General features: G+C 43.6%; 5 protein-coding genes, 1 long non-coding RNA gene, 16 other non-coding genes and 1 pseudogene across 23 annotated transcripts in view; 3 read left to right on the top strand and 20 right to left on the bottom strand.

The window, feature by feature from the left end:
- The first annotated feature begins 2580 nt into the window (after positions 1 to 2580).
- Positions 2581 to 24209, top strand: LOC109747276 (aminopeptidase M1-C-like). The gene is made up of 21 exons (XM_040398437.1): positions 2581 to 2963; positions 4944 to 5216; positions 5332 to 5477; positions 5969 to 6071; positions 6296 to 6482; positions 6579 to 6672; positions 6973 to 7123; positions 7638 to 7742; positions 7818 to 7934; positions 10320 to 10433; positions 10739 to 10868; positions 20730 to 20782; positions 21463 to 21730; positions 21808 to 21929; positions 22016 to 22113; positions 22268 to 22445; positions 22523 to 22637; positions 22725 to 22792; positions 22894 to 22971; positions 23830 to 23907; positions 24027 to 24209. Exons 1-21 carry the CDS (start codon positions 2871 to 2873, stop codon positions 24207 to 24209), a joined length of 2754 nt encoding a protein of 917 aa, XP_040254371.1. The 5' UTR covers positions 2581 to 2870.
- A 4570-nt stretch (positions 24210 to 28779) lies between these two features.
- Positions 28780 to 30729, bottom strand: LOC109747280 (CST complex subunit TEN1). Of its 2 annotated transcripts, none has more exons than XM_020306362.4 (4): positions 30467 to 30729; positions 29566 to 29682; positions 29331 to 29484; positions 28780 to 29246 (listed from the first exon to the last, which is right to left on the bottom strand). In XM_020306362.4, the coding sequence occupies exons 2-4, from the start codon at positions 29667 to 29669 to the stop codon at positions 29133 to 29135; spliced, it is 372 nt and encodes a 123-aa protein (XP_020161951.1). In that variant the 5' UTR covers positions 29670 to 29682; positions 30467 to 30729; the 3' UTR covers positions 28780 to 29132. The 2 variants fall into 2 exon arrangements, with proteins under 2 accessions (XP_020161951.1, XP_040248505.1); XM_040392571.3 differs by lacking the exon at positions 30467 to 30729 and adding an exon at positions 29817 to 30417.
- Positions 30730 to 31810: 1081 nt separating this feature from the next.
- LOC120972957 (small nucleolar RNA Z195/SNORD33/SNORD32 family) lies at positions 31811 to 31898 on the bottom strand. Its single transcript, XR_005767090.1, has one exon. It is a non-coding gene; the product is annotated as a small nucleolar RNA Z195/SNORD33/SNORD32 family (small nucleolar RNA).
- A 1654-nt stretch (positions 31899 to 33552) lies between these two features.
- Positions 33553 to 38684, bottom strand: LOC141026380 (uncharacterized). Its single transcript, XR_012188391.1, has 3 exons — positions 36062 to 38684; positions 35808 to 35949; positions 33553 to 35651 (listed from the first exon to the last, which is right to left on the bottom strand). It is a non-coding gene; the product is annotated as an uncharacterized lncRNA (long non-coding RNA).
- LOC120973071 (small nucleolar RNA snoR100) lies at positions 33908 to 34015 on the bottom strand. Its single transcript, XR_005767193.1, has one exon. It is a non-coding gene; the product is annotated as a small nucleolar RNA snoR100 (small nucleolar RNA).
- On the bottom strand, positions 34856 to 34932 carry LOC120973020 (small nucleolar RNA Z155). Its single transcript, XR_005767147.1, has one exon. It is a non-coding gene; the product is annotated as a small nucleolar RNA Z155 (small nucleolar RNA).
- LOC120972915 (small nucleolar RNA SNORD14) lies at positions 35577 to 35697 on the bottom strand. The gene has a single exon (XR_005767052.1). It is a non-coding gene; the product is annotated as a small nucleolar RNA SNORD14 (small nucleolar RNA).
- LOC120973036 (small nucleolar RNA Z112) lies at positions 35830 to 35910 on the bottom strand (annotated as a pseudogene).
- On the bottom strand, positions 36040 to 36139 carry LOC120973040 (small nucleolar RNA R11/Z151). Its single transcript, XR_005767164.1, has one exon. It is a non-coding gene; the product is annotated as a small nucleolar RNA R11/Z151 (small nucleolar RNA).
- On the bottom strand, positions 36767 to 36862 carry LOC120972970 (small nucleolar RNA Z103). The gene has a single exon (XR_005767102.1). It is a non-coding gene; the product is annotated as a small nucleolar RNA Z103 (small nucleolar RNA).
- LOC120972954 (small nucleolar RNA Z195/SNORD33/SNORD32 family) lies at positions 37063 to 37149 on the bottom strand. The gene has a single exon (XR_005767087.1). It is a non-coding gene; the product is annotated as a small nucleolar RNA Z195/SNORD33/SNORD32 family (small nucleolar RNA).
- Positions 37286 to 37352, bottom strand: LOC120972962 (small nucleolar RNA Z105). The gene has a single exon (XR_005767094.1). It is a non-coding gene; the product is annotated as a small nucleolar RNA Z105 (small nucleolar RNA).
- Positions 37405 to 37491, bottom strand: LOC120973119 (small nucleolar RNA SNOR75). Its single transcript, XR_005767234.1, has one exon. It is a non-coding gene; the product is annotated as a small nucleolar RNA SNOR75 (small nucleolar RNA).
- On the bottom strand, positions 38249 to 38361 carry LOC120973073 (small nucleolar RNA snoR100). Its single transcript, XR_005767195.1, has one exon. It is a non-coding gene; the product is annotated as a small nucleolar RNA snoR100 (small nucleolar RNA).
- LOC120973019 (small nucleolar RNA Z155) lies at positions 38500 to 38578 on the bottom strand. The gene has a single exon (XR_005767146.1). It is a non-coding gene; the product is annotated as a small nucleolar RNA Z155 (small nucleolar RNA).
- Positions 38685 to 39151: 467 nt separating the features above from the next.
- LOC120972914 (small nucleolar RNA SNORD14) lies at positions 39152 to 39272 on the bottom strand. The gene has a single exon (XR_005767051.1). It is a non-coding gene; the product is annotated as a small nucleolar RNA SNORD14 (small nucleolar RNA).
- Positions 39273 to 39344: 72 nt separating this feature from the next.
- Positions 39345 to 39481, bottom strand: LOC120973106 (small nucleolar RNA snoR2/U65). The gene has a single exon (XR_005767225.1). It is a non-coding gene; the product is annotated as a small nucleolar RNA snoR2/U65 (small nucleolar RNA).
- A 52-nt stretch (positions 39482 to 39533) lies between these two features.
- On the bottom strand, positions 39534 to 39715 carry LOC120973031 (small nucleolar RNA Z112). The gene has a single exon (XR_005767158.1). It is a non-coding gene; the product is annotated as a small nucleolar RNA Z112 (small nucleolar RNA).
- A 46-nt stretch (positions 39716 to 39761) lies between these two features.
- On the bottom strand, positions 39762 to 39855 carry LOC120973042 (small nucleolar RNA Z152/R70/R12). Its single transcript, XR_005767166.1, has one exon. It is a non-coding gene; the product is annotated as a small nucleolar RNA Z152/R70/R12 (small nucleolar RNA).
- Positions 39856 to 39927: 72 nt separating this feature from the next.
- LOC120973041 (small nucleolar RNA R11/Z151) lies at positions 39928 to 40027 on the bottom strand. Its single transcript, XR_005767165.1, has one exon. It is a non-coding gene; the product is annotated as a small nucleolar RNA R11/Z151 (small nucleolar RNA).
- A 6453-nt stretch (positions 40028 to 46480) lies between these two features.
- On the top strand, positions 46481 to 49802 carry LOC109782877 (RGG repeats nuclear RNA binding protein A). The gene is made up of 6 exons (XM_020341502.4): positions 46481 to 46863; positions 46973 to 47372; positions 47481 to 47628; positions 48850 to 49008; positions 49086 to 49142; positions 49253 to 49802. The coding sequence occupies exons 1-6, from the start codon at positions 46698 to 46700 to the stop codon at positions 49445 to 49447; spliced, it is 1125 nt and encodes a 374-aa protein (XP_020197091.1). The 5' UTR covers positions 46481 to 46697; the 3' UTR covers positions 49448 to 49802.
- A 366-nt stretch (positions 49803 to 50168) lies between these two features.
- On the bottom strand, positions 50169 to 54358 carry LOC109782876 (uncharacterized). Its single transcript, XM_020341501.4, has 9 exons — positions 54076 to 54358; positions 53820 to 53959; positions 53629 to 53723; positions 52103 to 53544; positions 51809 to 51969; positions 51532 to 51608; positions 51295 to 51442; positions 50756 to 50905; positions 50169 to 50636 (listed from the first exon to the last, which is right to left on the bottom strand). Exons 1-9 carry the CDS (start codon positions 54242 to 54244, stop codon positions 50355 to 50357), a joined length of 2664 nt encoding a protein of 887 aa, XP_020197090.1. The 5' UTR covers positions 54245 to 54358; the 3' UTR covers positions 50169 to 50354.
- A 13581-nt stretch (positions 54359 to 67939) lies between these two features.
- Positions 67940 to 68716, top strand: part of LOC109782865 (GDSL esterase/lipase At1g33811-like) — a 950-nt gene continuing 173 nt past the window's right edge. The window contains exons 1-3 of the mRNA XM_073506540.1: positions 67940 to 68014; positions 68074 to 68581; positions 68696 to 68716. The exon at positions 68696 to 68716 is cut by the window's right edge and continues 173 nt beyond it. Of these exons, the coding sequence (XP_073362641.1) occupies positions 67940 to 68014; positions 68074 to 68581; positions 68696 to 68716 (604 nt within the window). The remainder of the gene's footprint in view (positions 68015 to 68073; positions 68582 to 68695) is intronic.

Consider the following 68716-nt stretch of genomic DNA (forward strand, 5'->3'; position numbering starts at 1 on the left):
ATGTGCAACCTAATCGTACTTCCCAAATTCATATATAACTATCTCACAGATTTGGTAAGTACTGTTAGCACTAATTTTGTCATGATGTATTTGCATATTTGTTTTAGTTTGCATGTAGTTAGAGTTAGCCAGGTGATTCGGTCAAGTAGTGATAGATGCATGCGTTGAGGTTGTTGGCTGCATGCACGTACTAGTATTTGGGATCCTAGAGAGATTCCAGGAGGTGGATAAGGTCATGGGTTAGTTCTGTTAGTACTGGAGAGTCCCTTGTACGTGGACGTGCATGTAGGTAATTTGTTAGTCCATGCATTAGTTGAGTTAGTGGCCGAGTGTGGCTGCTGGGTCATGGCGTGAGTTGCATGGCAGAAGTGCCTAAACTTTTTGTATATATAGTGCTTTGAGTAATGAAAAAAGAAGGCCGTGAGGGCTGATGCAAAGATGTAGCCACGGTGTGCCATCAAGGGAGTGCCTTTGGCAAAGCAATTGCATTTCTCTTGGTGCTGGTGTGTGTGTGTTTCTTTCTCGGTTTCTTCCAGCGTGTGTGTTCTTGAGAGAAACAAGAGGAAGAGAGAGTCATGTGAGGTAGAAGAAGAAGCGGCGCCAACAAGTACGAGCCCCATCCTATTCTTTATTACAGTATCTTTCAAGAATCAAGACTACAAGGAAAACCCAGGTTAGTAATAAACAATTGAGTTTCAGTTCCTTAACAAAAATGTAGTTGTGTTTCAGTTCTGTAAGCCCCATCTTATTCTTTATTTCAGTTTCTTTCAGGGGTCAAGACTGCCAAGGACAACCCAGCTGATTAGTAATAAATAATTGTGTTTCAGTTCCTTTAAAAAAATGTAGTTGTGTTTCAGTTCTGTAAGTATAAAGTGCATGCTTCATATTGTCAATAAACTCATCAAATTAAAAAGATGCATGATGTATAGTTCTGTCCCTCCCCTGATCTTTACACTTTTCTCTAGATGTTCTCTTCTTTTGATCCTTGCCGCTCTGGTTGCTCTGTGTAAAATGCTACCCGCTTATGAAATGAAAAGAGCACTTGCTGGGTATTTACACCATGCAGCTACAATCCTTTTAGAAATTGTTGCTTTGTTGGAACATAAAAGATAAAAGCATCCGAAGTAGGGAATTCGGTATACAATGCACAACCTACAACAGCAAGACTTTCAGAAATTGTTCTCATTCTCACGCAATAATAAATATTTGCTTACAATATTGCTTGATACCTTTGGATGTTTACAGCATATATCTCAGCTTTAGCTCATGCCTCGCTTGATGATAAGATATCTAAGTTTTAGGTGCTCTTTATCGGTACAATCATATGGGCGCCATAGTTTATTATTCTGTTCATATTTTATTTTTTTCCTGTGTTACAAGACTTGGCTACATATATTTGAGCATTTGCGTACAGGTGAACAAATGCCTCTTTTGACTCTAATCCAATCAAGTATACTAGAGTTATGTCGGTGCTCTTACCTGCCAGTTTGACAACTGAGGATTGAAACACCTACGCTTTAGTATTAAACTCTTTATGTTCATACAATATGTAGTATTGTTTAACATTTCGAGTGTAAATATCAATAGAGAAATGTGTAACAGCTCTCGTGTGCCCCTACACCCTCAGGAACAGTAAATTCATAAAAAAATTGAAAAAAAAAACTTTCAGGGGTCAAAGATTTTATGTTCTTGCAAAGTTTCAGCAACAAATAACCTTTGTGGAGCCCTCACCGAAAAAACAAAATCACTGCTCAAAAATGTATATAAACTTTGAACAATGATTTTGTTTTTTTACTTAGGGCTCTTCGAATGTTATTTTTAGCTAAAACTTTGCAAGATCATCAAAAGTTTGATCATGTTCGATGTCCCAAAGTTTTTTTTAATTTATTTTGAATTTACTGTTCATAGAGGGTGTAGGGTCACCCGGATGCTGAAAATCCTATCTCATATCAATAACCCATTGGATCTTTAGCTGATGCAGTATTTCCTATTCATTCATTAGGCACAATCTTTCCTCCAAATCAACTCATAGAAGATAGAAAGTCCCACAGCAACGGGGTATCATCTAGAGAGAGTGTGTTAGAGTGTGTGTGTGTGTAGTACAAAGTGGGGTCCAACGACTTGTACACTATGTCAATGGGATATATAGTGTACCTTGACCCGTCATCAATTGAGCTGAGGTGTTTTTGTCTTACTACCTCAACTCGGTCAACCTTGCGGCGCTATTTATACGCCAACTCGCATGTGTTGTGCCATGCAGTTAGCTAGGATACAACTGTGCAACAAATAGGTACAGCGTGCATCTGATCGTCATCCTTCCATGGCACCAACGGGCCGGTGGCGTAGTACTGGCGATGTCAGCCCATGTGGTCCACTGTTGTTTAGCGTACTTATTAATGCTAGCTATCCATATGGCTGCATGCATCGCCCAAATACGAGCCAGGGTTATATCATTTTAAAAAAAATACTAGCTATCCACACAACATCTTAAATTCTTAATAGAAAAAAGCATCTTCGCATACAAAGGGGAACGATTGACCTTTTTTTGCATTTTTTTAGTAAGTTAGTGAAGTGCAGGGACAAAAATGTCTATAATTGAGGTTTTCTGGTCCATGTTATTCAGCAAATTAATGAGTACAATTCAGTAGCCATGTCCATTAAGTAATGGACTGGTGTTTATGGTACTGTCTGGCACTATAATCAATTGAGATGAGGTGTCCTTTGTCTTACTCTACGCTCCTAGCTTGGACATCACTCGGTCAATCTTTCGGCGCTATTTATATGCCAGCTCCCTGTTCTGGGCCGCGCAGTTAGCTATAGGCTACCATTGCACAACAAAAAGCTATTGTGTATCTGAGCATAATCCTTCCATGGCACCAACGGACGGAGGTGCAGCTAGCGCGGCGATGCTGCAATTCCTCCTCTTCACTCACCTCATCGTTGCCGCCTGCAGCAGCGGACAGGTCCAATTAATATTCCATATAGTTGTCAATTTAGCATATATTTGATGCAGTTAGGTATGCGAAATTCTCTAGAATTCATGATGCCATCGTCGCTGTCATGACACCATCGTTGAGTAGGATCAAAGTCTGTATGCTATGTGGTATCCGAGGTCCTCTTCACCTTTTTTTTCTCGGGGACGAGAGACCAATTCATCAAACTGTCCATCTACTGTTGGTTGGTAGTGTATGCTATGTGCCGTGTGGTGGAGGCCAGATGCACGCCAGTAGAGGCATCCGCCCGTGTCATCCTCCTCAATCTTGTGCCGTTGTGGTGTGATGGTTTTCAGGCCGGATCGAACACGCTGACAGTGGACTCACGCACACAGGGAACACACGCGAACACAGAGGCGAGAGAGATTTTGCGACGCGTAAAAACCTGCGTCTTTTCTGCTCCTTTTTTTTATTCTCAGGTGCACGACGTCTTAGCGATCGTGACCGATTCCTACGCCCTCCACGATCCTTGATTGCCTGTGCCATCCCACAAGACCAGATCGTGCAGCGCTTACAACTGAATAAGCGGAAACTAACTAACCTCCACGTGAACGCAGCACGTGTCAGGGTTATTTGCAACAAGCAAAACATAAAAACAAGTCTTTGACATGATCAGATAATCTGTCCATGTCCTACTGAAAACGAAATTCAGACTAAATGTGACACAACGCCACAGCTAGCTCAATAAGACTGACATGGTGGAGGAAGGAAACTGATGGCACATACGGATGAGGCCGCCAACGAACTTGCCCAGTTCTCAGGACTGGTTGCTAAATCTTTAGATCAAATGGCGACCATGCGCCGACCTCCATGGGAGGTGGCTGGCAAACCAAAATGAAAGCAGTTTCCTGGGCTCAGCCTGGCGTCCATAGTTTCTTCCTCTGGTGAGTCTCTGGCGGTGTTGCTGTGCCAAACCCTCCGCCGCAAACAGTCATGTCCACGAACACAGTTGGTTTGGGGAAGTGTTGAAACCAATGTCTAGGACTGGATTACAATATAGTTTTGTTTTCAAGGGTTCTGTCCGCCGCTTTGTTTACAAGGGTCATGTTGCCTAATGTTTCGAACCAGCTCTAATTTTTAGTTTACTGATGAGTCAGGTCGTATGCGGTTCTTGAATGTTTCTAATGTGATCTAATGTGAATCGGGGGTCCTTCGAGACCCTTGCATTGTTCAGAAAAATGTGGATTGATTATTTCTTACCTACTAGTAACGTGTACAATGCATGTTGATATTAGGCAGGATATTAGGTGCACATTGATATTAGGTAAGATATTAATTGTGTTAAATGTGTTTGGTGCTCAGCGTTGAAGCGGTTTGGACCTTTAGATCCATGTGGTTTTATGTTTGAGATTTTTGGATCTGCTCCATTAATGCCTTTTATGTATTAGTATAGATAATAATGCCAGTATACAAGTTTATTATTTTTGTACACTCCTCTAAGAGTTCGGTCATCAGCCCTACCTGGTTATATTTTTAACCAATATTAAATCGCAAAATTTGGCATGAAGTCAAACTGTGCGGACCAAATTTGGCGGAACTTCATATATTAGGCCAGTATTATAACAAGGAAATATACCTACTAGGCTTAGCATCAATTAAGAATTAATTCTGGGCCAATTTTATTGCAAATTTGAAACATTACGTCAGTTTGTAATAAATGTCCGAGTCCAAAATCACCTAAAATCTCCACCTACAGCATGTTTGAATTAGCTGCTCTTTCAACAAGCACGCACCAATGGTTGCTGCTTCTTTGCATACATCACCAAACGCTTGTGGAAATGGAAATTTTGGGCTTGATGGTACAAAAAACAAAAGGTTGTTGTTCCCTTCAAAAAAACAAAAGGTTGTTGTTTCTCATTACTGATACCACAACGTTTGGGGTTTTGTGTAAGTTACTCAATTGTGCATAAATTTACTTTGTCTTTTTGTCTTTTTCCCACATGTATGCAGGGACCAAATCTTGAAGGAACTCCTGGTGTACCTATGGCCGTCCCCATGCCCATGCCGGCAATCACAGCTGACTCACCTGACCAATTCCGTGGAAAGCTTCGACTCCCGCGTTTTGCTATGCCCACCCACTATAAGCTCCATTTCCACCCAGACCTAGTCTCCTCAACATTTTCTAGTGTGGTGTCGATTAATGTCTTCATTTTAGCGTCCACTCGTTTCCTTGTGCTAAATGTTGTGGAACTCACCATCGACCATGCTTCCATCCACTTCAAGGTACACACCGATGCGCCGACCTGTAATGAAAGATCTACTCTCTAAAGATGCTTATTTCTTCAAAGTACATAATAAACGCCATCTTCACTGGTGTCATGGTTCCTGGTTATTGCAGAGTTTGGAGCCAACCGACGTGGTGTTCTTCAAGGACGACCAGATTATGGTACTCGGGTTTCTTAAAGAGCTTCCACTAGGTGAGGGTGTGCTAAGTATGCACTTCAATGGCACCCTTAGCGATGAGATGAAGGGATTTCACAGAGGGTATGAGTTTCTTCTTGCATTTTTCTTTCCTGATATTTCCAATATTTTTAAAATAATTCATGCATGAAAATGTAATGTTGTTGATATGAAGTGTTATATGAAGTTGCCACACACACACACACACACACAGAGTACAATCAAGAGTTGTATTAAGTTGCCATGCACCAAGATCTAGATAAGTCATGTCATTTCTCATCACCACGCATAGCGTTGACTTCAAAAAATAAGCACACACCCAGTGACTATCTAATGGTCAGAAAATCCATATAGATTTAATTATGTATATCAATGGATCATTATGTATACAATAGGAGAGATAACAGATGAATTGTTTGTTTCCATATGCTCAGAACCTTTTAGGACACCAAAGTCACTAGCTAGTGGTATCACTACTGAAACTACAGAAGACACTAGCATTTGGGAAGTATGTGTGTACAACTAATACTATTGTATTTCACGTTTCATGATTTTTTGTTGTATTATGCTTTCAGTAAATACCACTATAAGGGGGAGATGGCATACATGGCGTTCACAGTGTTTGAGCCCGTGCATGCGCGACGGTGTTTTCCTTGTTGGGATGAACCTAATTTCAAGGTGATTATCGTAATAAGATTTATAGATTCTCTAGAGGCTCAATCTATGATTTTTATTTCTTCAGCAGCATTGTCCGTGCACTCATAAGGCCACAATATGTATGTATGTTCGAACAACTGTAATTCCTCATCAGAAGTCTTAATCTTCCTCTCATATGTGTGCAGCAGGGGCCTCAGTGAGGTTGTATATTCTATTATTTTTCTCACGTTATTTCAAACTTTCAGGCTAAGTCCAAGTTAACTTTAGAAGTTCAATCTGACTTGGTAGCTCTATCCAACATGCCTGTACTTGGTGAGATGGTGGATGGTTCTATCAAGGTTGTCCATTTTGAGGAATCACCCCTGATGTCAACTTATTTAGTTGCCATGGTTGTTGGTATTTTTGAGTTTATAGAAGGTGTGACGTCAGAAGGTATCAAATCCACTTTTGTTATCGCATTCACATCATCCTTTGAAATGTCAATGGATTCATTATTTTATACCACTTTCCACCATTCTAATTATTTAGGCACCATAGTCCGTGTGTACACCGAAGTTGGCAAGTCTAAACAAGGGCAGTTTGCATTGGATGTTGCAGTGAAGTCATTGGATCTATATGATGAGTAAGATCATAACCTACCCATGTAGTTAAGTAAACCAGTTGAAAAGAAGAACATAAGTCAATGTAATCCCAGAGATAAGCTGACATGGTGTCCTAGTTTAAAATCATACATATTTTCCACCAAAACATGTGTCACACATTATACTATATATGAAGTTACCAAGCAAAACATCTTGCACACGTTGTCAAGTGCACCTAATAGCTTAACCTGGGTATGCTCCTGATTGTGATAAAGTATCTCAAGATATGAAAGTTAATGGATAGAATCCCTAACCAGGTGTTTATTTCCTACATGTCTAAGTTACTTTGAAACTCCTTATGCACTCCCTAAGCTGGACATGATTGGAATCCCTGATTTTCCTGTGGCCTTGGAAAACTTTGGATTGGTCACAATCGGAGAGGGGGGTTTGCTTTTGGATGAAACGTCTACAACATCCACCAAACTGCAGCAAGTAAGGACCGTAATTCATAAAGTTATTTTTTACCTTTGTTGTCACCAGTTACTACTCACGATTTGAAAAATTATGGTATGCTACCCCACTTAACCGATGTATAAGATAGAATCCCTAACCCGGTGTTTATTTCCTACATGTCTAAGTTACTTTGAAACTCCTTATGCACTCCCTAAGCTGGACATGATTGGAATCCCTGATTTTCCTGTGGCCTTGAAAAACTTTGGATTGGTCACAATCGGAGAGGGGGGTTTGCTTTTGGATGAAACGTCTACAACATCCACCAAACTGCAGCAAGTAAGGACCGTAATTCATAAAGTTATTTTTTACCTTTGTTGTCACCAGTTACTACTCACGATTTGAAAAATTATGGTATGCTACCCCACTTAACCGATGTATAAGGCAATCACAATTTTGACTAATGATAACGTCTAAATATTACACCTTTTTCTTGATGATTGTGGTAATGTGAAGAAATCCTTTGTTCATTGATCTCAACATCTATTATGTTTAGATTGCAGTTAATGTGGCACATGAATTAGCTCATCAATGGTGTGGCAATCTTGTAACCATGGAATGGTGGAATGACATATGGCTAAGTGAGGGATTTGCTACATGGGTATGTTGATGATTAAAATATCACGAATTGAATACCAAGTTATTTGTGCATGCTGAAAGTACTAGTTTTTAACAGATGAGCCATGAAGCAGTAGATTCTTTTTTTCCTCAGTGGAATATTTGGCTGAAGTTTCTTGTGGGCAGAGTTGAAACTCTTAGATTGGATTCAGTGACGGGGTCTCACCCAATCGAGGTAATCACATTGCTCGTTAATGTTTCATGACATGTCAAGCGATTTAATTGTTATGAATTTCATATGACATGGAGTAATGTGTCTACCCATATAATCTATGGTGTAATATTATTGTTAAAATATAAGAGTCTCATGAATTTTCATTTTGACAATAGTAAATGATAATCATTTTATATAATATTTTAATCTGACATCTCTATAATATCATTGGTTGATTCAAGGTTGTCTCTTGAAAATTCCATGACATGTGAGTAAATTTTAAGAACTACACATGTAAAAAATTATTAGCAAAAATAATAATGAATTTATCATTTTGCAGCACCGAAATGAAAAAAAGTAGTTAAAAATTCGTATGAACGTTGTCTTAGCTAATTGTGATCAATCCATCAATATTTTCATATAAGAGTCATGCACTCAACTCGCTAGGTATTCATCCAACCTACAGCCAATGCAAAAAAAATAAGACCTTCAACCAAACCTGGTTTAGCTCGTCTAGATTGTGAATCTCACTTGTTAGGTATCATTCAAAAGAACACCACGAGTGTGCTTGTGAAATTTGAAGGATGCCTCATGGCCCAGAAGAAAAAGGAAGGAACGTTGTGTCCTCTCACTCGATCCAATTGATGGAGGGGTCTAGGTAGGAGGATGTATCCTGCTCATAAAAGTACTTTCACATGCTCGCCCAGGATGTACTCCAATGGGCTTATGCTTCGCCATCAGGATGCACCTTTCTGTATTAATTTTTTTATTGACACGACCCCTTGCTCCCATGTCTCGTGTTTAGTTTGATCTCACCAGGGTAGTGTCAAATAAATTGGATGAATAAAGAAATCATTTGTATCGCCTTCCACTCTTCTATATACACATCACTAAGCCCCACATATTCTCATTTGGCCTTTCTAGGTGAGTATGAAAAAAGGAGATGATTCTTGCTAGTGCATGACAACACTACTCTAGATTGCTTCATCGTGGATGATTGACAACCGCTCACAATGATGGTTGTCCGGTCAATCCGCTTTTGGTATTCACTTAGATGGCATCATGCCTAGAAATTTATTAGTCCAATTAGGATAGATCACTATTTCAGTTGTTCTTCTTTCAACCATCTTGTATACTAATGATGCTCCAAGAGTTGGGGTGTGGGGGTGAGTCATAGATTGCATTGAGCCCTAGTTGGATATCACACTCATGCTAATGTGGTAGAGAGGCCATGCCAGTGGTGGAGGTAACATGCTTCACATCACTAGAAAACCTTGTTCTACACTACATGCCATGAGAACAATTGAGCTTCCCTCTTGCAATTTATCTCTCTTACCATTTCCATTTTTTTCTTGGAAAATATCATTTTTTGTACTAATCATTAAAAAGGTAAAAACAATTTATTAATAAATATCACTAGAGATTTTGAGTAGTAAAGACTCAATTTTGCGGCTATGTGCTTGATTTATCATGTGAGAGTATTCACAAGAAGAATGATCCTATAGATGTAAGCAGTTCGGCGGAACAAAGGTTGCGGGCTGTGGTGGACTATTGGTTTGTGTGGTATTATAACACCGAGAGAGTTCGACAACAGTTCTTTCTAATTACTCCTCCCTTCCCGGTTTTTTGGGCTTATCACATTTCTTGGTTTTTCCATTTTTTAAGTCCTACATTCACTTCTATCCACCACATGTTCACATTCCGAGTCGCGTTAAATTGATGCATGCAAGGATTAAAATGAAACCAACCAAGGCATATAACAATTCCTACTCATTCGCGGCCACCCATGAGTAGTTAATGCAGATTAAAGTTTGAGTAGTTTTACAAACTACATGATACATTCCTCCACTCATCATCTACTTTGGTTGATGAGATTTCAAATATGAACTCTCTATACCGGAAAGGATGCAGTATACACTAGAAGATTCTTTAGACAATATAGGTTTAACGTATTGATGGCATGTTTTTAAACACCCATGTTTTGTACAATCGATGGGTGCTTAAAACACTTAAAATTAATGTACTTTATTAAAAAAATAGGTTCTAAGATGTCTGTAAGAGAGTAGGATTTTGTAATATGTTTGCGAAAAGCAGTCTAGGATGACATTCCTGGAGGGAAGCATCCAACCAAGTACATTACCATGGGTAGGGGGGTCGCTCGCTATTTAATCTATAAAATCTAATGTTTAGTTGCTACTTCGATCATAATTTCCCTTTTCATGTGTAATTTTGTTAAATATGGAAGTTGATATTAAAACTCTTTTAATTTCATATGTTATGTTAGACATCCGTTGTCTTGCCAATTTCGTCAACAGAGATTAAATTGGATGCATTAACATTTTAACTTATCTAAATCATGGCATGTAATTCCTTTCATGTTTTCATTATTATTCTTATATATGTCAGGTTGAGATACACCATACTAATGAAATCAATGGTATTTTTGATGAAATCATTTATGTTAAAGGTGCTTCTATTATTCGCATGCTACAAAGTTTCTTGGGGGCAAAGTGTTTCCAGGTCTCGAATCTACTATTATTGTTGTTGATAGAATACATTTTAGAATGTTACTTAAAAGTGTACAAATCAATTTCTAAAATTCTCTTGTTCATCATATTCTGGAATGAAATTTTAGAAGACCAGTTATATTTCCATAGTCTCATACAGTAAAGATGAATAAATTTATATGTGGGCATAATTGATTATGTTTCATGTATTTTTTGTTGTTGGTTCTCTCTCTCCCCCTGGTTTTCTTGATGTTAGTTGGATCTGCAAAATTTTCTCCCACTTCACTATTCTATACTGAACCTGAGAAACTATTGTAGAAAGCATTGGCTTCGTATGTAAAGAAATATGCATACTCGAATGCTAAAACCGAGGACCTATGGACAGTGATTGAAGAGGAAACTGGTGAACCGTTCAAGGATTTGATGACTCCTTGGACGAAGGAACCAGGTGTTGGGGAACGTAGTAATTTCAAAAAAATTCCTACGCACACGCAAGATCATGGTGATGCATAGCAACGAGAGGGGAGAGTGTTGTCCAAGTACCCTCGTAGACCGACAGCGGAAGCGTTATCACAACGCGGTTGATGTAGTCGTACGTCTTCACGATCCGACCGATCAAGTACCGAACGTACGGCACCTTCGAGTTCTACACACGTTCAGCTCGATGACGTCCCTCGAACTCCGATCCAGCCGAGTGTTGAGGGAGAGTTTCGTCAGCACGACGGCGTGGTGACGATGATGATGTTCCACCGACGCAGGGCTTCGCCTAAGCTCCGCAATGGTGTTATCGAGGTGTAATATGGTGGAGGGGGGCACCGCACACGGCTAAGAGATCTCAAGGATCAATTGTTGTGTCTCTGGGGTGCCCCCCTGCCCCCGTATATAAAGGAGCAAGGGGGAGGCAGCCGGCCAAGGGGAGAGGCGCGCCATAGGGGGGAGTCCTACTCCCACCGGGAGTAGGACTCCTCCTTTCCTTGTGGGAGTAGGAGAAGGGAAGGGGGAAGGAGAAAGAAGGAAGGGTGCGCCCCCCTTCCCTAGTCCAATTCGGACCAGACCATGGGGAGGGGTGCGGCCACCTTTTGAGGCCTTTCTCTCCTTTCCCGTATGGCCCATTAAGGCCCAATACGAATTCCCGTAACTCTCCGGTACTCCGAAAAATACCCGAATCACTCGGAACCTTTCCGAAGTCCGAATATAGTCGTCCAATATATCGATCTTTACGTCTCGACCATTTCGAGACTCCTCTTCATATCCCCGATCTCATCTGGGACTCCGAACTCCTTCGGTACATCAAAACTCAATAAAACTGTCATCGTAACGTTAAGCGCAAGGACCCTACGAGTTCGAGAACTACGTAGACATGACCGAGACACGTCTCCGGTCAATAACCAATAGCGGGACCTGGATGCCCATATTGGCTCCCACATATTCTACGAAGATCTTTATCGGTCAGACCGCATAACAACATACGTTGTTCCCTTTGTCACCGGTATGTTACTTGCCCGAGATTTGATCGTCGGTATCTCGATACCTAGTTCAATCTCGTTACCGGCAAGTCTCTTTACTCGTTCCGTAATACATCATCCCGCAACTAACTCATTAGTCACAATGCTTGCAAGGCTTATAGTGATGTGCATTACCGAGTGGGCCCAGAGATACCTCTCCGACAATCGGAGTGACAAATCCTAATCTCGAAATACGCCAACCCAACAAGTACCTTTGGAGACACCTGTAGAGCACCTTTATAATCACCCATTTACGTTGTGATGTTTGGTAGCACACAAAGTGTTCCTCCGGTAAACGGGAGTTGCATAATCTCATAGTCATAGGAACATGTATAAGTCATGAAGAAAGCAATAGCAACATACTAAACGATCGGGTGCTAAGCTAACGGAATGGGTCAAGTCAATCACGTCATTCTCCTAATGAGGTGATCCCGTTAATCAAATGACAACTCATGTCTATGGCTAGGAAACATAACCATCTTTGATTAACGAGCTAGTCAAGTAGAGGCATACTAGTGACACTCTGTTTGTCTATGTATTCACACATGTATTATGTTTCCGGTTAATACAATTCTAGCATGAATAATAAACATTTATCATGATATAAGGAAATAAATAATACTTTATTATTGCCTCTAGGGCATATTTCCTTCAGTCTCCCACTTGCACTAGAGTCAATAATCTAGTTCACATCGCCATGTGATTTAACATTAATAATTCACATCACCATGTGATTAACACCCATAGTTCACATCTCTATGTGACCAACACTCAAAGGGTTTACTAGAGTCAATAATCTAGTTCACATCGCTATGTGATTAACACCCAAAGAGTACTAAGGTGTGATCATGTTTTGATTGTGAGATAATTTTAGTCAACGGGTCTGTCACGTTCAGATCTGTAATTATTTTGCAAATTTCTATGTCTACAATGCTCTGCACGGAGCTACTCTAGCTAATTGCTCCTACTTTCAATATGTATCTAGACCGAGACTTAGAGTCATCTAGATTTAGTGTCAAAACTTACATCGACGTAACCCTTTACGACGAACCTTTTGTCACTTCCATAATCGAGAAACATATCCTTATTCCACTAAGGATAATTTTGACCGCTGTCCAGTGATCTACTCCTAGATCACTATTGTACTCCCTTGCCAAAATCAATGTAGGGTATACAATAGATCTGGTACACAGCATGGCATACTTTATAGAACCTATGGCCAAGGCATAGGGAATGACTTTCATTCTCTTTCTATCTTTTGCCGTGGTCGGGCTTTGAGTCTTTACTCAATTTCACACCTTGTAACACAGGCAAGAACTCTTTCTTTGACTGTTCTATTTTGAACTACTTCAAAATCTTGTTAAGGTATGTACTCACTGAAAAACTTATCAAGCGTCTTCATCTATCTCTATAGATCTTGATACTCAATATGTAAGCAGCTTCACCGAGGTCTATCTTTGAAAAACTCCTTTCAAACACTCCTTTATGCTTTGCAGAATAATTCTACATTATTTCTGATTAACAATATGTCATTCACATATACTTATCAGAAATGTTGTAGTGCTCCCACTCACTTTCTTGTAAATACAGGCTTCACCGCAAGTCTGTATAAAACTATATCCTTTGATCAACTTATCAAAGCGTATATTCCAACTCCGAGATGCTTGCTCCAGTCCATAGATGGATCGCTGGAGCTTGCATATTTTGTTAGCACCTTTAGGATTGACAAGACCTTCTGGTTGCATCATATACAACTCTTCTTTAATAAATCCATTAAGGAATGCAGTTTTGTTTATCCATTTGCCATATTTCATAAAATACGGCAATTGCTAACATGATTCAGACAGACTTAAGCATAGATACGAGTGAGAAACTCTCATCGTAGTCAACACCTTGAACTTGTCGAAAAACCTTTTTGCGACAATTCTAGCTTTGTAGATAGTAACACTACTATCAGCGTCCGTCTTCCTCTTGGCGATCCATTTATTCTCAATTGCTTGCTGATCATCGGGCAAGTCAACCAAAGTCCACACTTTGTTCTCATACATGGATCTCATCTCAGATTTCATGGCCTCAAGCCATTTTGCGGAATCTGGGCTCACCATCGCTTCTTCATAGTTCGTAGGTTCGTCATGGTCTAGTAACATAACCTCCAGAACAGGATTACCGTACCACTCTGGTGCGGATCTTACTCTGGTCTACCTATGAGGTTTGGTAGTAACTTGATCTGAAGTTTCATGATCATCATCATTAACTTCCTCACTAATTGGTGTAGGTGTCGCAGAAACCGGTTTCTGTGATGAACTACTTTCCAATAAGGGAGCAGGTATAGTTACCTCATCAAGTTCTACTTTCCTCCCACTCACTTCTTTCGAGAGAAACTCCTTCTCTAGAAAGGATCCATTCTTAGCAACAAAAGTCTTGCCTTTGGATCTGTGATAGAAGGTGTACCCAACAGTCTCCTTTGGGTATCCTATGAAGACACATTTCTCCGATTTGGGTTTGAGCTTATCAGGATGAAACTTTTTCACATAAGCATCGCAACCCCAAACTTTAAGAAACGACAACTTTGGTTTCTTGCCAAACCGTAGTTCATAAGGCGTCGTCTCAACGGATTTTGATGGTGCCCTATTTAACGTGAATGTAGCTGTCTCTAATGCATAACCCCAAAACGATAGTGGTAAATTGGTAAGAGACATCACAGATTGCACTATATCCAATAAAGTACGGTTATGACGTTCGGACACACCATTATGCTGTGGTGTTCCAGGTGGCGTGAGTAGTGAAACTATTTCACATTGTTTTAACTGAAGGCCAAACTCGTAACTCAAATACTCTTCTCTACGATCAGATCGTAGAAACTTTATTTTTCTTGTTACGATGATTTTCCACTTCACTCTGAAATTATATGAACTTTTCAAATGTTTCAGACTTATATTTCATTAAGTAGATATACCCATATCTGCTCAAATCATCTGTGAATGTGAGAAAATAACGATATCCGCCACGAGCCTCAATATTCATTGGACCACATACATCTGTATGTATGACTTCCAACAAATCTGTTGCTCTCTCCATAGTTCGGGAGAACGGCGTTTTAGTTATCTTGCCCATGAGGCACGGTTCGCAAGCATCAAGTGATTCATAATCAAGTGATTCCAAAATCCCATCAGTATGGAGTTTCTTCATGCGCTTTACACCAATATGACCTAAACGGCAGTGCCACAAATAAGTTGCACTATCATTATTAACTTTGCATCTTTTGGCTTCATTATTATGAATATGTGTATCACTACGATCGAGATCCAACAAACCATTTTCGTTGGTGTGTATGACCATAGAAGGTTTTTATTCATGTAAACAGAACAACAATTGTTCTCTAACTTAAATGAATAACCGTATTGCAATAAACATGATCAAATCATATTCATGCTCAACGCAAACACCAAATAACACTTATTTAGTTTCAACACTAATCCCGAAAGTATAGGGAGTGTGCGATGATGATCATATCACACTTGGAACTACTTCCAACACACATCGTCACCTCGCCTTTTACTAGTCTCTGTTTATTCTGCAACTCCCGTTTTCGAGTTACTACTCTTTAGCAACTGAACCAGTATCAAATACTGAGGGGTTGCTATAAACACTAGTAAGTACACATCAATAACATGTATATCCAATATACCTTTGTTCACTTTGCCATCCTTCTTATCCACCAAATACTTGGGGCAGTTCCGCCTCCAGTGACCAGTTCCTTTGCAGTAGAAGCACTTAGTCTCAGGCTTAGGTACAGACTTGGGCTTCTTCACTTGAGTAGCAACTTGCTTGCCGTTCTTTTTGAAGTTCCCCTTCTTCCCTTTGCCCTTTTCTTGAAACTAGTGGTCTCGTCAACCATCAACACTTGAAGTGGTCTCGTCAACCATCAACACTTGATGTTTTTCTTGATTTCTACCTTCGTCGATTTCAGCATCACGAAGAGCTCGGGAATTACTTTCGTCATCCCTTGCATACTATAGTTCATCACGAAGTTCTACTAACTTGGTGATGGTGACTAGAGAATTCTGTCAATCACTATTTTATCTGGAAGATCAACTCCCACTTGATTCAAGCGATTGTAGTACCCAGACAATCTGAGCACATGCTCACCGGTTGAGCGATTCTCCTCCATCTTTTAGCTATAGAACTTCTTGGAGACTTCATATCTCTCAACTCGGGTATTTGCTTGAAATATTAACTTCAACTCCTGGAACATCTTATATGTTCCATGACGTTCAAAACGTCTTTGAAGTCCTGATTCTAAGCTGTTAAGCATGGTGCACTAAACTATCAAGTAGTCATCATATTGAGCTAGCCAAACGTTCATAACGTCTTCATCTGCTCCTGCAATAGGTCTGTCACCTAGCGGTGCATCAAGGACATAATTTTTCTGTGCAGCAATGAGGATAATCCTCAGATCACGGATCCAATCCGCATCTTTGCTACTAACATCTTTCAACATAATTTTTCTCTAGGAACATATCAAAAATAAACACAGGGAAGCAACAACGCGAGCTATTGATCTACAACATAATTTGCAAAATACTATCAGGACTAAGTTCATGATAAATTTAAGTTCAATTAATCATATTACTTAAAGAACTCCCACTTAGATAGACATCCCTCTAATCTTCTAAGTGATCACGTGATCCATATCAACTAAACCATGTCCGATCATCACGTGAGATGGAGTAGTTTCAATGGTGAACATCACTATGTTGATCATATCTACTATATGATTCACGCTCGACCTTTCGGTCTCCGTGTTCCGAGGCCATATCTGTTATATGCTAGGCTCGTCAAGTTTAACCTGAGTATTCCGCGTGTGCAACTGTTTTGCACCCGTTGTATTTGAACGTAGAGCCTATCACACCCGATCATCACGTGGTGTCTCAGCACGAAGAACTTTCGCAACGGTGCATACTCAGGGAGAACACTTATACTTTGATAATTTAGTGAAGGATCATCTTATAATGCTACCGTCAAACAAAGCAAGATAAGATGCATAAAGGATTAACGTCACATGCAATCAATATAAGTGATATGATATGGCCATCATCATCTTGTGCTTGTGATCTCCATCTCCGAAGCACCGTGCTTGTGATCTCCATCTCCGAAGCACCGTCATGATTACCATCGTCACCGGCGCGACACCTTGATCTCCATCGTAGCATCGTTGTCGTCTCGCCAACTTATTGCTTTTACGACTATCGCTACCGCTTAGTGATAAAGTAAAACTATTACATGGCGATTGCATCTCATACAATAAAGTGACAACCATATGGCTCCTGCCAGTTGCCGATAACTCGGTTACAAAACATGATCATCTCATACAACACATTATATCACATCATGTCTTGACCATATCACATCACAACATGCCCTGCAAAAACAAGTTAGACGTCCTCTACTTTGTTGTTGCATATTTTACGTGGCTGCTACGGGCTTAGCAAGAACCGTTCTTACCTACGCATCAAAACCACAACGATAGTTTGTCAAGTTGGTGCTGTTTTAACCTTCGCAAGGACCGGGCGTAGCCACACTCGGTTCAACTAAAGTGAGAGAGACAGACACCCGCCGGTCACCTTTAAGCAACGAGTGCTCGCAATGGTGAAACCAGTCTCGCGTAAGCGTACGCGTAATGTCGGTCCGGGCCGCTTCATCTCACAATACCGCTGAACCAAAGTATGACATGCTGGTAAGCAGTATGACTTATATCGCCCACAACTCACTTGTGTTCTACTCGTGCATAGCATCAACGCATAAAACCAGGCTCTGATACCACTGTTGGGGAACGTAGTAATTTCAAAAAAATTCCTACGCACACGCAAGATCATGGTGATGCATAGCAACAAGAGGGGAGAGTGTTGTCCACGTACCCTCGTAGACCGACAGCGGAAGCGTTATCACAACACGGTTGATGTAGTCGTACGTCTTCACGATCCGACCGATCAAGTACCGAACACACGGCACCTCCGAGTTCTACACACGTTCAGCTCGATGACGTCCCTCGAACTCCGATCCAGCCGAGTGTTGAGGGAGAGTTTCGTCAGCACGACGGCGTGGTGACGATGATGATGTTCCACCGACGCAGGGCTTCGCCTAAGCTCCGCAATGGTGTTATCGAGGTGTAATATGGTGGAGGGGGGCACCGCACACGGCTAAGAGATCTCAAGGATCAATTGTTGTGTCTCTGGGGTGCCCCCCTGCCCCCGTATATAAAGGAGCAAGGGGGAGGCAGCCGGCCAAGGGGAGAGGCGCGCCATAGGGGGGAGTCCTACTCCCACCGGGAGTAGGACTCCTCCTTTCCTTGTGGGAGTAGGAGAAGGGAAGGGGGAAGGAGAAAGAAGGAAGGGTGCGCCCCCCTTCCCTAGTCCAATTCGGACCAGACCATGGGGAGGGGTGCGGCCACCTTTTGAGGCCTTTCTCTCCTTTCCCGTATGGCCCATTAAGGCCCAATACGAATTCCCGTAACTCTCCGGTACTCCGAAAAATACCCGAATCACTCGGAACCTTTCCGAAGTCCGAATATAGTCGTCCAATATATCGATCTTTACGTCTCGACCATTTCGAGACTCCTCTTCATATCCCCGATCTCATCTGGGACTCCGAACTCCTTCGGTACATCAAAACTCAATAAAACTGTCATCGTAACGTTAAGCGCAAGGACCCTACGAGTTCGAGAACTACGTAGACATGACCGAGACACGTCTCCGGTCAATAACCAATAGCGGGACCTGGATGCCCATATTGGCTCCCACATATTCTACGAAGATCTTTATCGGTCAGACCGCATAACAACATACGTTGTTCCCTTTGTCACCGGTATGTTACTTGCCCGAGATTTGATCGTCGGTATCTCGATACCTAGTTCAATCTCGTTACCGGCAAGTCTCTTTACTCGTTCCGTAATACATCATCCCGCAACTAACTCATTAGTCACAATGCTTGCAAGGCTTATAGTGATGTGCATTACCGAGTGGGCCCAGAGATACCTCTCCGACAATCGGAGTGACAAATCCTAATCTCGAAATACGCCAACCCAACAAGTACCTTTGGAGACACCTGTAGAGCACCTTTATAATCACCCATTTACGTTGTGATGTTTGGTAGCACACAAAGTGTTCCTCCGGTAAACGGGAGTTGCATAATCTCATAGTCATAGGAACATGTATAAGTCATGAAGAAAGCAATAGCAACATACTAAACGATCGGGTGCTAAGCTAACGGAATGGGTCAAGTCAATCACGTCATTCTCCTAATGAGGTGATCCCGTTAATCAAATGACAACTCATGTCTATGGCTAGGAAACATAACCATCTTTGATTAACGAGCTAGTCAAGTAGAGGCATACTAGTGACACTCTGTTTGTCTATGTATTCACACATGTATTATGTTTCCGGTTAATACAATTCTAGCATGAATAATAAACATTTATCATGATATAAGGAAATAAATAATACTTTATTATTGCCTCTAGGGCATATTTCCTTCAGTCTCCCACTTGCACTAGAGTCAATAATCTAGTTCACATCGCCATGTGATTTAACATTAATAATTCACATCACCATGTGATTAACACCCATAGTTCACATCTCTATGTGACCAACACTCAAAGGGTTTACTAGAGTCAATAATCTAGTTCACATCGCTATGTGATTAACACCCAAAGAGTACTAAGGTGTGATCATGTTTTGATTGTGAGATAATTTTAGTCAACGGGTCTATCACGTTCAGATCCGTAATTATTTTGCAAATTTCTATGTCTACAATGCTCTGCACGGAGCTACTCTAGCTAATTGCTCCCACTTTCAATATGTATCTAGACCGAGACTTAGAGTCATCTAGATTTAGTGTCAAAACTTGCATCGACGTAACCCTTTACGACGAACCTTTTGTCACTTCCATAATCGAGAAACATATCCTTATTCCACTAAGGATAATTTTGACCGCTGTCCAGTGATCTACTCCTAGATCACTATTGTACTCCCTTGCCAAAATCAGTGTAGGGTATACAATAGATCTGGTACACAGCATGGCATACTTTATAGAACCTATGGCCAAGGCATAGGGAATGACTTTCATTCTCTTTCTATCTTTTGCCGTGGTCGGGCTTTGAGTCTTTACTCAATTTCACACCTTGTAACACAGGCAAGAACTCTTTCTTTGACTGTTCTATTTTGAACTACTTCAAAATCTTGTTAAGGTATGTACTCATTGAAAAACTTATCAATCGTCTTCATCTATCTCTATAGATCTTGATGCTCAATATGTAAGCAGCTTCACCGAGGTCTATCTTTGAAAAACTCCTTTCAAACACTCCTTTATGCTTTGCAGAATAATTCTACATTATTTCTGATTAACAATATGTCATTCACATATACTTATCAGAAATGTTGTAGTGCTCCCACTCACTTTCTTGTAAATACAGGCTTCACCGCAAGTCTGTATAAAACTATATCCTTTGATCAACTTATCAAAGCGTATATTCCAACTCCGAGATGCTTGCTCCAGTCCATAGATGGATCGCTGGAGCTTGCATATTTTGTTAGCACCTTTAGGATTGACAAGACCTTCTGGTTGCATCATATACAACTCTTCTTTAATAAATCCATTAAGGAATGCAGCTTTGTTTATCCATTTGCCATATTTCATAAAATGCGGCAATTGCTAAACAATTCTAGCATGAATAATAAACATTTATCATGATATAAGGAAATAAATAATACTTTATTATTGCCTCTAGGGCATATTTCCTTTACCAGGATATCCTGTGATTAATGTAAAACATGAAGGGGAACACATCCAACTTGAACAGGTAATCTTATCTAAAATGTATTCTTCATTTGTTTTATGTTGTGCATCTATATCGAATTACTAACCATAGAGTACTTACAAACATGTATGATTTGTTTTGGATGTCCCTATTTATTTAGTTGACATATTTTTGGTGTAGTTTGGATTAGTCCTTCTCTAGAATTCCTATGAGCATCTATTCACTCACATTGAAAATATGTGGATTGGACCTTTATTTTTGTTGCTTACTCCTATTATTTTTTGGAGGTGGTTTGGTAGAATTCCTCTGAAAAAGGAACTGCGGCATGTTTTGGGGAATATCCTGTAGTCCCTATATTGATATACCCAAACCTACTAAAAACTAACATTCTTATATAGGGAATCACGTTGTGCAAACCTTGCAATGCTAAGCCATTTTTTCTTCCCCTCTTGACCAAATTGCTCTATATCATTTATTACATGCGGCGGTAGCGGTGTCGCATAGACCTCGGCGTTCATGCGAGCTATGGGCCACAGGTACATTGTCTAGATAGTAGACGTCGCATGAGGAGAGGGTCTGCAAAAGTAGTCATGTCGTCCAGGCTTTGAAGTCCACTCGAGGGGTGCATTCCATGACCATATGTCATAGAGAAGGCCAGGGACTCATTTAATCAATTTTAATATTGTACATTTCTTCACATATATTGTTTCGTTTCATTACAGGCCAAGTTTGAGTTAGATGGATCCTCTCGATCTAGCTTGTGGGATGTGCCAATAACTCTAAGATGTACATCATCAACAGAAAAGTTCATTTTGAAACATAAGCATGACAAGTTGGATTTATGTTGTAAACGACAGAAGGATAGAAATATTTGGATTAAGTTAAACATAAATGAAATAGGATTTTATCGAGTGAAGTATGATAAAGAAATTACAACTGCACTTTCATATGCATTAGAGGCCAGTGAGTTCTCTTCAATAGAAAAAATTGGTATGCATAGCATCTTTCACTATTAAGTTTTGTTTGCAATATCTGGGTGATAGCATAATATAACATCGGTTTTCCAGGAATTTTGGACAACGCACTTGTGCTTTCCATGTCCTACGAACACACACTAGCTTCGTTGCTACATATAGTTTACGCTTGTCGTGAAGAAACCGACTACAATGTTGTCCCACACATATGTGATGTATGTATATTCCAGTTTTCAACCTATTTCCCCTATATTCCTTTTATACATATTAATTATCTATGTATTTTCCTTTGGCTTTGCAGATAACTAGAAGCGTTTCCCAGATAACTTTTGATGCCGCACCTAACTTGGCTGGTGACATCAGACAACTTCTCATCAAAATTCTTTTGTCACCTACTCTGTATGACATGTCACAGTTTTAATCTTATGTTAACCACTACATACTTACTTAAATATTCCTATTTCATGGCAAATATGCACTCTAGCATATATGCAATATTTTCATTATTACTATATCTTGGCTATAACCTCATTTGTGTACTCTTCTTTTACAGAAAGTTAGGCTGGGACCCCAAGGATGGTGAGGGGGACCTAGTTGTAGGTCTTAGAGAAACTATCTTGGTTGCCCTTGTCAAACTTGGACATGATAAAACCATTAATGAAGGTGTTAAGCGCTTTCACATATTAAAGCATGATAACAACTCCTCTATTCTTTCTCCACACACTAGAAAGGTTTGATATTTTTCCCTTACTTCACATGGTCCTCATATCTTGCTTCTTCCATTTTTCTGCCGTGCAATTTACTATAGGCTGCATACCTCTCTATGAGGAAAAAATCTAGTAGCTTAGATAGATCTGGCTATGATGATCTTCGACAACTCTACAAGGACTTGGGAGATGAGGAGGAAAAGCTACGCATGTTAGGTACATAACTATTTTACCATCCTAAATTAAAAATCTTCTTTATGATGGTTGTTGGTTATCTTGAAAGAATCCTCTAATTGTTTCTAGGTGTATTGTCTTCTTGCTCGGATATGGAAATTGTTCTGGAGTCATTGAATTTAATATTCACTAATGAGGTTGCCAATGAACCTATTTGCTCCTTCCTCGGTTATACATGATTAAAATAATCATGCAATATAAATTACATTTTGGACTCACCTCTCTCTCCTCCTTGTAGGTACCAAATCAACATGCAATTGATGTTCTTAATGGTATTACAATAGAGGCACATGAAATTGCATGGATATGGTTGAAGGTACATTCTATTTTATTAAGTATGGTGGGCATACTGTTTAGAAAGTTGAAACTTTAAATCATTATAGAAAAAATTTATTATGTAGGAATTTTGGACTAAATTAAAAATCCACGTATAGTATTCTAATGCTTACCAATAGGTTCCCAACATAAGAGAAATTATTAACTGAGCTCATTTCTAGTAATTTTATCAATTTAGAAGTTGCGGGAGTTTAGATGCTAACCATTAATAAATTGAGATCAATTGCATTATGTCCTAATAAATGTACAAATTTGAACAAAAAATTCAAGACATACAACTAATTAACTCACACCTTAAAATGTTTATGTTAAATTGGTTTGTTGTGTTTTAAGTACCATATCATCGGACGCCAAACATTTAGAAGTATGCTCTTATATAAGTGATTGACAACATGCACAAGTTTTTTGTGAATATGACAAGATGTTCAAATTACTATGTGTGGACACTAGTTTGTTTGTGTCGATGCATAAGAGAATAGGTAGAGGCCATTGTTTAACCAAATCTGAAAGATTATTGGCCTATTACCATGTCGATAATTGTATCATCACTTAAGAAGACTAAAACATTGGCACCTAGTAGGTGCACTACAAGAAAGATTATTACTAAGCAACACAATACATTCTAAAATTCTTTTCTAAAGTCTTTTTATATGCCCTAGTTTGAATCAATGTGTGAAACTTCTTCACTTAACACCTAATTTTGGAAATTGATTATTTCCCTATATCATCTATTTGCCTGGTATATGGTAAATGCTTCATGTCAATATTTTTAGGTCGTTAGCTTTTTTAAAACATCATCCTTATATCGTCAAATTTGTGTCTTTACTTCCATTCACAGGGAAATTGGGACCGTATCTTGAAGGTTGTTCCTAAGAAGGACCTATGGTCAAGTATTGTCGACAACATTGTTCCATTGGTACATTCATAGGAACTTCCTATGCCCCGATTTGGCAATTTATATACTTCTTATTAATCAATCTTTAGCCGTTGTTACCATTAGATTGTTTCTAATGTGCACTGCCTTTTTTATGTTAGTTCAACTCCAATGATAAGGTAGAAGAGATCATCAAGTTCTTCACAAAGTACCCAGAGCCGAGTCTGCAGGGTTTGCTACAAAACAAACTTCGTATGGTACACATCAACATGAAATGGACTGAGGGTATCCAGAGTGAGCCCATGCTTGAACAGACGGTGCATGAACTACTTCACAAGCCCTAATGTGGGTATTCTGGTAGCATTATGATTATTATGATGCACTGTCACAGTGAACCTAGAAGCTGCTTCCTTGTTGTACTATTATGGTTCGCAATAAAATGCTCTGCTTCCTTATTATGTATAGAAGATGTCTCTTTCGGCTTGTATAATGTTCAAAAGGCATGAAGATAAACCTATAGAATTGAAGAAAAACTATAGCTGCAAATAAGAGAATGCCCATGGTGAAATATTGTTCACATCAATCAAAATAACAGTTTATTGCAACCGAAGATGAACAAGTCATTCCAAAATCTCATAGGCAAGGTTAAGGGCATGCCACCTCTGCACTAACTAACACCTCCTATGGCTTGTGCTCCCGATGCATCACCGACTATGCCGGCTCCAACATGGAACCAGACTGCTTTTCTTCATGCCATGAATGCCCACACCAACCAAAACAATTGCGGTTGGCTCTTCAAGTTGGGCATAATTCACATATGTAGGCCAGAAAATGGTATGTTTTCAACACATCTCCAAATATCCTCCTTTCATCCCAATCACAGTTGGCAAGAAGATCCATCGGAGTCAACATCCTTACATCCATGCCATCTTCTTTGTTTTCTTCCTTACCATCCATGTTAACCTCAATCTAATATATTTTCCCTAATTTACATGTTGTTCCGAAGGAGGGGAAATTGCCAAAAGTTGCAGAAAAGCACCAAAACAAGGAACAGTGAAGAAAATATTTTTCTGGAGCCCAAATAAATCCAACAAGATCAGAAAGTTATTTTCATGCGGGGAGAGAGTCATGCGGTCACACTCCCTCTACAGGCCTTTGTGGGGCCCACATGGCCACACGACATGGCGAGGCCAAGTGTCGTGAGCCAGGGGCACATGGGGCCCACAGGGCACTCCCTCGATGCTCTCAAGTACTCCTGGTCCTATTTTACCCTGAAAACTCTATCTCTATTTGATGATTTTTTTTCTACCACCATCTTTGAAGGGGAAACTGAGCGGAGCACTTTTTTGCTCCTGGAGGGTTGTTTCTTTGGGGTCCTTCCCTCTAGGTAGGGGAATTTGAATCCATCGACATCACCAACACTCTATTCATTATGGGGATCATCATCATCACCACCATCATCATCATCATCATCACAAGCACCATCTGTGTACTCATACATCTCTAGACCTAGCCGCAAAATGTAAACTATTATATGAGACCAGTTGCGGTGATCACTTCCTGGTGTTAATTACTGCTTAGTACATTATCCTTAGTGATTTGTTGGTAAAATATATGTATGCTCGTATTGTTTATAATACCATTATCACACTGATCATGATTCATATGATGTCTTGTGAGTAGTTTTTTATGTTCTTTGGGACTTGGGAGAAACCTTGTTGCTAGTAACCATGTGAATTGAGTAAAGTTCAATGTTTTGATATTATGTTGTGTTGTAATTCTCTATGGACGTCAACTGCATATTGCCTCACCTTTGTGGGCATAAAGGAGAGTATTATGTGATAAGTTTGCTTAGGATGGATGGTCGAGTGACAGATATTACCATGTCGTACTGTTAGTATGCTCTCTAGCTGGTAGGCAACTTAGAGGTGAAGCTAGTCAGCTTGGTAGTCATCGTAACCAACTTAGAAAGAAATCCCGCTGATAGGTAGTCATAGAAGGGGAAAAAAAGAAGTTTCTTTCCTATAGCACTAAAGTTGCCTCCGTAGCACCCAAACTTGCCCTTGAAAAAAGTTTGACAAAACCGACCCATATGGGATCTAGTTTTTAAGAACTCGTTGTGATAAACCTAGTGGTGAAAATGGATCATAATTCCAACGCTAGGATCAAAAGTTGTGCCTTCCAATTATTTTTTTGAAACACCAAAGAAATGCATGTGGGACAAGATCTTGACTGATTTCTTTGATAGCATGGGATCGGATACTTTCATTTATGGATTTTTGTTGGTCCTGGGATCACGTGGGCACGAGAGGGGTGGTCCGAAGACATCAATTTTCTTTTTTAGAAAGTGATAGCCTGGCATTCCATATATGGGCATCTGCTCGCCAAGACCATCAAGCACGTGGGGGCTTCCTAGCCGCATCCTAGTAAAGAAATGTAGGTGGCATGCTTGTCTTCTTGAAATAGACAAGTCTACAGATATTATAAGTATATCTTATTAAGACTGGATTTTCAGAAACTTTATGTCTCTTTATATAGACAAAAAATAGTGATATTAGTAGAGTAGAAAACTAAATGTTTTTATTGTTCACACATTTGGTCAATAGAGCCAGTAAATTTGTGTATGCATACTATTTTCATGTTCTTAGACAATGTTTTTCTTCATGAGAGTTTCCTAGTGCGAGGCCTTATCTGCAACCTTGATAGTGCATTTCACTGAAAAAGGTGTTCGCCCCGCTTTATATATAAAGCAACTGTCACAAGCCGAGTCCAACAAGATAGCAATACAAAAGATGACGCACACCATAAACGAACACAAAAGGTAGCACAAATAGGGGTTCTGTTGATGTCCGGCTCCGGTGGTGGTGGAGGAAGCAGAGGCGCCAAGCGAAGCGCCAGAGAACTAAATCTGCCAGTGATGGTGTCGATGGCATCACGCTCCTGGCCGCGGCTAAGCGGCTTCCACAGCTTCAGAAAGCCATAAAGTTCGTAAATAGCGTCAGTAGGCCGCCGAAGAGGAGTCCGTTCAATCACAAGCTTATTGTGAATTTTCCACAATTTCCATGTTAGGACCCACATCACCACCACCTAATGTGGACGTACCCAACGGTTGGATCTTGCCACTACTTGTAAATGTCGGGGAAGTTAGTGTGGCACCACCCGCCACCCATCACATCCCGGAAGCATGACCCGAGGAACTGAACTGAAGCAAATGTGAAAAAAAATATGGTTGGAATCTTCTGTCGTGCCACACAGAGGGCAGATACCATCGCTAGGGCCATTACGCTTAAGCACCTCCACCCCTGAAGGTACTCGACCGCGAATCCATTACCCAAGGAAAATCCTAATTTTCAGCGGAAGCTTAATCGTCCAAATTTGGACAAGGGCGCTAGGGCGGGTGTGAGGGCAATGACCTGATACAACAAACTAGTATCATGAAACCTGGTCTGGTGCTAAGCTGGGAGTGTGTAAGGCGACACACTCCAACAATTCCTTGGATACGACACCTTGGATACACCCGGCCATCTTGGCCTTATCTTGAATGGCCGTAAGGGCATCTACCACCATGTTGAATAGGAAAGGGGAGTAATGATCTCCTTGGCCACCACACAAAACATGAGAAAGTACGAGTCGATTTCCCCATTGATGTTCACAATCGTGTGACCACTCGATACCACCTGCATGACGCGGGTAACCCAGCGGTAGTCGAATCCCTTCCAAAGAAGGACTTCCCAAAGAAAGGACCGGTGAACTGTGTCGTAAGCCTTATGAAAGTTAATCTTAAGAAAGACTTCATGTTGACGTTTACACTTCACCTCATGGATAGCCCCATCCAGAATAAATTTGCCTTGAATAAAGGCCGATTGGTTCGGATGAGTAAGCCGGTCTGCCACAAGGGCCGCCCTATTGGCGCGCACCTTCACCAGGATGCGCGCAAAGATCACACACCAGGATGCGCGCAAAGATCACATTAATGACCGTGATCGGGCCGGAAATGACGGATGCCCGAGGCTCCCAACACTTTCGGAAAGAGTAATAATCCCGTAGTTAAGTCGGGACTGGTCAAGCACTCCGACATACTAGAATTCTTGGAACATGTCCATTAGGAGGTCTTTCACCGAAGACAGGAAGAACCTAATAGAACGGGACCTCCTCCGGGCCCGGGGCCCTGCCCTTGATGGCCGCAAGGACCTCCTCCTCCGAGAACGGGACAAGTAGAGCCTTGTTGAGAGCCCAAAATGTTAAATGCATGACGGGATTCGATCCTGTGACTTCAGGTTACAGTGTGAGGGTACCACCAACCAACTGCATTTTCACCACCAGATATCATTAAGATGGCCACATCAACTGGGTCGAGGCTAAGAAGTGGTTCTTCAATTATGGATTAGAGCCTTGAAAAGGTCCTTTTCTCCTCCAAGGTCTTTAGTTTGTGTCGGTTTTCCATAAGTATAGTGAACTAAACATACTTGGGCAATTTTATGGCGGCATGTAATGTAGTGCAGTGTGGCTTTTCTGCTCACAGGCCTACAGCAAGTCCCTGATCAGAGCTACCGATGGACAGGGACGTTTGATCAGCATCCCAAATCGCCAAAAAAAATTACCTAATCTGATCTCCCTTGGCAGCAAAGAAGATATCTCAGCCGATATTGGGCCAAAAAAAGAAGGGAAAGCAAAATTTTAAATTGGCCAGATAAGAAATGATGGCATCTGCACAATATGAACACCTTCAATAATTTCCAAATTGCAGACCATTTTTTGTCACAAATGTATAAAGAAAAGGTGATCTCATATACAGGAATAACACGTCAAGTTCATTTTGTTTATTATTCTCTTTTCTTCTTTTATACAGGGTGGCTGATCAGAAGTTGACATGACACAAAACGATGAAATCGAAGACAGAGAACCACCATGCTATTTATTTCAATTTAGCAAATATATAGCAAGTCAGGCTCCAAATTGTTCACAATAGATAGGACATCACTCTGCAGCTAAATCTGTCAAGACTACACCTCTGCTGCAAGGGAATGCCAGCCCACAAAAACGATGTGAAACGATGTATGGACCCTCAAATAAAATGAGCATGAAAAGCCTTGAAAATGAGGTGGTCACAGAGAAATACTCTGTGCTCAGGAAATTCAGTTAACAGCTACTAGTACTACTTTGTAGGTTTGCACCCATCTAAAAAATTGAAGCCCAGGATTGTCGAGTCGAGGTGATTATGTCCTCCGGAACTGAAATGAGGCATGAGCCTGCTTCACAGCTTTGGATCAATCCCTCCTCAGCAGTCTGGCTTTATGCTGCCGCCGGATGATCAGAGACTGCTGGTAAAGGTTCAGGTCAAGGCCATCAACGTTCCTGCCCACACGTGCTTGCAGAATCGCCTGCAGGATGTAAGCAACAAATTTGATGCACCATTGTTCAACTGATACCAGACTGCTAAAAGCTGGAAAAGGTTAGAGAATTACGTCGTTGTTTGGCCGGATCAGGAGCTCGCCGATGAACTGGAACATAGAGCCGCTGCGGAAACCGATTTCCCTCAGGTGCTGGGTGTCAATTCTAAGCGTCGCGCTGCCATCTCGTATGACGGCAACCGCGGAGTCCACATCGTATGACTGAAGGCTGGAGAATCGCAAGCCAAGAAGGTTAGCACAGTTAATTAGAAGTTGTGGTTTTCAGATGGAAGCAGCTGCAATAACGTACGTTCCTGTTACTCGGATGGATGCCCCTTGCTTGAACATCTCCGAGGAGGGCTCAAGCTCTTGCAGAGTGATAGGCACACCTGGTTTCAGAGTAGAAGATGCCATCTAGCACAGGGACCTGATGAAACGCAACATGAGGAAGTTATGTCTGGCCTCTGGTAATAGTCCTCACAAACAAGAAATGTACTAATCACTTTTTTCAGAATTCCAGCACCAAAATAAAGATAAGGAGTGATATCAAAGGATGCGAACCCTGAGTGACAGTAACAGGTTAACTGTTTCCAAAAAGATTCATAATTCCTAGTGATGCATTTTGGAGTCCTCTGCACGATTCATGCTACATTCCTACATCAAAAAAAAAAGGATGCGTCGCTTACTGATCTAGCATCGTAATCGTCAATTACGGGGGACAAAGCAAAATGTTTCAGCTATATAGTAAGGGCTTCAAAATCAGTAGCATGCACAGGTGGATCATCATTTTTGCATGTTTCAGTTAACAGTGCTACTTTGCAGGTTTGCACAACCATGAACAGATGGCCGCTTATGGAAAATAGCAGAGCAAAAGAAAGAAGGGAATCATTCGCATTTCCCAATCCAACATTCTGACATTGAATTCTAATCTGAAACTGAACTTGTTCCGTATCTTTGCTCCCTCCTGACGGAGGACATCTGGATCTTGTCTTGGCCAAAACGTTGGTCGGCAGCTAACGGCATACCTAACACGCACTGGAAGAGAAGAGACCTGATGAAATCCACGACCCAGGCAGCATTGCTGACCTACTCCTTCCTCCTCCGGCTCCTCCGCCACGCGTCGCCGGCGATGTGCGCGAACAGTAGAGCCGCTCGAGGCGCGAGAGGAAGACTGGAGGGAGGGGAGATCGGGACGTAGAAGCGAAGCTCACCTGGCGGGAGGATGGATGGGACGACGACGGCGGCGGAGGATCCCGGCGACCGGGGTTGGGTCCCCTTCTTGGAGTAAGGAAGACGAGGCACACCAGTACCGGGGGCTACAGGCAGTGTATGGATCAATACATATTTCTCAAAAATGGGCCCATCTAGGCCAATTACTCTCCAGGCCCATACACGAAGAAACATTCAACACCCTCCGGACCAGACCGATGCCCATGGGAGATCCAATTCGCCGCGTGAGTCGCTGCTTAGGTTTCAGCCGGCCCAACTAGGCGTTTCCAGTGTGAACATTCCTATGCCAGATTTTTTTTCGTGTTCTTTTTCGTTTTTTTTCTCCATTTCATTTTCTTTTTCCTATATATTTTTATTTCTTTTTTTCCTTTCTTTTTTCCTATATATTTTAATTTTTTATATGTTTCCCGTATTTTTTTATTTCCAAATTCAAGAACATTTTCTGAAATCTGGGATCATCTTTTCCAAATCGGTGAACATTTTTTATATTGGTGAATATTTTTGGCAATTTAAAATTTGTTCATTTAATTTGAAATTTGTTCATGGAAATAAAAAACGTTCATGATTTCTCAAAAAAGCTTCATCATATTCAAAAATGCTCAGCGAATTCAAACATGTTCTCGAATTCAAAATGTGTTCATCCAATTCAAAACATTGTTCATTGAATTTAAAAAATCATGAAATTCCAAAAAAAATCATATTTTGACCATTTAAATTGTTCTAGTCACTAATGCTCTTTTTTTTTCATTTATGATCATTTTTTGAATTCATGAACTTTTTCCTTTGCATTAGTGACCATTTTCTGAACCCGTTTCCTTCTCACTGTCTGTCAATCTTAGAAGAAACAAGGCCATTAAACAAGAAAAGAATCAGATACCTCATGGCATAAATTCTACCTAAGTTGTGTATGGACAAGTTAAATGCACAAGCCATCATGAAGAATGGTTTGTGCCAAAATCTTGGCCCAAAGATTCCTCTCGTCGACGTACAACACTGAATGCCGCCACTAAGAAGCACACCAGAGACTCTAATTTATTGCCTTCGGAAATCCTAAAATAAGTAATTCAATTTATCATCATAGTGTAAATGGATTTATGGTGTCAATTGGAGTAATTCTTCAGTAGAGCATGCTAATTTGTGGAAAGAAATGCTAACTATCCTTCAATTTATTGCTTCAAAATAAAGCATAAGGTTCAGGCTATACCAAAACTATGTTTGATTTTATTTCACAATCCAAAGTTATGGTCAAGTTGATATCAATTATCATGATCTCACAGGATATCAGAATTCAAAAGTTTAATCATATAAGAACAAAAGATAGCAGTCGGAGATCAGATGGTAGTGCATGATGTAAATTGATCATCACAGTGAATACAGAAAATGTGGTATGGTTATGATATCATCACTTCTCCCATCAAGTCATATAAGACAAAAAAGGTTGAGTTTTTTAAAAGAAAAATACCAATAGTGAATCCCGTATAGTTGTTCTTTCGCATATCAATTGACGTGACAGAATGCATGATGCCGATTAGAAATTCAGAATGAGTAGGAGGAACTAATCAGTGGTCATCATCACTGAGAACCTCTGATCAAGCAGAAAGAATGAAACGATTGATAAAGGCTGTAAACGGGGGTATAGTAACAGAAAAATCCTGGTATGAAAGCAGTCAGTGCCGCAAAAACCAGTTTCCTTCTTGCTGTCTGCCAATGCACCGAGAAACAAGGTCGTTAAAGAATCAGATACCTCATGGCATCCCGTCTACCCAACCCAAATAAAATGCAACACTAATCGCTAACACATGTATGGACAAGTTGAATGCACAAGCCATCTCAAAAAATGGTTTGTGCCAGAATCTTAGCCCAAAGATTCCTCTCGGCAACGTACAGCACTGAATTACACTATTAAGAAGTGCACCAGAGACTCTAATTTATTGCCTTCAGAAGTTTTTAGATCGAATCAAATCAAAAAGAAGAAATGTAACTGGATTTGTGGTGTCAGGTGGAGTAATTCTTCAGTTTTGCAACTGTGTGGGTTGATGTATCAAGAAGGAAGCACAAGAAAGTCATCCCTTTTTCCAAGTCTGTACGGGGGGAACAACTCCCCGCCGCTTGTTATTATACTCTCAAAGGCCGACCGACCGACGGGGCAACGGGAACACATGTGTGTGTGTGTTTGTGGGGGGGGGGGGGGGGGGGGGGGGGGATAAGAGAACACAAACGAGGTCAAGCAGCAGCAGCACGAGCAAGATGCATACGAATCTGCTCAAGACCTTCAATTGGCACAAAAAAAAGGCAATGTACGTGGTCTTACTGACCATGCGCACAGAGATTGCTGCCATGGCGGTGGCCACTGTGTGTTAACTGGCTAGTTAGCCACTAAGCACATACGCGCAGGTCACTGCACAATCTATGGGTGTGTTTGGTAGGGTGCATGGATGGTGCATGAGGGCAAAAGTTCCCATTCCGACCCACTTTTGCTTGTTTGGTAGGGTGGATGGGCTCACCTGAGCTATGTCCATCTCATGCATAAAAGGGCCCTCAACCATGCTCATCTCATGCACCCCAAACAGGGTGCATGAAGGCAGCCATGCTGGCCCTGACCCTCGTCCCCACCCACCAGATCACGTTCAGATATGTTTATATTTCAAAAAATGTTCAAATTTCGAAAAAGTTCAGAATTTTGATTTTTTAAAAAAGTTTAAATTTTCAAAATTGTTTAAATTTTCAAAATTTGTTTGAATTTTCAATAAATGTTTTAAAATTTTAAAAAATGTTCGGAATTTAGAAAAATAAATATTTTTGAGTTTTGAAAAAAACCAGAATTTCAAAAAAACATATAAAATATTCAAATATTGTTTAAATTTTCAAAAGTTCAGAATTTCAAATATTTTCAAAATTTCAAAATATGTTTAGAATTTCAAATTTTAATTAATTTTGAAAAAAAGTTTAGAATTTCAACTTTTTTAAAATTTTCAAAATTTGTTTAAATTTGTTTCAATTTTGTTCATCATTCAAAAAATTAGAATTTGAAATTGTTTAGCATGTCTAAACACATGCAGGCTGCCAAACAAAGTCTCATCTCAGCATGTCTCAGCGTATACATCGCCGCCAAACAACAGCAACTGCATGGACTCAACATGTTTACACTCAGCATGTATGAGAGGAGAACAACTAGGCTAGGTCCATACATGCTACCAAACACACCCTATCTGAACCATGGCTGATCTAATCTACGTTAGGGAAGTGTTGAACAGTACGATTCAAAGAGCTAATTAACTAAATTTGACATACTTAGAATTTTACTACTACTGACAGTATCATTCAAGGTGATTACTGAAAACTAAACGACGTTTTCAGGTAAGCAAGTACTAAACAGTACTCCCTCCGTCCGGAAATACTTGTCGGAGAAATGGATGTATCGGGAGTATGGGTCAAATCCAGGCCCGCGAGATCAAAGCCCAAAGGCGTCAGGGCGAGCAGACATGCAGACCAAGTCAATCTCCATGCACATTACCATACTTCCTTCCTCTTCTCATCCAGAGCATCGGCTTGTTGTGCACAGATCCAACAAAATAACCAGAGAAGTTGAAGCCAATGAAAAATCAAGTTGGTACACTGTATGTACAGAAAGACATCAGTTGATTCGGGAGCTGATCAGAAACCTCGCTCTTGGCATCCCTACCATACCCAAATAAAATGCAACGCTAATACATGTATGAACAAGTTGAATGCACAAGCCATCTTGAAGAATGGTTTGTGACAGAATCTTAGCCCATTGATTCCTCTCGGCAACGTACAGCACTGAATTACGCTATTAAGAAGTGCACCAGAGACTCTAATTTATTGCCTTCAGAAGTTCTAGATCAAATCAAATAAAAAACAAGAAGAAATGTAACTGGACTTGTGGTGTCAGGTGGAGTAATTCTTCAGTTTTGCAATTGAGTGAGTTGATGTATCAAAGAAGGAAGCACGAGAAAGTCATCCCTTCAATTGGCACAACAAAACGAGTGAATGTAGGTGGTCTTACTGACCATTCACACAGAGATTGCTGCCATGGCCAAACTATCTGAGCCATGGCTGATCTAATCTACGTAAGGAAAGTTTTGAACATTACAATTCAAAGAGACGGTTAACTAAATCCGACAGACTACTTAGAATTTTAGTACTACTGACAGTTTCAATCAAGGTGATTACTGAAAACTAAACAGTGTGAGTCAAATCCAGAGTATCTGCTTATTGTGCACGGATCGGATAAAAGAAACCAGAGAAGTTGAAGCCAGTGAAAAATCAAGTTGATACTCTTCTGTACCAAAAGACATCAGTTGAAGTTCCAGACAAATGAGAGAACAGATCGGTTGAGGAGATTCAGGAGCTGATCAGATAATTGTAGTCTGTAATTTGGTCAACACTAAATATGGTTCTGTTGAAGATTATCATCACATCAACTCAATAAATCTTGTTACACTCCATTACAAAAAAAACAAAGGTAAATCATGAAAAAAAATGAAACAGAGAAGCAGTTTGACTGATCTCGGAAGGCTCAGACAAATGAATTATGTCAGGGTTGTGATAGAGTAGTCTTGGTAGTCCTGACTCCTGAGTGATGTGGGTGTACCTACAATGATGCGAACATCATCCGCTAAGGTCTCTTGTAAACTTTTTGCCCCCTTCTACAGAACTATGTAACTCCTTTGGGGTACTCTCAAAAAAAAAAACTCTTTGCTCTTCGTAAAAATTAATTATGATACATACTGTAGATCATATTATAATTCAGATGATCTGAATCGTTTTGAGACAAGTACGCTTTTCCTACCGCTGGCCACAATTCCATCAAGGCAATTCGAGACCCTACATTGCACAAGAGACTGAAAAATATCAAAGACCATGTTCACGAGAAAGAGATGCGCAGATACATGGGCAGATCACGGTTCTACGATTCCATGTTCTCACAGGCATTGTGCACGCCTCTATACTGGTAAACATGGCCTAGGATATTTAATTTTATTCTCTGAAGCAATTGGTGAAATGTCTTATAACAAGCAGAAAGATTAAAGAGAAACCAAAAACAAGATTAAACTGGGGAAACCAGCATGGCTCAGACATCCAAGGAAGGAATTAGCAGCATTAACTCTCAAGCCTGGCAGGGCGAAAGCTCTTAGGCGGCATCTGCGAATGTTTTGAGAAACAAGCCTTAGTTCTATCATCATCGCCATTGTTTTCCTCAATTTCAAATCAACAACGCCAAATACTTATGTCAAGCAAAAAATTCAAACGAAAATACATGTCAAGCAAGAAGTGTAATCACGGAAAACGGCTGTGTACCTACTGTATCACAGCCACAAAAATCTCTGTTTTCAGTGGCAGAGAAGCAGCTGCTGTTTTCAGTGTCATACGGCACTTCCTGGTCTGAGCTATTCACCGAGACAGGATGATACAGGAAAGAGAAGTCACCACAGCCAAAAACCTACATGAATCGTCATTGCATCATCACTAGAACCAAGAGGAAAATAGAAACAAGGATGATTTGAATTCGACAGAAGAGAACAGAAGGAAAAGGCTTAAGTGTGTGTAACAACATGAATCGATCAACGGCGGACGAATCCGCCTCACCGAAATCCGCTAAGATCCTTTCGGACCTGAATCATCACCAGCCAACCAAATCCAATCCACTTCACACGAACCAAAGAGATAACAACAGAGGTAAAAAAAAATTGGGACAGAGTGAGTTAGCTTTTCTTCCACACATCAAGATATAATAAGATAAGAAAATTACGTACTGTGCCAACAGAAAGGGCCCGAAAAATCATCTAGTAAAATCAGATCCAGGTGAGTTGAAAGCCGGCTTGGGTTTCAATCTAGCAAGATGGCAGGACAATTTGCCGATTGGCTGGGATCATGGGTAACGAGATCCAGACAAGAAGCTGATCTTGCAAAAAAACGTAGAACGAAAAACATTAAAATCAAGAAGAGCACAGAGAGGAGCAGTAGAAAAGAAGACCCGACACCGATGAGATCGATGCCGCCATCGCCAATCAGGGGCCGCCGCCCTGAGATCCAAGGCCCCCTGCGGCACAGAGCAGCAGAGCCTCGCCGCCACCATAACCGGCAGACGCGCAGCAGCGCCGACGAGCGCCTTGGGTGGCGGCGGGGGGGAGGGAGGGGGCGGCGAAGCTAGGGTTAGGTCGCTGACGTGTTGTCCATGAGGGGCGATGCGAGAGCTGGGGGGTTGCCATTCAACATAAACTATACATCAAACTAGACTAATGAGAAAAGTCAACATGATGGATCAGATTTCTGGCTTGGAATCCTGATGGGATTACATTTGCTCATAGTAATAATCATAGTCGGTAATTTGGGGAAAGTATCCTCACATCCTTTCAACTTGTGAAAAAATAACCAAATAGAAGTCAGAAAGATAAAATAGAACAAAATAAAGTAATAAGGTTCAGGCTATACCAAAACTATCTTTGATTTTATTTCACAATCCAAAGTTATGCTCAGGTTGATATCAAATTTCGTGATCTCGTAGGATATCAGAATTCAAAAGTTTAATCATATAAAAACAAAAAATAGCAGTGGGAGATCAGATGGTAGTGCATGATATAAATTGATCATCACAGTGAATGCAGAAATGTGGTATGGTTATGATATCATCACTTCTCCCATCAAGTCAAATCAAATATGACAAACAAAAAAACTGTCAGAGTTTTTTTAAAGAAAAGATAGGCATAGAGCATCTCATATAAGAGTTCTTTCGCATATCAATTGACGTGACAGAATATATGATGCCGATTAGACATTCAGAATGAGTAGGAGGAATTTATCATCAAATTGATCAGACACCAATTGTCTTCCTCATAATGCCACCGAGACAATCATACTAAAAGAAAAGAAAAAATAACAAACACACAGACCAATGTTCTCTCAGACAAATGCCTCAATTGTCCACATGGTTTAAAAGAATGGATTACATCAGACTCGTCATCTGTTTTCATCATCACAGAGAACTAAGAACAATGGAAAATGGAAGTGTTAAACAAACATGAGTTCAGTTAATCTCACAGAATAAGCAAACATATAATTGATAGCACAGAAGTAGTAGAATAAGCTGTATCAGACATCTAATCAGTGGTCATCATCACCGAGAACCTCTGATCAAGCAGAAAGAATGAAACGATTGATAAAGGCTGTAAACAGGGGTATAGTAACAGAAAGCTCCTGGTATTAAAGCAGTCAGTGTCGCACAAACCCGTTCCGTTACCACTGTCTGCCAATCTAACGAGAACCAAGGCCAATAAACAAGACCAAGAATCAGATACCTCATGGCATCCCTTCTTACCATACCCAAATCAAATACAACGCTAATACATGTATGGACAAGTTGAATGCACACGCCATCTCGAAGAATGGTTTGTGCCAGAATCTTAGCCCAAAGATTCCTCTCGGCAACATACAGCGCTGAATTACGCTATTAAGAAGCGCACCAGAGACTCTAATTTATTGCCTTCAGAAGTTCTAGATCAAATCAAAAAAAATACAAGAAATGTAACTGGATTTGTGGTGTTGCGTTGAGTAATTCTTCAGTCGTGAGTTATGTATCAAATAAAGAAGCACAAGAAAGCCATCCCTTCATATTGGCACAATGAAACAAGTCTATGTAGGTGGTCTCACTGACCATCCACAGAGATTGCTGCCATGGCGGTAGCCACGGTGGCTAATTAGCCACCGAGCACACACGTGCAGGTCACTGGAATTTTACCAAATAGTGTGGGTCAAATACAGGCCAGCAAGAGTAAAGCCCGAAGGCATCAGGGCGAGCAGACATGCAGACTGAGTTCAGTCAATCTCTATGCACATTACCAGGCATCCTTCCTCTTCTCATCCAGAACTGGGCTTGTTGTGTACAGAGCTGACAAAATAACCAGAAGTTGAAGCCAATGAAAAATCTGTGCAGAAAGACATCAGTTGAAAATCCAGGGGACAAAAAGAAAAGATTGGTTGAGCGAGATTCAGGAGCTGATCAGATAATTGTAGTCTGTAATTTGGTCAACACTAAATATGATTTTCTGTGGAAGATTATCATCACATCAACTCAATAAATCCTGTTTTTCCACTCAGTTACAAAAGAAACAACAAAAGTAAATCAAGAACAAAAAAAAATTGAAACAGAGAAGCAGTTTGACTGATCTTGGAAGGCTCAGAGCCTCAGATGAATAGTCTTAGCAGTCGTGAGCGGTATGGTGTACCTACAATGATGCGAACATCATCAGCTAGCCTCTGTAAACACCCCCCCCCCCCCCGCCCCCTTATATAAGACTATGGTAGGCCTTTGGCGTACTCTCAAAAAAAAAGTTCTCTTTGCTCTTCATAAAAATTAATTATGATGCGTACTGTTAGAGATCATATTAAAATTTTGATGGTCTGAATCGTTTTGAGACAATTGCGGTTTTCCTACCGCTGGCCACAATTCAATTAAGGCAGTACCGAAGGCCATGTTCACAAGAAGGAAAGATGCGCAAATACATGGGCAGATGATGGTTCTATGATTAAACATTCTCACGCATTGTATTAATTATCTTCTCTAAAGCAATTGGTGAAATGTCCTACAATGAGCAGAAAGATAAAAGAGAAACCAAAAACAAGATTAAAGTGGGGAAAGCAGAGCATGGCTCAGACATCCAAGGAAGGAATTAGCAGCATTAGCTCTCAAGCCTGGCAGGGCGAAAGCTCTTAGGCGGCATCTGCGAATGTTTTGAGAAACAAGCCTTAGTTCTATCATCATCGCCATTGTTTTCCTCAATTTAAAATCAACATCACCAAACACTTATGTCAAGCAAAAAAAATACATGTTCAAGCAGGAAGTGTAATCACAAAAAACGGCTCTGTGTACCACTGAATCACAGCCACAGGTTCCTATCAGATGTGAAAATCTCTGTCGGCACAATGTAGCATCTCCGGTCAAGGCTTGTGGCTACCGGAGACGTGGCATCGGGGCCAAGAAAACAAGGTAAAAATTGCTGCAACAGAACAGAACGAATTACTAGAGAAATCACTCAGAGACCCATTTCAAATCACGCACAAAGCTGAATCAAGCCAGTGCAAATGGGTATTCCGTCCCAGAGCAAACCACAGAGGTTACGATACAGGGGTGGGCACTTGCAGCGGCGGAGAAGCAGCTGCTGTTTACAGTGTCATACGGCACTTCCTGGTCTAGAGCTCTTCACCGAGACAAAATGATGATGTTTACAAAACGAAAATAAGAAGACAGAATTAAGCAATGCTCAGTGGAAAGAGAAGTCGTTTTTGGTTTGCAGGCTCACGGTGACAGATGCCGCCACTGCCAAAAACCTATATGAATCATCATCGCATCATCAGTAGAACGAAAATGATGATAGAAACAAGGATGATTTGAAATCGACAGGAGCGAATTTTAGTAAGGAAAAGGCTTCAGTGTGTGTAACAACATGAATCGATCAACGGCGGACGAATCCGCCTCACCGAAATCCGCTAAGATCCTCTCGGACCTGAATCATCACCAGCCGAGCCAACCAAATCCAGTTCACTTGACACGAACAAAACAGAGAAGAACAGAGTAAAGCTTATTCGCGAAGAAGATTACGTGCTGTGCCGACGGAAAGGGCCCGGAAAATCATCGAGTGAATCAGATCCAGGTGAGTTGAAAGCCGGCTTGGGTTTCGATCTAGCAAGATGGCAGGACGATTTGCCGGTTGGCTGGGGCCGTGGGTAACGAGATCCAGACAAGAAGCTGATCTTGCAAGAAACGTAGAACGAAGAACATTGGAATCGAGAAGAAGAGCGCAGAGAGGAGCAGTAGAAAAGAAGACCGACGAACGGTGAAGGTTGAGGGAGGGAGGTGCGGCGGCAGTGAAGAGGCGGCGCGCCGGCGATGGGATGGTGCGCGGGTCTGCTCGTAATATATAGCCGCCGCCCCGCGGGGTTCTTTGTCAGGGTTTCAGCTTCCCTGGGCCACAAGATGCGGGGACGTTACCGGACCCGGTTCGGCCCAGGTGTGAAATCTGAATCGCGAGGGCTTCCACCCGGGGGGAATAGTATTATGTTTTTTTTCGAGACTAAAAAAAAAGTATTATGTTTTTTTCAGAAAAAATATATTATTTTTTTATCTCAAAACAAAATCTATCTACTGCACCGGGGCCTTCCCTAAAAAGAGAAGTGCACTGGGGTGGTCACATCTTCTCTACAAAAATTTAAATCTTCTAAAAAATAGAAGTTTTTATAAAAATCTGAAAATAATGCAAGACACAGATAATATTGATATTTAATAAAGTGTAAAATTATTTTAACCAAAATTAGTACCCAAAAAGCTCGTGAATATATACCAGTGTGAAAAGACCCAAAGGGGCTGATCCAACTAATCTTGACAATCAAACCATGTCAATCCAACGGCTTAGATTGCTCCAATTGTGTGTGTTCAACGTATTTAGCGTGCAATTAATATCATATCAAATAGCAATGTTTGTGTTAACCTAACAGCAAGTTGCCAACCACATGTATGCAAGATAATGAATTCATAAAAGTATTTATCCATGTCTTCGGCTCGCTTTTGTGCTCGTCGCTAAGTGGTCTAAGGATCTTGATGTAACTTTTATTATTTCTGGTATTCGTTGTACGATCATGATTGAATATGAATAGATCAGAAGTTTTTTGCGCAAAAAATTAGAAAGAAGGCCAGCCAAGCATTGCAAATTTACCTTATTTGAATAGCCATTGAAAATCAGAGCTAATATACTTTGAAATGCCAAAACATCAACTATTAGCTTCAGGTCACATGAATCAGCTTTTTATTAGCAACCGGGAGGAGCTCTGCCTTTTCACTAAAAGAAGAGAATTGACCAGTTTGTACATACACATGAATCAGTTCAGCCAATAGGCATAAAATATAATATATGAACATCAACTATTAGCTTCAACTTTTTGTCCAAAACACAATGGCTGTATCTTTGTTGTCGGTTGCATCAATAGTAAAGGCTTCAGGACAAGTAATGGCTCAACCTTCACCCTTTTTAGTAACCTCCTTAGCATGAATATGTCATTTCGACCACTTAATAAAACTTCATGTGACAATTGGAATCAAAAGACTGGTCTAGGTTAAAAATATCTTTGGTGCATCATGCGATTGTACCACACTACATCAGCGGTGCACTTTAAAGGTGACCCAAAATACAATTTTTTTTAAAGGAGGTCCAAACCCCTTAGCCTATGCATCAATGAGATTATTAAGAAAAGCACAGAAGAAATGAACTCCGGCCGAAGCATTACAAGATGAAAAATACCCACCTACGACTAAGCATACACTTGTTCCGTAGCAGAGCACCAAAAGCATAAATTGCAGCAGAAGAATTGTTCAGCTCGCGTCGATTCTGTTGACTCCATATCTTCATCTGTGCGTAGCGTTGTAGACCTCACTTGCTACATGTTCTAGCAGTTTTGCCCCAACCATCAGCGCCTCTTTTTCGGTCTCCTTTATCTGCAAGATTGATCATCCCACAATCCAATGACAAGTGAGTCTTGTTAGGATCATTGGGATATTATATATTTTTTTATCAAATATACAAATTACATCTTCTCTCTCTCTCTTCTAACTCAGGTCTCTCTCCCGGTCTCTGCTTTAGCAGCGACAGCGAATAGCAGCAGCAACAACAACGTAGAGTAAAAGAAAATCACATATATTTCCTCTTTGTTGTCAAACATCTCTCTCCCACTCCTTGCTCTATTTATCAGTAGCAGTGGCATGAACACCGACAATGTAGGGAAAGGCTGCGTACAATAGACCCAAAGTGGTCGGGCCCTTCCCGAGACCCTCCGCAAGCGGGAGCTACATGCACTGGGGCTGCCCTTTTTTTTTAGTGGCACGAACACCGACAAATATAACTGTTTGGTTGAAGAATCGGTTTGCCACGCCTAAGCTGAGGCGTTAGCCACACCTGTGGTGCGCCCCCAAGAAGTATCGCGGCTTGCGGGCAAAACAAGTGCCACACATTTGGCAAAAAAATCTATAGTAAAAGCTCCTTTGCGCCGTGGCGAGCTAGACCTTCGTAAAACACGGAACGCCTGCCTAGGGAGCTGTGGCACGCCGCAAGAAGTGTGGCGGGCACGGCGTGGAGGGGCCATGGGGAGCAATCGGACCTAAGCGGAGGAGGCAAAATTTAAATGAGGGAAGAACCTTATACATAGACTCAAGCATGGAAATGGCTGGGTGACTAGTCATGATCATAAAAGCAACATTGTCCAGACGCATTTTGTCAACATTATCAAGAGGGGTTCGCCTCGCCCCAAAACTATTAACTAGGGCGCCTTCCCCCCTACAGGACGTGACCTTTCTGACCTTGGGGTGTCTATCACAGAGGATGAGGTAAAGGATGCTCTCTCTGCCCTTCCTGGGGACAAGGCCCCGGGGCCTGATGGATTCACTAGGAAATTCTTCAAGGTTTGCTGGGACACTATCAAACAGGATGTCATGCTTGTGATTAACAAGTTCTCATATCTGCATGCGGAACACTTCCACTGGCTCAACTCGGCGAACATCACCCTCATCCCCAAGAAGGATGGCGCCGAAGACATCTCAGACTTCCGACCCATCAGCCTGATACATGCTGTTGCAAAGCTCATTGCCAAAGTCCTTGCAACTCAGCTGGCCCGTCACATGAACAGTACTGTCTCCATTGCGCAAAGCGCCTTCATCAAAACAAGGAGTATCCACGACAACTTCCTGTACGTGCGGAACTTGGCCAGGAAATTCCACCGCAAAAAAACCTTATGCTCCTCTTCAAGCTTGATATTAAGAAGGCGTTCGACTCAGTCAAGTGGGACTATTTAATGCAACTTCTGACCCATCATGGCTTCCCGAGTCGGTTCAGAGGGTGGGTCTCGGCCTCCTCTCCACGGCCTCCTCCAGAGTATTGCTCAATGGTATTGCCGGTGATCCGATCAAGCATGGTTGTGGCCTTCGGCAGGGTGACCCCCTCTCGCCATTGCTCTTCGTGCTTGCTATTGATCCGCTGCACCACTATTGGGGAACGCAGTAACTTCAAAAAAATTCCTACGCATACGCAAGATCCATCTAGGTGATGCATAGCAACGAGAGGGGAGAGTGTTGTCCACGTACCCTCGTAAACCGAAAGCGGAAGCGTTATGACAACGCGGTTGATGTAGTCGTACGTCTTCACGATCCGACCGATCCTAGTACCGAAAGTACGGCACCTCCGCGATCTGCACACGTTCAGCTCGGTGACGTCCCACGAACTCTAGATCCAGCTGAGTGTCGAGGCAGAGCTTCGTCAGCACGACGGCATGATGACGGTGATGATGAAGTTACCGACGCAGGGCTTCACCTAAGCACTACAACGATATGAGCGAGGTGGAAATCTGTGGAGGGGGGCACCGCATATGGCTAAACAATCAACTTGTGTGTCTATGGGGTGCCCCCTCCCCCGTTTCTAAAGGAGGGGAGGAGGAGGCCGGCCAGTCCTAGAGGGCGTGCCAAGGGGGGAGGAATCCTCCTCCTAGTAGGAGTAGGATTCCTCCTTTCCTAGTCCTACTAGGAGGGGGAAGGAAGGAGAGGGGGAGGGGGAGGGGGGCAAGAGGGGCCGCGCCCCCCTCCCCTAGTCCAATTCGGACCCCCTTGGGGGGGGGCGCCACCTCCTGGCTGCTACCCTCTCTCTCCCCTAAAGCCCACTAAGGGCCCAATAACTTCCGGGGGGAGGGGTTCCGGTAACCCTCCGGCATTTCGGTTTTATCCGAAACCTCCCGGAACACTTCCCACTACAAAAAAAATACACTTCTGTGATGATACGTGTTTGTCACAGTAGGTCGCGTTTTTTTGTCATGCATGTACATCCATGACAAATTTATGACAGAATCAAGATAGTCATACCTGTGCTGTCGTAGAAGTATTCCATGACATTACCAAAATTATCATCACGGAAGTGTCCACTTCCATGACGATAAATCGCGCGTCACAGAAATGCTTTCGTCAAGGGTGACCGACACGTGGCATCCACCGTAACGGAACGCCGTTAAGCTATTGGGTCGGGTTTTGGATCCGATAACCCGTTAACAGCCCCGACCAATGAGGATTTTCCACGTGTAAAATCATCATTGGCTGAAGGAAACACGTGTCAGCTCACCGTTGGGACAGATGTCATCCGCTCATTGGACCGAAGGCGCCTATGATACGGCGACACGTGGCATGGCCCAACAGAGGTCCATTCCTGTGAAAAGGCCGGCCTGTTTGACTTGGTCAAAAGGTGGCGGGCCGCCCCACGGAAAGCCTGTTAACGGCCTGTTCGCATATAGCCCATTTACAGCCCACTAACCCAGGGCCCGTTACGCCCTATCCGAATTAGGCCCAGTAGCGTCATCTGGGCCGTCCAATATGATTCAGCCCGTTTTAACTTCCGGCCCATGTGTGGCCCATGACTTCTTTCGGCCCATATGAGGACCTTTGTAACTCTTGGCCCATTAACGGCCCGTGGTGAAACTGGCCCGTAATGAACAGTGTATCACTTTATACCCATTAACGGCCCGTTATTCCATTGGGCCGTTTCCAGCCCAAGTTATCTTTCGGCCTTCTCAGGGCCCATTGATTCTTGGGCTCATTTGCAGCATTCGGTTACATACAGCCCGTTACTGTCATTTTCTGCTTGTGGGCCAAATTCAGCCCGTCGTTACAGTCGGTCCGTTTACGGACCGTTAATACGTTGGGCCGTTTTCATGTCAAAAAAAAACCCGTTGGGCTGTTTTCATAGAGTTATCAAATACGGCCTATTAACGGCCCGTTATGGTCCACGAATAGTACGGCCCATGATTGGCGAAATGATGATACGCCCCGTAGAAGGCCCATGGATCCTACCGCCCGTATGAGGCCCATCGATAGTATGGCCCGTAGAAGGCCCATGGACCCTACGACCCGTAGAAGGCCCATGGACCCTAAGGCCTGTATAGAAGGCCGATGGATCCTACGGCCGGACGAAGGCCCATGGATCATACGGCCTGCAGGAGGCCCATGGTTACAACAGTCCGTGTGTTGCCACGATTATTTTGGCCTAGTTACCAAAAATAGGTATTGTGGCCACTAGAAAAAAACAGAAAAAGAACTGCAGTGACTACAAGCAAACAACTAAACAAGACAATAAAGAAATAAATAAGCAAGCAATTAACGCTAGCCTATTACCGCTATTACACATATTACATCCACTGGGCATCAAAGTTCGCCTAGTTAAGCGTCTATCCTGTATAAATAAGCACCGGTGCCTAAGGAAAGTCTGGTTTATTTCTCGAAGCACCTCTCCTAAGCACCTTGCATTGTACAAGGTCTAAGCTTCTCTTCATCGGTGGCGGTTGCTGTTCTGGTGCGTTGGTCCTATGGGGCCCGGCCTTAGCACGATGATTTTTCGACTGTCTACTATAACAAGTCGTCCCAGCTTCGATGAGGGAGGGCCGATGACGGCGGCGCCAGCCTTTGTCTCCCTTCAGCGCTTGTAGTGGTCGCTAGGTGGTCTATGAATCTGGATGTGATTTTTTATTGTTTCTGGTGTTTGTTGTACTGCCATGATTGAAGATGAATAGATTGGAAGTTTCTCGCAGAAAAAATCCGTAACTATGTGAAGCGAAACATAATGTTGTCAAGTATTCAACCCATGAACAAAAACAGAAAACATGCTGCAAGATCAAAGTACAGCGCAGTGTATCGATGGAAAAAAAATATTTGTGACGAATGGACGAGGTGGCGGCCCATCAGCTCTCGAGGCCCATACACCAAGCCAGGGCAGGCCGACACCCACGCCCGAAGCCCACGACCGCCGTCCCAACAACCCACCTCCAAAATGACCAAACCACCCCCAGCCCCAGCACCTCCCACCCCACGCACACCCGTAATTTCCCCTCTCCCCCAGCCCCATTTCCGCCATTTCCCCTCCGCCCGCGGTCTGAAAACGGAGGCCAGCACACTCCGCTGTCACATCCCACACACTCCCACAGCTTCAGCAGCACAGCACACAGCGGCTTCTTCTCCGTTGGCGGCGGCGGCTAGGGTTTTACCACCTCCCTCCAAAACCCTAATCTTTCCACCCAATCCAATCCGTCCGTCGTCCATGCCGGCGGCCTCCTGCTAGATTCGAATCGCGCCGGAGTTGTACTTAGTTTGAGTGCTTGGTTTGGTGCTGTGCGGCGGAGATGACGTCCAACCAGTTCGATCTCCTCGGCGACGTCGACAACGACGACCCCTCGCAGCTCCTCGCCGCCGCCGCCGCCAAGAAGGCCGCCGAGCCCAAGCCCGCGGCGCCGGCGCCGGCCGCCGCCAAGCCCGGCTCCAAGCCGCCCGCCAAGACCACGCCGCCCGGTGAGTGACCCTCTCGGTTCGCGCTCCCTCCGATTCGATTGCTCGATGGGTCTTCCGATGCGAGCTTCCATTTCTGTTGCTCATGGTGTGATGCGATTTGCGGCTGCAGCGGAGGACGCGAGGGGCAGCCGGGGGGACGGCGCCGGGCGCGGGAGGGGCGGCCGCGGGGGCGGGTTCGGCAGGACCGGCCCGCGGCGGGACTACGGCGACGCCGACGCCAACGGCGGCTTCGAGGGCGGGTACGGCGGTGGCGGCGGCGGCGGCTATGCGGCGCCTCGCCTGGAGGACGGCGATGGGAAGCAGGCGGAGAGGGGCCGCGGCCCGCGCCAGCCCTACCGCGGAGGGGGCGGCCGCCGCGGGGGCTACTCCGACGGGCAGAACACGGACGAGTTCGGGCGCCCGCACCGCTCCTACGAGCGCCGCAGCGGCACCGGCCGGGGCTTCGGGATGAAGCGCGACGGTGCTGGCCGCGGCAACTGGGGGACTGCCACCGACGAAGGGTTCCCACAGTTAAGATTGATCCAATTAGTCTCTGTTTCATGGCATGATGCTGATTCTTTTTGCTGCTGTCATGTGTGGAGCTTGATGCTTTTTATTATGTGGGTGGTGGTGATCAGGGAAAATGTGGAGGCTGTCAACACTGAGGAGACCCCTGCTGTGACAGAGGATGAGAAGAAGCCCGAGGATGCGCCGCAGCCCGAGGCTGAGAAGGTCAAGGAGGGTGCGGAGAATGAAGAGGACCAGAAGGAAGCTGAGGAAGATAAGGTATATTTTTCAGAATTTGCCATCATCTGATTGCTTTAAATTGTGTTGTGGTAGTTGTTTGGCGTGTGCATTTTGTATTGGTGACAATGGTGATGGTAGCATTTCTTGCTGGATAAGACAATCCAGATACTCCCTCCGGTCAGAATTAAATGACGCAATCTCTATATAATGTCCGTTTTGCGTTGTATCGAGGTTGCGTTAATTAATTCGGATCGGAGGGAGTATCATGTTTTACATATGCTATTCTAGGGATGTAACGTAATACAGTTACTCGACCAGTCTAGATGTTTGCTGTACACCTGCTCGCATAATAGCTACTTCTGTCACAGTACAGAAATGGTTTGCATTAAGCTCTTTGGAAGCTGGAATCTCTTCCTCATCTTCCAGGCTAGTCTTATTGTCAGCTTTATTGTTCTCTTCTCCTTTGTGCCCAATGCTACATATTTCTGTCAGAATGTATTGCGTTGTTTTTTGATGCATTTGATCACATACATTAGTGTATTGTCACATCCGTGCCACTAACTGACCTCAGTGAGCCATTTGATTTGCTGCTGGCATCTAAGTAGTTTGTAGATGAAATGCATATATACATGTACTGAAATATCAATTTCTTTAATCGTCATTCACTTTGAAGGCTTGCCTGTTATTTGGTTGGGAGTAATGAAATCTGGTTGATCCAGTTAGACTGACATTCTCAGAAATGGATTGCCAGTGTTCAGTTTTACCTAGCCAATAGTTGGTTCATATAACAGCATCCTCTCTTTTGATGTAATGTGCTCTTGTTTAATTTTATTTTGGCAATAGCTTTCCTTAGAATTTCTGACTTCCTGTTATTTAATTGAGATGTTGAGTGCAATTTTGTTCCTTGTTTGTGGTCCAGAATTCTTTGATATATTCCTGGGCTTGTTTCTTTTATGATGAAGGTGTGTTCTGTTACAGTGTCACTACCCCTTCACCATCTTCACCCTTCATTTTGGGGATGGCTTATCATGACATATTCAACTTCTCTTAAGCTTTCTGGTGCTTCTGTATTGTTGTCTGTGCATGTTCTGCTTTTGTATTTGTTGCCAGGACATGTTCTAGGTATATCGTTACAAGCTTGAATGGGTTGCCTCTGGCATGCTTGAACTGTTTCTGATGTTTGTCCTGTCTGATGTCTGCCTGATAAGGGGATTCACTGCTAAGAAATTGTTAACATGCCATGTCACCACCGTTGTACAGGAGATGACCTTGGAGGAGTATGAGAAAGTATTGGAGGAGAAGCGGAAAGCAATACTCGCACTAAAGGCTGAGGAGAGAAAGGTTGAAGTTGACAAGGAGCTGCAGTCCATGCAGCAACTGTCAGTGAAGAAGGATGCTGAGGAAGTATTTATCAAGCTGGTAAGTTATACATGTTGCGGTCCTTCTTCTGCGTGTGGTTATATCGATGCTAATTTTTACCCAACTCCCTGCTGCAGGGCTCTGACAAGGAGAAGAAGAAAGAAAACACAGAAAGAGAGGAGCGTGCCAAGAAGGTATCCTGCGCATTTCTCTCATGTCCTGTTACTTTGGTCCGAGCAACTGTTGTATCTTTTACTAACTGTTGCGCTATGTTTCCTGTGATGCTGCCTGTCCCTGCCTGAAGTCCCTCAGCATCAACGAATTCCTGAAGCCGGCTGAAGGCGAGAGGTACAGTGGCGGTCGGGGCCGCGGCCGTGGCTTCAGGGGACGCGGCGAGGCCCGTGGCGGGTACAACGGCGGCGGCGGCGGTGGCAGGCGACCAGCTGCTGCTCCGGCGATCGAAGACCAGTCCCAGTTTCCGACGCTAGGTGGGAAGTGAAGGGGTCCGTGTCCCGTGCCCTGATCCGACTAGCAGCGGCTCCTCGGTGGTTCGCTCCAGACTGTGTCCTTGTTGAATTGTCAGTACTCAGTAGCGTGTCGTCGTTTCGCCCGTCCGTCTTTTTACCTGTCGCCGTGTCTTCGTCGCCGTCTGTGTATCCCGTGTACACCGGAGGTGCACCCGCCCATCGCCACCCGCCCGTGTCTTGTTTTAGCCGCAGCTTATTCCGTTCATTTCGATAGCACAATGCCATGTATGAGATGTTTTCCTGGTGCACTTGCTGCTGTCATGTGTCTCCTGTGTGCTTGGTTCAGTGATTTTGCTCATCTCAGAATTAAGTCCATCTTCTTTCTTATGGGTTGTTTGTTCACTGTGCATATTTCTGTGGAGAATCATTCTGCCATGGCAAGGCACCTCATGGGTGCTTGTGCAAAGGCTGAACTAAGCCTGGAAAATATAGGCAAATCACAGCACAAAATTGTCCTTGGTTTCTCGGAAACTACTCCCTCCGTTCCTAAATACTCACTCCGTTTTTATTTACTCTGCATAGAGATTTCAATACGAACTACGCCTTTTTAGATATTTCAATATGAACTACATACAGATGTATGTAGACATATTTTAGAGTATATTCACTCGTTTTGCTCTGTATGTAGTCTATATTTGGAATCTCTAAAAGGATTTATATATAGGAATGGAGGGGGTATGAAACAACTGCATGTACATCATCACACTTGTCTCAGTTCATCCATATAAAGAAGAGCTAACCCATGGCTCATCATAATGTAGTAAAACACTATTACTATACTATCTACTCCACTGATATAAACAGAGTAGCAGCAAAAAGTTACTACATCTCAAGTCAGCTAACATGGTTACACAGATGCAGAGAGCAGCACACATTGCATCATCTTTGGTGCTGGCTGCAGTCTGCGGCAGCTGCTGAAGGGTACCAGAACCTGTTAGACAGGCCCTGCACATGAGCATCCCAGGCGCTCCTCAGGGTGGTCTCAAGGGAGCGGTTCACCCCGCCGACACGTTGCGAATCGGACCGAACCGGGCTGCCCTGCTCCTGGTAGTGCAGCCGGTCGCTCAGCATGCGGCGGCTCATGCTCCCGGCGTCGCTGCTCGGCGCGGAGATGCAGCCGCCGGACTCCACCACCATGTCGCCCTCCAGGATGCGCAGAACCTGACAAACAGTTGGGACATACAAGAAGAAAGGTAAGCAACTAGGCACAACATGGACACTGAATACTGATCATGCTGAGAGCTTCAGGGGGTGAAATGTTTGTGTGGGAGTTGACTGACATGGGACATTCGCGGCCTCGAATGCGGGTCGCGCCGTATGCAGAGGTTCGCCGCGTGCAGCATGCAGTAGACCTCGTTCTCACAGAAGCGGTCCTCGAGGCGCGGGTCGATGAGCTCGTCGATCGCGTGCTCTTCCAGCAATGGCCGGGCCTGTTGCAAACCAAGTTGAATAGGGTTAGAATTTAGTTATACCAGGACAGGATCCTTCCAATGAAGGCTGGGCCTGTCGGAGCAGATGGATCAAAGCAATACAAAATTCATTTTGCTTTCGGATTCTATTGCTGATGGAGCATAAACAGGCATGCAAATATCTAAACGCTCTTATATTAGTTTACAGAGGGAGTACCACTTAACTATCGTATGTATTCCTTCAAGAGTATTTTTTTTCAGTTGGTGAAAACTACCGCTTAGCTATCATATTCGTACAGTATGGTTATACCACCACAGTAGGTTCTTGCCATTAACCAGTGGAAAATAAAATTCAGAAAGGGAATTATGATAGTACTATCAATCATCTAATTATTATGATGTGAGCTCACCCATTCAGTCAGGAATTGCTGGCCCTTGGGCCTGTTAATATCGACGGCCTTGCGTCCAGTGACAAGCTCCACAAGAACAACTCCAAACGAGTAGACATCGGCCTTCTCCGTAATTTGCCCGCTCTGCGCATATTCAGGGGCTAGATAACTGCATAACGGTAAAAGAGGCTCAGATTTTTCCCAAATCACAAGTTACACCTGACCAAGCATGGGGAAACTTTTTGTCTGATCAATTACCCAAATGTGCCAATGACTCTTGTATCGACACCCATGTCCCCATCAGGTTGCCATCTAGCCAGGCCGAAATCGCCGACCTGTCACACCATCATGAAGGAAGAGACTTATTTAGCACTGTGGAGCAAAGATAACCAGATACTTATTTAGCACATAGCTTAGCTTAATAAAGTTCCAACATAATCATGTAGGGTATGTGGTAAGCTTTCATAGCATTGAAATCACCCAAATGGCCTTGTTTGCATTGTAGTACTAACAAAGGTTGATGCTCATTTCATACCAGTGGCTCGAAATCATGCGTGACGAGGATGTTGTTCGGTCTCATGTCGCGGTGGATAATGCAGCCGACCCTGCATTCCTCATGGAGGTACCGCAGCCCCCTGGCGGCGCCGACCGCGATCTTCTGCCTGGCAGCCCACCCCAAGGTCTCCTTGTGACGGCCTAACAGAGCACAACCAATGGAGTTCAGTTAGCAAGGCCACACACTCATGCACTGAAGGAAATATTGGTGCATTTCTATCTCAACAACTGAATTTGTCACACTGAGTTTTGCATGATGAGATGATCAGCTTACCATAGAGATGAGTGTCCAGTGATCTGTTGCAGATGTACTCGTAGACCAGCAGCCTCCTCTTGCCCTCGACGCAGAACCCGATGAGCATGACGACGTTCCGGTGCTGCGCGCAGCTGAGCACCTCCACCTCCGAGCAGAACTCGACGTCGCCCTGCGAGCTGCTGGCGAGCCTGTGCTGCTTGACGGCGATGGCCTGGCCGTCAGGCAGCACCCCTCGGTGCACCGACCCGAACCCACCCTCGGCCAGGAAGTTGGCCCTGGAGAAGCCGCCGGTGGCGTGCTCCAGCTCGGCGTAGCTGAACCACCGCGGCGGCTTCCCGAACACCGGCGTCTTGTGCTGGCACACCGAGCAGAGCGGCGGCGGCCCCGGCGCAGGGGTCCGGGAGAGGGACACGACGTCCCTGACGTTGCCTCTGAAGTTGAGGTCGGACCTGCTCCTCACGGCGCTGATCTCGGTCAGTAGGTCCAGCTTGGCGATCTTCTCCAGCAGCGCGTCCGCCGTCGGGGTTCTTCGGCGGGTTGGTGTTGGTCTTGGGGATGCGGCGGGTCGCTGCAGGATGTCGGCCATCCATGGCTGGAGTGACGGCGAGGCTGCTGCTGATGCTGCCTGAGGAGTTGGAGCTGAAGCTTCACTGTCAGGGCCAGATAGTACATTGGCTGCTGCTCTCTTGAGAGGGCTACTATCTGTTTCTGAAACACAAACTGTAGTGGTGCCATGGCCTGAGCTTGCGGCGGAGGATGCTCCGGTGGAATCGTCGAACGCCTCCGTCTCCGGCGAGCTGCTGTCTGTTTCTGAAGCGAACAATGGAGAGGTTGCAGGGTCTGTTGAGCTTGACACAGAGGTTGCATCGGCATTCCTGGTTTCTTCTTTCTTCAGAGAGCTGCTGTCTGTTTCTGAAGCACGCAATGGAGAATTGCCTGGGTTTGTTGAGTTTGACACAGAGGATGTTTCCTCGGATTCTTCTTCTTCCTTCTTCATCAGAGAGATGCCTGATTCTTCTAAAGCACACAATGGAGAAATGCCCGGTTCTTCTGAAGAACTTGGCACGGAGGACGCTCTCACATCCTCTGCTTCTTCCTTCTTCTTCAGAGAGATGCAGATGCCGGCTTCAGAGGAAGCAGACAGTGGAGAAGCTGCGCCGGGGTCCGAGGTCGACACGGAGGAGGACGCTCCGGCGTCGTCGGTGCTGCCGGACGGCGTCTCTGAGTCCGGGATGCAGCTCGGCGTCTTCACGGCGGGTTCCCGGACCGAGACCATCTCGTGCTCCACATCACCTGAAGCACTGGGCTCGGGCTGGGGCGGAGGAGCTGCCGGCTCCGGGCGTGTCTCCTCCGTGGAGCAGGCGAGGTTGAGCCGGAGCACCTTGGGCCGGGAGCGCCTGACGGCGACGATGTTGCACTGGAGCTCCTCCATGCAGCGCGTCTCCTCAACCTTGAGATCCCTGAAGTAAATGGCAACAAATGCAACATCGCACCACTGACTACTGAAGAAACTGAGCAGCTGCTGTGCGACATTATCACAGTACCTGTCGAGCACGACCCAGCTCGCCAGCGCCCGCTTCGCCTCGGCGGCCACGGCGCCGGGGCCCGCGCCGGCGACGATCCTCACCCTCAGGTTCACCTGCACCATGCTCAGCAACAGGAGGGAGGCACTTCATTCAGACAAGTTTCGGTGGACGGGGCAGAGTGACGAACAACAGAGCAGCGGGTAGCTGACCTTGGTGGGGTCGTAGAGGTCGCGGAGGGTGAGCGTCATCTGCGCGCAGAGGTCGGAGACGTCGGAGCGCTGCGCCGGCGCCGCGGCGTGGGCGCTGGCGCAGGCCCCCGCGAAGAAGGGGAAGCTCCACGGCCTTCTACCTGGAGGACGGACAAATTAAAGGGGAAGAAAGGACACACACTCTGAGCACGCATCCGTGAGTGACCAGGGGAGGGGACGACAATGATCCGGGGGAAGGGGAAGGTTAGGTGGGTACCGGAGGCGGCGGCGGGCGGCGGCGGCGGCATGAGGACGAGGATGAGCACGGCGTCGCCGGGCCGCGCGACGTGCGCCAGCGCCCACGCGGCCGCCGCCCGGGGCACCTCCCTGGCGGCGGCCCGCGCCGCCACCACCACCGCCGCGCGCGTCGGCTCGCCGGCCGCCATCCGCGGAGCGCAGTCAGGCTTCGAGCTTCCGCCGGCGTGCTGGCTTCTCTTTTGGCAGCGCGCTGTTCGAATTTGGATTTTGGAAGCGGGGGAGCAGAAGAGCAGAGATGAGAAGACCTGTCAGTGAGTGAGGGTGAGATGGTCTTCTTGTCCTGTCTTTTTCATGTGGTTTGAAAAAAGAGGGCAGAGCTATTATTGCTAGCGCTACTCAGCTACTGGTACTGTCACATTCAGTGCAAGTGCCAGTAATGCTGCTGAGGGTACCATGATTATACCTGGCCATCCGTCGGGCCGGGCCGGGCCTACCCAAGCCCGACGTAGAAAACCCAGGACCGAGCTTGTCCCAGCCGTCGGCCCAAGCCTGGCCCGGGTCTTCTCCTTAAACAGCAAATATGGCGGGCCCAAGCCCGGCCCGACCCGGCCATCAGACTCAAACTCTAGGCCCAGGCCCGGCCTGTGGGCAAGGATAGGGCTAGATCGGGCTTTTTTAGGCCCGGTTGGGTTGGGCCATCCGGGCCAGGCTGCCCATGGCCAGGTATAACCATGATTAAGACAAAGAACAAATGGCCAAAACCCAGAGTGAACATTACATGGTTGACGGTACCACCTAAATAATATGCTACTTTGACAACTTTGTCTTGATCCATCCATGATTAATCCCTTTTCTTCAAACAAAAGAAAAAAAAATCTTTGGTTAGAAATCTGAAATTGAAAAAAAAATTATACTTGAATTCGAAACATAGGATAATAAACACAAATGATAAATTCATGATCCAGCATAGTTTCTTTATCATTTCGTTAGCAATCCATGATCCAGCATAGTTTCTTTATCATTTCGTTAGCAATCCATGATCCAGCATAGTTTCTTTATCATTTGTGTTTATTATCCTATGTTTCGAATTTAGTACTCCCTCCAATTCAGTACAAGTTTGTACTAGACCTGTGTCAATTAATATGGATTGAAGGAAGTAACATACATGGTCGACTATAGTATACTCGTGTATGAAGTTTCACGAACAAATGGCATCCATGGTATGTTTGGCAAAAATGACAACATTGAAGCTGTATTTGAAAACATGGTTTGAAGGTATATAAGGCCGGATTGTATTTTCTTCACTACGAAATATGCCACGCGTGTCAATCCTAGATGAAACTACATACTACTGAGAATGCTCGATCAAGTTTGATAGCCCAAAATTTGAGATTTTTTTTATTTTTTCTAGTATTTTTCTAGAACTTATTATGCATTTATGCATGTGGGTTGTATACATGCATAGTATCCTGTGCACCGGGTTACATGGTGCTACCAGTGTGTCTGGTTAAAAAAATCAATTTGCAAATGTTGAAAAATCCCGAAAAAATCTTTATATTGCAGTCCTAAATTCGGAACATAGGATAATAAACACAAATGATAAAGAAACTATGCTGGATTCAAGGCCCGTTTGCATTGGCCCCTATCCACATGTTGATTTTTTTTTCCGGTTGTTCATATGTAATACTACATCCATCCTGATTTATTGGTCCCTTTGTATTTTGTGTCAAATTTTGATCATAAATTTAGCTAACAAAATATGAATGCATGTCAAGAAAAATTATACCCTTGGATTCGCATTTGTACATAGTTTTTAGTGATGCTATTTTCGTTGACATGTATTAACATTTTTTTTGTTAAATCTAAGATCAAAATTCGACACAAATTACGAAGGGGACCACTAATCAGGACGAAGGTAGCTTGGGGCCTAGTTCTTTTGCCAGAATCTGGGGATTCTCCCAGAATCCGACCCCTACCCAGGTTCTATCAGAATCTTTGAGTCACATTTGTTTTACAATTCTATCTAGCTGGGTAGGGGTCGGATTCTCGGAGAATTCCCAGATTCTTCTGGCTAAAGAACTGGGCCTGAATCCGATGACATGAATGGCCAGGGAACAAGCGTTCGTAGTATATTCTCTTGTTCGAACGGGAAAAAGGGATGGACTGAATCCGATGCCCTGGATCGTTTCATTCATGCATGCATGCATGCGTGCCAGCACGGAGGTCAAGGCAGGCGGCTTTAATTTGCATACGAAGGTGAGAGCTGGGTCTCTTTTCGTTTTGATCATTGCATATGCGTTTGTGTCCTTTATCGTCTGGAAACCTGCGCCGCGTTGGCGAGCCATGCATGTAATTTTTGAACCTGGAGAGAGCCAAACAAATTTGAGACCGTAGAGCAGGCATGCATGCACTTGAAACATTTCTTCGCTCCAAGATTCGTATATGCATGGAGGCTAATTACCTGTCAGTCACAGTGTGTGTGCACGTACGATCGAGACGGCCAAGCTACCCAACTGCACGGAAGACTCATCAACAGTTTGTACGTGACATGATTTCCTTTCCAGACGGGATTAATGCCATGGACACATGAGCTGATGTGCGACGCTCCCATGCAATTGCAATGCAAAAGCATGCACCACGAATGTACTCAAGTTCAAATTAAAGACGACACACCAGGTCCATGTGTGAGTCTCTGTGATCCATGGAGTACTATGTGGGGTGCTGCTTTTGTCTACACCCAACTTTACCTTGAAGAGTATAGAAGGTCGGTGGGACCATTTCCATGCATGCATACATGCTGCAGAAGCTGATCGACCGAGGTGATTTTCTTCTCTATATATCTTTGATCGATCGAAATGACACGTCGAACGTGGAGTTTCAGCTCCAGACCTCAATTGCACCTTGAAAAAAAAATACAATAGTACTAGAAAAGACAATTTTTTTAGTTAAATCTATGATCAAAATTTGACACAAAATATGAATTAATGGGGCAAATAAATCAGGACGGAGGTAGTAGAAAAACACAGAATTATCCGATTTCATTTTTTTCTTTCTATGTTACTCCGTGGCAGATGCATTTGAGCACGGAAGCACAAGACCGCTCTCGGAGTCGACATGCGCTCCCACATCGGTCTAGCAAAAAGGAAGCAGGACGCGCATGTACTGATGGTGGTGAGCTGAGCCATCAATGGATCGCCAAGTTCGGCCTAACTAATTGTGTCTACTGTAGCATCCATCGTTTTCGCCGCCCACACCGTTGGTACGTAGGAGTAGTACATATGCATATGCATGCATGGAACTATGGAAGACAAGTCTGGTCGAACAACGTGATGACTATGCAAGACAACTAAGCTAGTGCAGTACTTGTTTCTTGATCGCAAAGCAAAAGTGAACACTTGATAACGGCCGGTACAACCCAAAACAGTGACCGGCCTAGAGTCGTCCATGACAAGAAGAAAAAGAAGAAGAACACTGTATCACTCAAAGTCCACGCTATGATGTGTTTGGTTGCTCGCACAAAAATGACCTGTTTGGTTGTCATCGTTCATTGTTTGGCCTCGATACTACAAAACATAAAGCACCTTGGGGCTAGGCCTGCTGGGAACGACCGAATCGTCAGTTTTTCCACAGTCTGGCCTGGGGGATGCACGTGGGCGGCGACTGCACGCGAGGAGCCACGCTCGAGATGTCGCGTTGTTTTCCGACGCGCGGGCATAATTACCCTCACTGCTTTCTCTCCCTTCTCTCCACTTTCCCGCTCTCACACCGGCGGCGACGATAAGCGAAGCGGAGAATAGGAAGGCGACCACCGCTGTCCATCATCGGCAACACTTCAGTAATGCCGGTAAGCCCTATTTTCACCTCCTCGCTAACGATTTTTCTATTTGATCCGCGTATTAGATTTAGTTTGCGCATTCGATCCGTGTGTCAGGGGTACGATTGATTGCGAGGGTTCGATAGGATTGATCAGCACATCTTTATTCAGTCTGGCCTGGGGGATGTGTTGGAAATATCAACACATTTTCAACTAATCTAATCCATGAGTAAACAGTAAACATGGCAAATACGATATGCATCTTATACCGATATCTAAGCATGTGAGCACGTACAGTACATAGAACCAAAACATCTATGAACAACATATATACGACCATCACATGAATGACTAGATAGGGGATGAATGAGTCAGACCCTCCGGTTGGCCAAGCCAACGCGGTGACGGCAGTGGCAGCCTCAACATCGGCCGATGCCTTCTTCTTGGCGACTTCGTCGTCAGCCATGAAGTCGATGTAGAGGAAGTAGTGGAAGCAAAGGCGGACGGAGACGGGAGCAGTCGTATCGAGACGCTCCCCAAAAATCTTATTGCCGCTCTCCCGGGCAGGATCTCGAACGACAGGGTTACGGAGGGACCTGCTCTCCCGATCAACCGTGCACGCGGTCGTCGGAATGGGATCGCCGGAAGCAGCACGGAGATAAGAAGAGTAGATGACGGCTAGGGTTGTGCGAGAGGGAGTGAGTGAACTGAGTTAGGATTCACTCCACTGGCCAGCGCCTTCTTATATAGGTCGTCGGATGGATGGTCCTAGGCTCAGGCCCATGACTGAGTCCGCGAACAGCCCACGGTCCAATGTCTTGGGCAGTGGCACTACTGTAGCAACTCGTTAATTAATCCGAGATTAATAACCATTCCCGACCGGCAAATATAAGTTTCGGCTCGGCTCATTTCCTGCAATCCGCAACCCGCGGCGCGCGCGCATCGTGACGAGGCGAGGCAGGCAGCGGCGGCGGAGGAGCGCGCGCATCGTGACGAGGCGAGGCGGGCGGCGGCGGCGGAGGAGCGCGCGTGTACAACTCCTCTTCCCAAGCTCCAAATGACATGTGTTAGAGCAGCCCTTATAAAGAGGTCTCACTTTCACTCCACTAGCAGTATGGTATTAAACTTCCCACCACTTGCCATGCACCTAAATGGGCCTTAGAGATTAACCAGGGATTATTATCTTATATGGGCCTAAGCCCATCCATAATCCAACAACCCGCCACCAGATCTCGAGGCATATAAGTTTGTCAACTATTCCAAACAATGTTTGATATACCAAAATTTTCGTGGAGACTGTTAAGTTGAACTTCCACCTAGAGCAATAGGATTAGTCTTCTTCACAACTGAACAATGGACTATGCCTTGAATTGTCAGTTTGGCATGTAGAAGTTTCGCCTATTGTCAGCTGATACGTGGCCGCCGAAGGCAAAACCCCACGGGTGGAGCTTATTAGTCATACTCCTTACCTTCTCATGAGCTTCCTAGAGATTACCCAATCTCACAGACTGTGACCAGTAGTCGGGTACATAGGTGTGTTCCTCATAAGAATGCTATGTAGGTTTGCATCTTGCTTACATAAGCTTTGGAACACATTAAGACAAAAGACAACCTGCCTTACAGATTTGAGAGTATTCTTGCATTTCGAACGGAGTGGGTTAATTAAGGATACTCTCCTCAGTTGACCGCTGGATTGTTTTCCCAGGTCCTAGTTCATGGGATCTCCGATCACATAGGTTGGGTTACCCCCATGGCAACTTACGTGGGTCTCATACCCATCCACCTCGACGCATTTTCTATCACAATCCGTGATAGCCCTTTTGTAAAAGGGTCTGCCAGATTCTTAGCCGTTTGGATGTAATCCAATGTTATCACTCCGGAGTTTCTGGATTTTCTGACAGGTTTTAATCTTCTTCTTATGTGCTTTGTGGATTTTATATTGTCCTTTGAACTCTTAGCTTTGGCAATCACAGTTTGATTGTCACAGTTCATAAGGACAGCCAGGACTGGTTTATCAACCACTGGCAAATCCATCAAAAACTCTCGAACCCATTCTGCTTCGACGCATGATGTGTCTAATGCTGTGAGTTCTGCTTCCATAGTCGATCTCGTTAAGATCGTCTGCTTGCAAGATTTCCAGGAAACAACACCACCACCAAGTGCGAAGACATATCCACTTGTGGCTTTCATCTCATCAGCATCAGATATCCAATTAGAATCACTATACCCCTCAAGTACCGTCAGGTACCCAGAATAGTGAATTCCATAGTTCACAGTACCTTGCAAATAACGCATCACTCGATCAACAACATGCCAATGCACATCTCCCGGATTGAAACAAACCGACTCAATTTGCACACGACAAATGAGATGTCAGGACGAGTAGCACAAGCTAAGTACATGAGTGAACCAACCACTTGAGAATATCTCAATTGATCTGCAGCCGTGCCTTCAAACTTTCGAATCCGCGCGCTAGGATCATATGGTGTTGCAAAAGGTTTGCAGTCCGAATATCCAAAATGACTCAAAATCTTCTCAACATAGTGGGATTGCAAAAGTGTAATTCCATCCTCAGTATTTATCAGTAGCTTGATGTTCAAAGTAACATCAGCCACACCCATGTCTTCATCTCAAAGTTATGAGATATAAAAGCCTTGACCTCCTCAATGACTTTGAGGTGGGTCCCAAATATCAGTATGTCATCGACATACAGACGTAATATAACTCCTTCGCCCCCACCATAGCGATAGTACACACATTTGTCAGCTTCCTTAACAACAAAGCCAGCAGATGTCAAAGTTGTATTAAACTTCTCATGCCATTTCTTAGGCGCTTGTTTCAGGCCATACAAAGATTTCACTAGTTTGCACACCTTTCTTTCCGGACCATTTACTACAAAGCCATCTGGCTGTTGCATGTAAATTTTCTCGTCTAGCTCTCCGTTAAGGAAAGCCGTCTTAACATCCATCTGATGAACGAGAAGACCATGCGAGACAGCCAATGCGAGTAACACTCGAATGGTTGTTAGTCTAGCCACATGTGAGTAAGTATCGAAGAAATCTTCTTCTTCTTTCTAGGTATAACCCTTGGCCACAAGCCTAGCCTTGTACTTCTCAATAGTACCATCGGACCTAAGTTTCCTTTTGAACACCCACTTACATCCAAATGGTTGGCAACCATAAGGACGATCAATGATCTCCCATATCCCGTTAGCCAAGATGGAATCCATCTCGCTACAGACATCATCCTTCCAGTAGTCAGCATCCGGTGATGCATAAGCTTCTGAAATGGAACTGGGAGTGTCGTCATCCACAAGGTACACGAGGAAATCATCACCAAAAGACTTTGCAGTCCTCTGTCTCTTGCTCCTAATAGGAGCTTCCTCGTCATCCTTCAATGAACATTCATCACTTTTGTATGCATAATATTCCATCGGAATGGTAGGTTCAGGAATCTCATCAGATTCCAGTCTAGAAGTGCATCACATATCTCTCATGGGGAAAATATTCTCAAAGAATGTAGCATCCTTAGACTCTATAATTGTACCGACCTTCTGGTGAGGTACCTCGGATTTCACTACTAGAAATCTATAGCCCAAATTAACGCAGTCCACGACCTTTGGTCCAAGCTTACGCTTTTTGGGGATCGGCACATTGACTTTCACCAAACAGCCCCAAGTGCGCAAGTAAGACACTGTAGTTCTTTTCTTTTCCCATTGCTCACAGGGAGTAGTCTCATTATCCTTTTCAGGAACTTTATTCAGGATATGACATGATGTCAATACAGCCTCCCCCACCATGCCTTGGATAAACCCAATGTATCTAACATGGCGTTAACCAAGTCTGTAGAGTACGGTTTTTTCGTTCGGCAACCCCGTTTGACCGGGGTGAGTAGGGAGGCGTCCTCTCATGAATAATACCATGTTCCACACAAAATAAATCAAACTCATTAGAAAATTACTCTCCACCATGATCAGACCGGACTCGTTTTATTTTCTTCTCAAGTTGGTTCTCAATTTCTGCCTTATAGATTTTAAAGTAGTGTAGAGACTCATCCTTTGTATTTAACAAATAAACATAACAGAATCGAGTGGAATCATCAATCAAAGCCATGAAGTATTTCTCACAGAGATCTGAATGTATGAGCTCTAATGGTCCTAGGTGTCTCTCCTTCGCAGACTTGTCAGGCTTATGAGGTTGCTTTGCTTGCACACACGCATGTCACTTAGAGCCTTTGGCTAAAGTGAAACTCGGGTTTAGATCCATCTTAGCTAGCCGCATCATACAACTGAAATTTATGTGACAAAGACGTGAATGCCAAACCTCAGATTCGTTCACATTAGAATGAGTTTGGTTCATGACTTTATTATATAAATCCTCCAGGGAAAGGCGGAACAAACCACCACAATCATATCCTTTTCCAATAAACAGTCCATACCGAGATACCACTACTTTGTTGGACTCAAATACTAACTTGAACCCTTCTTTACATAGAAGGGAGCCCCTAATGAGATTCTTCTTGGTGGGGACATGCTACACGTTCTTCAGTTGCACAATCTTTCCTGAAGTAAACTTCAGATCTACCGTGCCAACACGATAAACAGAAGCATGCGAGCCATTGCCCATCAGAACAGAACAATCTTGTGTGACATGGTAGGAAGAAAACAAAGACACATCAGCACACACATGAATGTTGGACCCAGTGTCAACCCACCAATGAGTGGACCGACAAACTGAAAGTACGGTAAACAGATTACCATACCCAGATGCTCCATCATTGCTGCTCAGAGTGACATTGACAGACTTGGAGTCATGTCCTGGCTTCTTATACTTGTTTGCCCAGTGTTCCTCTAAGCCACAAGTAAAGCAACCATCTCTCCTTTTGTCTTTCTCTTACCCTTCTTCTTAAAGGTATTATTCAGCTGGACAGAGTTAACGTTCTTTCCCTTGAACTTGTGGAAATTCTTGTGCACCACATTGGTGCTAGAAGAACCCTCTGCCCCTTTCACATGTGAGTCCTTTGCTCTCGAGTTCTCCTTAACACTTAGATGACCGATGAGATCCTCAATAGAGAATTCATGTCTCAAGTGCTTGAGAGAAGTAGCAAAGTTTCTTCATCCAGGAGGGAGTTTTCCAATAATGCAACCCGCGACAAACTTGTCCGGTAACTCACACTTCAGGAGCTCCAGCTCCTTAGCGATGCACTGTATCTCATGAGCCTAGTCCAATACAAGACGGTTATCAACCATGCTGGAAGTGCCCCATGGCATACAACTCGCTTCCAGCATCGGTTGCACTGTATTGAGCCTCGAGCGCATCCCATAAATTCTTGGCAGCACGCATATGGAGATATGCATCTAGCAGCTTGTCTCCGATCATACTAAGAACGGCTGCCACAAAAATTGTGGTTGCCTCCCTAAACGCATTCTCCTGTTCAGGAGTAATCGTTACCGTGGGAGACACACCACCAACCCAAAACACGTTCATTGTTGTGAGCCAGAAGGTGGTCCTCGTCTCCCAATGCTTAAAATGCGTCCCAGTAATCTTTTCTGATTTTAGAGTAGCGGCGAAGCCATGGGTCGAAAACGCCTAAAATAAGCTTTTTGGGCTGTTGGAAATATCAGCACATTTTCAACTAATCTAATCCACGAGTAAACAGTAAACATGACAAATACGGTATGCATCTCATACCGATACCTAAGCATGTGAGCACGCACAGTACATAGAACCGAATACGGTTCCCCGTTCTCCTAACGCGGATCGAATCTAAACTCGAATCGAATGCAAAGTAGTAGGTGAGGAGGGGCAAAATTGCGTACCACCATTGCGGAAGTGCTGATGCGGATGCCGGTGAAGGTGGTCGGAGGTCGACTTGCTGTTGTCTGATCTACGCCGCCGCCGCCGCCGCTGTCGTCGAGTGGGGGAGAGGGGAGAGGGGAGAGAGAGCGGTGAGGGTAATAACTGCCGCCGCTTCGGAAGCAACGCGACTTCTCGAGGGTGGCTCCTCGCATGCAGCCACCCCCGCCCACCCACGTGCCTCGCGCGGGCCTGGCTCGCGAGAAATAGCCGATTCGAGCGTGCCTGACGAGACAGGCCTAGAGGTGCTTTAAACTTCGTGCGATGCAGGCCCAATAGTGTATACTGGCAACCGATAAGCCCAATTTCTTCCCGTGTGGGTCTAGTTGGACCTTATGCGGGCAATCAAACGCATCCATACATACGCAACCCACCCCGGCCACGGCATTGTACGTCTTTGTCGCCTAGGAGTACTTATCAACCATGTGGACCGGCCGGCCTTTGCTATGGTGGCTGGCGTACAGCACAGTATCGTACCAACCTACAAACGTACTTCGTACGTGACCATGCATGCATACATCTGGTCCATGCATGCAGATGCAGATGCAGATTCAGATCGGCGCGGTGCCCGATTGATTCAACAGCAAGCTACCTAGTGCGCGCCGATGGGAGGCGGATGTTTCTTCTATGGGTGTACCTACACGCTATATGGATGTTCTTTCAGTAATTAAGTAAAAGGTTAAAAAAATCCGGAAAATATTTTTTAAATAAACGTGACCTTCCATTGCGCCTATGAAAAAGATTCCACAAAAAAACCTTGAATTATTAAAATTTTTTTTGGCCAAAATAGTGTGAACAGTGACCTATAAATATAATAGCAATTATTCTTTTGTGCTTTTTTGCCCTGAAGTTAACGTTGTGTATTTTCGCGAAAATTTATATATTAGTGCAAAAGAAAGTCAAGTATATTTTAAAAAAACTTCTGAACTATTTGATTTTTTTCCTACATATATAGGGTGTAGATACAACTAGCAACCAAGAGGTATTTCCCGTGTGCTACAAATTCAAGCTTGTTCTATCGCCCATGAGGGTCAAAATGTGGTTTCTCTAGGCCTGGCTCCGCGAACGGGCGCCCCTATGTGAGCAAGACAGAGGGAACCCTTGTTGAAGGGTGTCGCGAGTTTGGCTGGCCCAATTGCGTGGGAAACAACAGCCTCATTTTTTCTTCTTCTTTTTTACAATTTTGTTTACTTTTTTTATACTTTCAAATATTCTAAATAAATATATTAAAAACACTCTACATAAAACATTTAAATTTGTTTGACATAGCATTTGGAAAATGCTAAATGTGTATAGAGAAAATGTTTATCACGCATATGAAAAATGTGTACAATTTTTTTATATGAAAACAATTCCTTTTTTGGAAAAATGTTAATCAAGCATTAAAAAATGTTGAACAAGTGTTTGAAAAATCTTAACCAAGCAATTGGAAAAAGTTAAATGTGTATTGAAAAATGTTGACCATGTATTAAAAGAATAATGAAAAAACTGATCACATATATAAAAATGTTAATCATGAATTTGAAAAAATGATGAACAAGTATTTGAATTTTTTTAAATTTGTATAGAAAAATATTGACCAAGTATTAAAAATGATGATTTTTTATCATGTATATAAAAATGTTAATAACGCATTTGAGAAAAATGTTGAACAAGTATTTGAAATTTTTTAATCAAGAAGTTGAAAAGTGTTAAATGTGTTTAGAAAAAAAGTTGACCATTTGTTAAAAAAGTAAATATTGCACTTAAAAAATGCTAATCAAGCATTCAAATATTTTTTAAATGCGCATAGAAAAATGTTGACTATGTATTAAAAAAAGTTAATCTTGTATTTTAAATATGTTAATCAAGAATTTGAAAAAGTTTAAGACTTTATACAGAAAAAGTGTTGACCATGTATTCAAAAAATGTTAATCAAGCATTTAAAAACTATTGAACAAATGTTTGAAAAATGTTAAGAAAACAATTGGAAAATGTTAAATGTGTATAGAAAAATTGTTGACCATGTATTAAAAGAATGATGAAAAAATTGATCATGTATATAAAAATGTTAATCAAGAATTAGAAAAAATGTTGAACAAGTATTTGAAAAATGTTAAATGTGTATAGAAAAAAAATGTTGACCATGTATTAGAAAAATTTATCAAGCATTTGAATTTTTTTGAAGAACTGTTTTAATTTTTGTAATCAAGAGGTTGAAAATTGTTATACGTGTTTAGAAAAATGTTGACCATGTTTAAAAAATGTATTTAAAAAATGTTAATCAAGTATTTGTATTTCTTTAAGTGTGCATAGGAAAAAATGTTGACCATGTATTAGAAAATTTTAACCTTGTATTTTAAAAATGTTAATAAAGCATTCGAAAAAGTTTAAAAATGTATAGAGGAAAAATGTTGAGCATGTATTAGAAAAATGTTAATCTTGTATTTGATTTTTTTAGATGTGTATTGGAAAACTATTGACCATGTAATAAAAAATATTAAACTTGCATTGGAATAATACGCCAAGAAAAGTACGCCCGGACTACTGGTGGACCGATACAGCGCGGTCCGGGCAGTTGCGGGTGGTTTGAGGGTTCGCTTTGGAGATGTCGTAAGGCCTCTATAACTAGGTAGAAAGTCACAATGATTTCTGTCCGTTGCTTCTTTCATTTCATCTTCCCCTCTTCTCACTGCGCGTGCATACCATGGTTAAACGACTTCTACTTGTACTCTGATGAATATTGAAAAAGGGTTTCTTTTGCTTTATATATTGAGCAACCATCGTCGAACCAAGCGAGACAACCACGACTACTACTTGTACTAGTACCTATGATGAATGAATATATAATGCACATTGAGATCGATTCGGCCTGACCGAGCTGCTTAAATTAGGGTGTACGATTTGAGGATACAACTTTCCAGCTGCAGTTGCATTGCATATTGCGGCATCGAGACCGGAGCATATTATAACTGTCAACTTAACTATGAATCTGGTAGTACGACTCCTAGGTAGCATCCTTGAAAGAAAAAAACTGCCGACATACTTATGAGACACACTCACAAGCTACCTAGGAGTATGTTGATGCATACAGTTCTAATCTTTTTGGACTGGGTCCTCACTTTTACAACGAAAATCCTAAACCGTTCGTACGCAGCTGCTACGAAAACTTCCAACTAATGTAAACATGCCCCCCCTCCCCCCCTCTGATTTTCAGATGGGGTGGGCCTAACCCTCTCCTTTAATCCAATCAAATAGTCCAACTTTAGATCAGTTCGCAACCTTACGTAAACCACCATTATGTGGATGTCGCATTGCTCCACCCGATTAAGTCTTGTATGGTACTCCTCGTCCTTCATAAGACAAGTCAAGCACTTACATTGCTGCCCCGACACTCTGGGTCAACGCTTGATGCGTGCTAACTAGCTGGAGTATATTTAGGACCCTTGGTGCGCAGGCCCCTAACATCACACCCATCACTACCAGCAATTCGTAGCCGAAATCTCTGTGTTCCTTGGATCAGTTGAGGGCAGCAATGGCCGCTCGTGTTAGCGGGCTCGCGGTGGGCTTCCTCTGCCTGCTTGCAATGTTGTCGCCGTCCGCGCAGCAATCCCCGCCCCCAGACTCCCCAGATTTAAAGTCGTCAATAGACACAGACACCCCACCTCTCCCTGACATACGCCCGCCCCCGAGCTCCCCGCGCGGCTACGAGTTGGACGTGCCCCCCAGGAACGTCACGTGCAAGGATACCGACGGTAAGCGGCCGGGGTGCACGGGAACTTGCCCTCGCCGCTGCCCCCAGTGCATCGTCCTCTGCCCCGACTGCAAGACACTATGCCGTAAATACCCACATATAGTTGGTTGCATGCATGTATTACATCTAAATACATCTGTTTGAGCGACAAGTAATTTCGGACGGAGCTGGTGCAGATGACGAGGTACAGATGCCAAGGCCCGTGCCGCCACCTGCCATGTTGGTGTTCGGAGATGGGCAGTTCGACAACGGTAACAACGGATACTTGGAGCCCCCTAACTACCCCTACTCTGGCACCGGCAGGCTCAGCAACGGGGCCAACCTTGCCGATGCCATTGGTACGTGTGTGCACAACACACCATGATCATACACATACTCTCTCTCTCCTCTCTTCACCGCCGGTCATGTTTGATGGATTATTTGTTTGATTTCATGGTGCCCAGCATATACTATCGGATTCCCGCAAAGTCCTCTACCCTTCATGTCGTTGCGCGGCCGGATCAGCATGTGGGGCGCCAACTACGCTTCCATGGGTGCTGGGATTCGGAACTCCACGGTAAGTCGTCAACCAATTCCACATTATTTGCACTCATTTTAGAAAAACAAATCGACAAGATTAGAAATAAGAGAAGCAACGAGAGATGCGTGCAGAACGGAGAGCGGAGCATCCCTCTCTCGCAGCAGCTGGAGGACTTCAGGACGACGAGGGCCCTTATGGGGATAATGCTAGGGGGCGAAGCCAAGCTGCGCGCGTACCTGTCCAAGTCCATCTTCCTCCTCGGCATCGGCAGTCAGGACCTCGACCCAAGATGGAACATACACCTCGCAAATTCGACCGAGATCCAGAGCCTCGTTGCCCTATACGGGGAGGCCGTCACGTCCCTCTACGACATGGGCGCTAGGAAGCTGGCCATCGTCAACGTTGGGCTCATCGGCTGTGCGCCCCAGATCTTCGACTACAGGTACGGTTGCGACCAGAGCCTGAACGACCGCGCCGCCGCGTTCAACGCCGCCCTCAAGCCCCTCATGGCTGGCCTTGCGTCAAAGAAGAAGGGCCTTTTCTATTCCATCGGCGACTTTCATAGCTTCACCACCACCGTCTTCGCCGACCCGTCAGCTTATTGTACGTAAACAACCCACGGATACGATACTCATGAGAAGCTGTTCGTTTGAGTATTTATGTTATTTTTATTTATTGTGGTTTGCTTAACTAGTTGTTCTGTTGTGCGTGATACAGGGATGATGAACATCCAGGACT

This window comes from Aegilops tauschii, chromosome 1, assembly GCF_002575655.3.
Source record: "Aegilops tauschii subsp. strangulata cultivar AL8/78 chromosome 1, Aet v6.0, whole genome shotgun sequence".
In the NCBI taxonomy this organism is placed as follows: Eukaryota; Viridiplantae; Streptophyta; class Magnoliopsida; order Poales; family Poaceae; genus Aegilops; species Aegilops tauschii.

Coding starts and splice junctions, on each gene's coding strand:
- LOC109747276 (XM_040398437.1), top strand. CDS start 2,871: ATGGCACCAACGGACGGAGGTGCAGCTAGCGCGGCGATGCTGCAATTC. Junction 6,072..6,295: donor GGGATGAACCTAATTTCAAG/GTGATTATCGTA, acceptor TCAAACTTTCAG/GCTAAGTCCAAGTTAACTTT. Junction 21,731..21,807: donor CTCTTCAATAGAAAAAATTG/GTATGCATAGCA, acceptor TCGGTTTTCCAG/GAATTTTGGACAACGCACTT.
- LOC109782877 (XM_020341502.4), top strand. CDS start 46,698: ATGACGTCCAACCAGTTCGATCTCCTCGGCGACGTCGACAACGACGAC. Junction 47,373..47,480: donor ACCGACGAAGGGTTCCCACA/GTTAAGATTGAT, acceptor GGTGGTGATCAG/GGAAAATGTGGAGGCTGTCA. Junction 47,629..48,849: donor AGGAAGCTGAGGAAGATAAG/GTATATTTTTCA, acceptor ACCGTTGTACAG/GAGATGACCTTGGAGGAGTA.
- LOC109782876 (XM_020341501.4), bottom strand. CDS start 54,244: ATGGCGGCCGGCGAGCCGACGCGCGCGGCGGTGGTGGTGGCGGCGCGG. Junction 53,724..53,819: donor ACCTCTACGACCCCACCAAG/GTCAGCTACCCG, acceptor AGCATGGTGCAG/GTGAACCTGAGGGTGAGGAT. Junction 53,545..53,628: donor AGCTGGGTCGTGCTCGACAG/GTACTGTGATAA, acceptor CATTTACTTCAG/GGATCTCAAGGTTGAGGAGA.
- LOC109747280 (XM_020306362.4), bottom strand. CDS start 29,669: ATGGCATCTTCTACTCTGAAACCAGGTGTGCCTATCACTCTGCAAGAG. Junction 29,485..29,565: donor TCCATCCGAGTAACAGGAAC/GTACGTTATTGC, acceptor GCGATTCTCCAG/CCTTCAGTCATACGATGTGG. Junction 29,247..29,330: donor TGATCCGGCCAAACAACGAC/GTAATTCTCTAA, acceptor TACATCCTGCAG/GCGATTCTGCAAGCACGTGT.